The sequence below is a fragment of the Triturus cristatus genome, chromosome 11, assembly GCF_964204655.1.
Source record: "Triturus cristatus chromosome 11, aTriCri1.1, whole genome shotgun sequence".
In the NCBI taxonomy this organism is placed as follows: Eukaryota; Metazoa; Chordata; class Amphibia; order Caudata; family Salamandridae; genus Triturus; species Triturus cristatus.
In genome coordinates, this window is record NC_140594.1 from 812037350 (window position 1) to 812109438 (window position 72089).

The 72089-nt window shown below is 43.1% G+C and overlaps 1 protein-coding gene across 1 annotated transcript; it reads right to left on the minus strand.

Moving 5' to 3' along the window:
• Nucleotides 1-16419: 16419 nt before the first annotated feature.
• LOC146785468 (vomeronasal type-2 receptor 1-like) lies at nucleotides 16420-48452 on the minus strand. The gene is made up of 3 exons (XM_085633054.1): nucleotides 47712-48452; nucleotides 20706-20930; nucleotides 16420-16488 (listed from the first exon to the last, which is right to left on the minus strand). The coding sequence occupies exons 1-3, from the start codon at nucleotides 48450-48452 to the stop codon at nucleotides 16420-16422; spliced, it is 1035 nt and encodes a 344-aa protein (XP_085489180.1).
• Between the last annotated feature and the right edge of the window lie 23637 nt (nucleotides 48453-72089).

Genomic DNA, 72089 nt, shown 5'->3' on the forward strand with positions numbered 1-72089 from the left:
CAAGTCTTCAAATATGATACTGACCTGTGAACAGCAATGCTATTTCCAATATATCAATAATGCTTATCTACCCAGCAAGTTCAGGAGAGCTGGAGGGGCTCAATTCTGTATTCTATATTCAAACTATCACCTTATTGCCCTCCTGGACATTGAAGCTAAGGCATAAGCCTACATCCTCCTGAAAGAGCTATAGCACTGGGCTGAGGCAAATTAGATAATCCTGTGCTGCCAAACCCGTTTCAGGGCAACCTCCTCAACCTTGGAGAATAAAGTGGCACTTTCCTACTTAATACCCAGGCCACCAGCCAGAAGCATCTCGCCCTCTATGTGCGCTCTGTCAATTATTCGGTTGCGTTCTACTCTGTATATCAGATAAACTTGTGGAGGGAACTTAAAGGGTGAGGCATCCCAAATAATTTGCTGCAGTCAACCATATCATTGTATACCTTGGATAATGGCTTAAAGCAAGGATGCGTGCTTGCACCCTTACTATTCAATCTTTACACTGATGTCATGGGCTCAGCACTGAAACAGGCCAACTTAATCCTGCCAAAAAGTTGAGCTAACAAAGTCACAATATTACAATTTGTAGACGGCATTGTCCTTGTGGACCACTCCTGAATAGGGATTCAAAAGCACTTAATGTCCATTACAAATACAACTTAGCCAATAAACTGGTGGCGAGCGGCACAAAGGCTAAAGTAGTCACGTTCAGCAGGCCACATAAGAAAATGATTCTTGCTTTGAGCCTAGGTCCACTAAAGATTCAAAGCACCAAATAAGACAACTATTTGGGAGTCTAGCTAGTGTTAAAAGAGGAGCAAAAACACACTTGAGGCCCCAAAAGCAAATGCAGAGGCTATAATCATCAGAACATGTCAATCAAACAACTCTCTCTAAAGCCCCTCCAAAGTCCCAATACAATGTGTAGTAGGAGCAACACTTCTGCCAATGATTAAATGGGCCATGAAGCTTATCCAGGTCCATTCATCAAAGTTATAGAAAAACTTCAGCTTAAAGCTTATAATAGAGATTTCCGATGACCATCATACATGCACGTATACCTGGCTAGCCTGGAATTTGGGCTAAAGGTCCAATCATAGGCCTGCATGGAGGCTTTCCTAAAGTACTATTACAGGATTATAAAAACGCTACCTAAGGTTTTGGAAGCTGTCTTTCAAAATATCTTTAACTCGACAAAGAATCCTTGGTCAAATTATCCCCAAAGATATATGCATCTCTTCAAATAGACCGGAGTTAATTTAAACAAGCTACATCTTTCTCATGAAGCACTTAAAGCTATTTAAAAAAAGCAGACAAGGACACTCTTGAAAACATGCGACACAGCGAAATTCAAGGATTCCTGGCTGTCAGGAGCGTGGGAAAAATCATACGCTAACACACAGCCACATTGCCTCAGGCAGCAGCCATACCACCACCGCTCATTCCGGTATAGCTGTCTTAAGCAAATAACGGTTGCAAGGCTGATGGGACTGCAGATTAAAGAACTAAAACCCAAGTGGCCCTCTCTCTCAAAAATCATCAATTATAGTCTGCGCCTATAAGATTGAGTCTTTTAACCATCAACTCTGTTGCTGCCCGGCGCTTCTAAATGTTCAACGTGCCGTACCAAAAACGTTTTTTCAAGCGTCTGGAACTCAAACCTGTTATGAGACAAGGATTCTTATGTTTACAATCACAGAGCTGGCCAGACTTGGCATGTATATAAGCCTCATACAAGCACACTTTAAAGAGGTGAATGAGATCAGACAGACTGTGCACGGAAAGGATAACTTTGGAACTGGACAGTGGCGGCTCCTCCGCTCTGGCAGAGGAGCTTTGCCCCACTACTTTTCAGCAGTGTAAGGCAAAATGAAAAGATAATAACTCAATGTTATTATCATTTTATTTTTTACTGTTGTGGGCTTTGCAAGGCGGGGCAGGGCAGAGCAGGGGAGGGGAGAAGTAGTTTTCACTCCCTAAATGTGCATGAATGTTTGGCCGGCAGTCTCTGGCCAGCCGAACCTTCATGCGCATTTCGCATGTTATCTACCCAGGCTACATTAGAGCCAGGGTGAAGAACAGGCCCAGGCTCCCAGTCACCATCTGAGCGCTAAACCACAGCGCTCAGACCAATCACAACACTGCATCGTCTCCGCTCCTGCCACCTTCATCGGAATGGAACTGGTTAGACTCATAAAACCAGTCCCACAAGTTTACAGAGTCAGCTACTGGCTCCTTCTAAACGTTTACTGTCTTTTACCATTTCTATGAGGTCATAATTTAGCATTATCATCACCTGTACCTAAGCCAATAGCACGCTGAGCTGTAAATAAATAAATAAATAATTTGGGAATGAGGTGAACATGGGAATTTTCCAAGATTTTTAAAAGCAATGCAGTCTTTAATCCACAGTCTTTATCCTGCAGGACATTGGCATGCAGAGAAGTACCATGCAGATAAGTAGCATGCAAGCCCTTTTTTGGTCGTTTACCACACAGTACTTCACCACAAACAAAGGAAAGAATCTTTTTTAGCATTTCATAAATATTATGCCAATTAATACTCAGTAAAGGACTGAGGGGGCGAGGGGATGGAGTGGCAGCCTGGATGACAAATATTAGACTAAGTGGTGGTATGCATAGGCAAACACTGAAACATTGTAGGGACCGACCCCCCAGCGAATGGTGAGCCCAACTTCCCCATTCTTGGCTAATCTCTAGGAGCACCTCCACCTGAAGGGATAACCTTTAGCAGAAGGGGGAGGTGGACCACAGTCTTCATGGTGTGATTCAAAACCATAATGCCCTGGGCACAGCACTAAATTACCCACAAGGCGTGTCCTCCTGTACAGTTACAGTGGAGGCTGACCACATGACGTGGGGGGCATCTCAGGGTGTATGCATGGGGGGTGTTTTGTGGACCTTGGTCCCCTGCTGAAGGGCCTACTAGGAAGTGCCAAATGTAATGCAGTACCAGGCTCCTACCTTAAAGGAGTGCTGGGTCATGTGGGTATCATGAGATATACTGGGCAGGGAATAAACAGTGCAGCTGAACATACACAATACATCAAGCACTATGTAGAATGAACTCCCGATATTGGAATACATTCATTGTGACTAACAAAAGATGGAGGAGGGGGATGTAACCCCTGCACAAGAGCTGTGACAAAGAAGAATTGGAGACACCCATGTTTCATAAGCTGAAAGAGCAGCACCAGGGGTTCACAATTATGAAACCCAAACCCTCAGTGGCCATGGGAACACTAGATTTTATGGCATAATCCACCAACTCAATGTACCCACTGGTGCAAGTAGGCTCAACCCTGGAGGAACATTTGGAAAAGTTTGACCAAATCTTGCAAGCTATTCTAACACAAAGACCACGGTAGAAATTAAAATAGATGTAACAGCTATAGATGCTGAGAGTCAACCACAGGAAGTTAGTTAATTGATTGGAAAACACTGAATCTGATCTCATGTCCCTGTGTCCATCAATGAAGAAGCTTCAAACTTGTGGTAAAGTTGAAGGATGACGTATAACCTTAGAGAACAGAGTCAAGTGTGAAAAATTGGGTTGTTGGTTAAGGGGGTTGAAACCCTCCTCAAGCAACAGCCACAATCCTTGTCAGAGTGAACCACAGAAAGTCACTAAGTTAACCGGTCCCTAATTGTTTGCACCTGCATACCACACTACAAAACACACTCCATTTCAGACCATGATCATTTGCCATTCCAGCACAGGACAATACGTTTCAGAAGACGTTCTGTCAGAGTATTCACAGTTGTTTTTTTTGCTCCCTCTGTTACTTGTGCATTTTTCATTTTATTTTTCTTTAACTTGTGTATTTAATTTCATTTCATTTTAAGGGCAGTGAGCAGAAATCCCTGTTTTACAAAAAGAGAATTGTCAGCCATGGTGGATGATATTATAAGAGTAAAGCCACAATTGTTTGGAGTTAAAGTGCAAAACAAAACCATATTTCAGAAAGGCAAATGTGGGTCTGAATAGTTGTCAGAGTGAATGCTGTAGCAAACAACCAGTGCATACAGGAGGAAATTAGGAAGAAGTGGAATGACCTTCGGGGTTAAGTGTGTTCCCCAGCCTTCAAGTGTCACCTGGAGGCCAAGAGGACTGGTGGTCATTCTCCCAGCACCCCATTACATCACTCTACCTGTGAGGAGAAGGTCTTGCAGATCATACATCATGAAGGCTTGACAGGAATCCCTGGTGGAGTGGAGACTGACACATTAGATATTTCAATGTGTAACTAAACCTAAATGTCCTGTTTGCTTTGAAGTTAGCTATTGCTAATGTGTTTAGCACATTTATTTTTACATAGAAAGCTAAATATATCAGTAACCTCTTGTTTGGCTTCTTTGTTTGAATGTATTGTGTTGTATTTAAGATAACTGGTTTCAATCCCCATTAAATTGCACATGATGTGATGATGCTTGTAAGTGTTTGTACACCAAATAACAAATAACATATATTTGTTTCATATAGTAAATGTATGGTCTCGGTTTACTGCAAATTTTCACTAGGTATGTTCAAGTTACAATTTTGTAACTGTTATGAATGTTTCATAGAAATAACTACCACTACCATGATGCCTTGTTTCTGTTTTAGGAAAAAAATATCGCAATATAATTTTACTCATTATCCCTTTTCTTTCACATGTTCACATATGGTAAAGTGTCATTTATTGATCAATCTCTATTTAATGCTATCTTCTGAAAATTGTCTGTGTTGAATTTTGTACATTGTCCTTTTCTTGTCATGTAATTGAATTGATATCCTCAGTTTTACAAATCAAAGTTTGTTGACTTAAAATGTTAACATATGTAAGCTATGTATGCTAAATATAAGTGGTAGATGTGAAAATAGATTCTGAACTGCTAATATGATGACTAATGCTAAACAGCCTTATAATTTGTGTAAATGTCTGTTTTTTGCCTGCTTGGCCTTGGAATGGTTAATTTCACATTTCTCCTCTCCACTTTGTTGTGTCGAATGGTGGTACATTTAATGTATACTTACTCATTTACTTTTTCATTTCAGGACATCTTCCTAACAACTGTTTATTTGAAGTAGTTTTGTCTGAAATGTAAACTGTCTGTGTAATTAATTACAATACCACTGAAAGGTATACTCATGATATTCAGTTCCCTTACCCTTTTAGGTTACTGCATTTTTTACTTAAAGCTCCTTGGATGTGTAATCCATACTTTTACAATATACTCATTTATTTGACATTCATAATAGGTCTAACAGCCAGAGCACGTGGCCAAACATCTGTCACTGAGGAAACCTCCACTCCAGCCCAGGATCAAGCCTCCAGAGAGGACTCCACTCCTGAAAGGCTGGATGAAGCGGAGCGGACTGGCCCATCTGGTCTGCCTGGGCAGATGGCTCCAGTGAGTCTCATTTGGCCCACACCTACACCTCCCACCCCAGCTGTTACTACACTTCAGCTTATGGATACCTCCACTTCCTGCGTCCAAACCAAGCTCACTCTGATCTTGTGCCCCCTTGTCTTGGTTGCTGTTGAGACAACACCACCACCTCCATTCAGCCAAGAACCATTTGGGTGGGGCACACTAGGACAAGGGCACTGGGTTGTGGGTGTAGAGGTCATGTGAGGGAATCTGTGAGACAGTTTTTGAGGCCACTGGGTTCACTGTCACCCAGGCCACCATCCCCTAAGTCTTGGGATCCCTCCATCCGTCCCAAGACATTAGGGGCCATGCCCTTACAGAGCTCTGGGAAATGAAGCACTGTACAGATGGAGAATCTGAACTCCAATTCCAGCTCCATGACTGAGGTGCTGCATGATATTTGCACCCATATGTGCATGGCTTTTCCAGCACCTTCTTCCCCTGTCTGTGATTGAACAACATCTAGGCTAACTACATCTGCCTCAACCACAGAAAGGGAGGCCCTTTCACAAGAGGATTCACCTTCACCCACCTCAGCCAATGCAACTGTGGATCCACCAACTCCCGCAGGAGCACATGTTCGTCCTGACTACCAATAGAGGATGGCAAGACCACCACCAAGAGACACAGAACCTAATTTCCTCCAGTGTGTGACTACCATTCACTCTGTGGACTATTTTCTGGGCACATTTACCTTTCTGAACCCAGTTTTATTTTGGAAATTGGACTTCAAACAATTCTGGCTCTTCAAGAAAGGTTTCAATCACCATGACTGACTTTTTCATTTTTGGTTTGCTTTTTGGTTTTCATCTGTTAAGTTTATTTGGTTTTGTTTAATAAAAACAAAACTAACAAAGTCAAATACTGGTGTTGTAGTTCTTTTCTCTATTTATTCCTTTTTTTACCTTCCATCATACATTTTAAGATGTAAACAATCACACGGTTCTTTATTTAAGAATTAATTGCATGTACATAATGTTTCTCACAATTTTCTACCATGACAACAAAATACAAATATCAAAAACTCTGCAACTAGTAATTTATTAAATTTGAAACATATAAGTCTGTCAAATGTTCCTTAAACATAACAAACCATACATAACACAACTACTCAGTGCCTTTTTTGCTTTTCCAGTTCCACACATTGCGACTATGAAAAAAGGGGATACAATCAAAACAATCAGATTAAATAGGCAAAATATTATATAATTATGTAATCAGCTGGAGCCAGATCTTCTGCCTCACAATAGGAATTGCACAACAATAACACCAATAGTCATAAATCCTAGAAGTATTCAATTTTGTGGCTACTGGATCATTCCAATACACTGTTTCAGTATCTGGGGTATGTCACAACCAACTTTGAAGAGTGCGGATAAGTTGTTCCTTCAATGATGAGACTTATCAACAGCTGCATACTCTTAACACAAAATGAGCATTTTGCCAAAGTGAAGGGAGAGTAGTATGCTTTGGGTCAATTACCACATGTATTAAGATCAATTCAAGCAGCACATTTTGACGTGGTGGCAACATTCAACGAAAAACAAGTCTAATGCCATTTTAAAAACTTCCTTTCAATCACAATGCAAGTTGTCAAAATATAATATAGATGTACACCCAAAGTCTGAGTGTGTCTTCCACAGGATCAACCCATTTTTACTTTGTACTTTGCAACAGCAGCATATAACTGCAGATGTCATAACTTTGAAATGTTTGAATGAAGAAGACATGGAGAAGGGTCCTAAAACAGTTAAAAACAAAAAGGTTCATGAATTCCATTACAAAATATACACTTTATAAATGAACATATTTGAAGATGAACAATGCAAATAAACACAGTAGTCAATGTGCCACTTTGGTCAACAAACATCTTTGCCCTGGCTGTCAGTTTACAATGCCTTTCTAAAAAAAATTCCAGCACAGACTATTATCCTCATTATATTAAAAGTCAGTTTAGCATTTCATTTAATAAAATGTATTTATTTACTTACACTCATGTGAAGAAGTTGTCAATGACATCTAGACGTATGTCAGTTCCTTCCTTGTCACCGCTCTCATCTTCATTTGGCATTTTAACATCCTTCATCTTCTTCATCTGCAATGTACAGAATGTTACATTGCAGAGCTATGCTGTGTAACATGCAGCATGCCAAGGTGATTTTGCACACCTAATCGGGTGAGTAGACGAGGGCTCCACCAGCCTTGTCTAGACATTGAATTCTGACCTTTAGGAGCCCAAAAGCCTGCTCCACTGGTCTCCGTGTTCTTCCATGGGCCTAATTGAAGCGGACTTCACCTGGCGTTGTTGGATTCCTTGGCGGTGCTAACAACCATGGTCAGTTAGGATAAGATGAGATGAAAAAGAAAATGAATCAAAAAATGTAACACAAATATATATAATTACACTTTACATTACCCAAACAATATAAAGGCAGATAGTACTTACCAACAATCCAGGCCCTCTCAGGTCCACGTTGTGACATTTTCAGGGTTATGCTGCTGTTCTATAGTACATAGGAACCATGGTTTGATGTAGGAAAACGTGCAAGCATGCTTGTGAAGTACAAATCTGGTAAGCAGACAACTTGCACATTGAACTTGTACTTTGATTGAATGGAAGTTATTTTGATTGCGGTACACTTGTTCTCTGGTTTGCAGTGGCACAATTGCAATATGTGTGCCATCAATTGCTCCAACCACATGTGGGAGGCGGCCCAAGGCATAGAAATTTCCCTTCATATTGGCAAAATCCTGGTTTGTGGGAAACTGAATGAAACTGTTGATGTGTTTCATCATTGAAGAAATAAGTTCTTGTTGCACACCACTGAAAATTGGTTGTGGCATTCCATTAGAAACTGCCACAGTGTATTTGAAAGATCCCGTGGTCACAAAATGGAGTACTGCCATTATCTTGACTATTGGTGTTATTGATGTGAGATTCCTATTGTGAGGCAGAAGATCTGGTTGCAGCTGATGACATAAATCAAGAATTGTTTACCTATTCAATCTGAATTTTTGTGTAATATCCCATTCTTTCATGGTGGCAAGGTCTGGAAATTGTCGGAACACTTGAGGCTGTCATCACCTTCCTCTCCCTGGATTCATATCTCTGCATTAAAAAATAAAAACAAATTGTAAGTGTTTGCAAACATATTTTAAAATGAAACCACACATTTTCATCTAGTTTTCAGTACATATACATTTTTATTACATAATTAGGCAGAACATTATTATGTTTAGTATACATTTTTTTAAAAAAAATTAACATTTATTACATGTGTAAAATATTAATTCTTAAATGTGTAAAGAATACATGGTTAATAAATTATTTTCACATTTTTTAAAAAAAAAATTTGTAATCCAGACCGTCTTTATTAGGGCTTCATGAAGCCAAAAACAATTGGGTACACAATATTCCAATATTATTTTTTTTCTCCAATTTTGTCTGCAAAAATACCATCAACGTCAACGGCGCTATAAACACCACTGGTCAAATCTTGCATTGAACCACATTAAGGCACTACATTACACTTTTTTGAAAAAACATTAGCATTTTCGACATGCAAACAAAGTAGCTTCCATTTTGAGTGTTGGTGACACATTTAACAGTTACTAACACACTATTCCACAAACTAAAATGGCAGTCACCAGGACATTTGGAATTAGTTGACTGCGGTGGAAGTTAACCACCTAATGAGCGTGAAGTTTCAAAACAGACCCAGCCATCTGCTGTGTGAAAGCAACGTAGGACAGTGTCATGATAGTGGCGGGCGTAGGCTATTCTCATATGAATGGGAAAAGAGTGTCTGCAGAACTACGTTTCCCAGAGTCCTCTGGGTTGTTGCAGGAAGAAGCCCTAGAGGTCAGCAGCAGAACAAGGGCAGGCTATAAGCCCCTCAGGTACCCTGACCTGGTGCTTGTCATTCTAATCCTTGGAGACTTTCCCTGAGACTCGCCTTTCCTGTCAGCTGGATTCCTGTGGCTCGTTTCCTGGCAGTTTTGCCTGCGGTGATACGTGTTGGGTGCGGCTTTCCTTGCCGCTCTCTTTTTCTTTGGTTTTCAGCCTCTTGGAGTTCCGCACTGTAACAGGATTCCTTCTCATTTTTTCCCCAGCGGACTCCGGCTGTCATTTCCCCCGGCAGTCCCATTTCCTGGTGTACGGAGGCAACTAAGGAGGCTGTTCCTTTCCTTTCCTTTGTCCTCCTACTTGGGCGGCACAGCTTAGGCACATGAAAACGGAGCTTGGGTGCACAGCTGAAGTTAAGTGGTAAAGCGCTCCACGCTCCTTTATTTATTTCAACTTTTCCAGTTTTGGCATTATTCCTTTGGGACTAGCTGGTTTATTGCGACAGCTCTATCTCTGGAGACACTGTCTATTGGATTTTGATGCATTTAAGTTGTGACATTGTCAGTAGATCTGGGCATTCTATGGGTATACTTCATGATACTCTGACCTACCCCTACTTCTAATCCTTACCTTGTATGCTGGGAATGTGCGTATGTTTGAGTTATTGGCGTAACGGTACTAGTAAACAGGGAACCGTTTATGTGTCTAGTGCTTATTATTGTCTCCTCTCTTGCCCACAGGGTCTCTCCGCTCCAGTAGAGGTTCTTCTGGGTCCTAAGGGTCTGTTTATACACAGAGAGGTTCAGACCAGCACCTCTTCAAGCCCAGCAGTGTTTTTCCCTGAAGCGCTTCCTATCAGGGTAGTGGATCTGTCTGTTTTACTCCCTGTGTGGCAGCGTATAAGGGAGGATGGGTTTTAGCAGCATACCATCATCCCTGTTGGTCATCTTGGCAGGTTAGTGGCTATTTCTGTCTACCTGTCCTGACAAACAGCCACTGAATGTGTCCATTGCCATTGACGATCACGTACAATGTGCACATGTACGCGGCAATTCAAAAAAAGCTCTCTAGCCTTCTAACACTGCAGCCAACGAGACCTCATCAACTTCTGAAGCTGCTTCCAACCTTCGGGAGCCGCAATGCCAGGAGCAGCAGGTGACAGGGCCCCTGCCTTCTCACCAGAGGCGCTGAAGTTGCTGGTAACTGAGGTTCTGTCTCTGTACAGTCAGCTCAATGCTCACCAGAGGAACAGGTACATGTTTAAAATGTTTTTGTAAATCTGTCTAACTGTTTTTTTTACACACAGGCTAGAATGTCCCTTTGAGTTCTTGAGTGAAGTGCAGTGATTGAAGGGAAGTGTTGTTTATTTTTTCACAATATATAGAACAATGATGGGGTGAATTTTTAAGCACTTTATTATGATTAGAAAAAAGTAACATTAGCATGTGTTGTGCATTTTGAGCCCTACATTTTATTTGGTGTGCATTTTGAGATTAACCTATGTATATGTATGATTTTCATGTGAAACGTAGAAATTTCACATCGTATAAAAATAGAAAACACATTATATCTTATTTACAAGTGTACTTATATCTAATTTTTTACATACCAAATTAAAATGATATTTGCAATGATTGATTGATTGATAGTAATCTTTATTCGATTATACATTATAATCATAAAAGATAAAGACTTAAAAAGAGACATATAAAAACATTTAAAGCCTTATTAAACACAAAAAAATACAATTCATTCTAATAGAGCGGTTCATAAACATATAAGAACCTTATAAAAACAACAGCCCGACCTAACACATACATTACAAGGCACACAATATATATTATTCCAATGTAATGCACCTTTTGAAAAACCAATAACTGCTGACATCACCGCCTGATCAGGTAATAACTGTAAGTATAAAAAGGCGGGTCGAAACTGAGTAAAACCCCTCACTTTTAGAAGTGGTAGTAGGTACCCTCTGTGCAGAAATGCATACAATTTACAAAATAAAACCAGATGTAATAGGGTCTGGGGAGAACTGTCATCACAAGGGCAAATTAAAAGGGGATGGGGGATCAAACTGACTCGGAGGGAAACAGATCATTGTACGAATAGTGCCCACACGAAATTTAGTAAGCAGAGATCTGTCCCTGGGATGCTTAACTGCTGTAAGATATATTTCAGCACAGATAACAGATTTCAACAATAAAAAGGATCTGATGGAATTTTTGTCCAACGCCCAAATTTCACTTTCTTCTTTAACCTTAGTTAAAAATGGTTCCTTAAAAGGTCCACAATCACCCTTTTTAAGGAGGTGTGGCCTATAAAAAATGTCCATAAAGTCAAGGGAACAGACAACACATTTTATGTAGTTCATCCACAGTATCTTTTGTCCATACGTGCATTCCATACAGTCCTCAATCACACTCCTGTTGAACCACAAACTCTCATTGACCGAAACAGAAATCCAGAGTAGCACAGGAGCCAATTTAACCTGATCCTCCACATAGTTCAGACCCAATTCCTCGTGGGTGACAATTGTGGAACTGTTTGGACCCAACACCAGAAGTTTTCTACAGAATCGGTCCTCTTCCAGCTGGATCCCCCTACACTTGCAGAACTCCCAAATGGCTGCACCATAAGTGAGGACTGGGAGAGACTTCATTCTGTAGATTTGTAGCAGGGGCAGAATGGGCTTATTACCCACCGACAGTGAAAATCTAAACAAGGCACAACAGGCTTGTGTGAATTTGGAACAGCGACTGGAAATGCAAGAAAGCCAATTATTCTGTTGGTCGAATGATATCCCCAGGTAGGGAAAGGTGGAAACCCTTGAAATGTTTTGCCCTTTAATGTGAATGGGTCTTGTTTTGGCGGTCTTCCTCCTGCCAACAATATAATGAGTCTTTGAGATGTTAGGGGTCCATTACTATGGCAGGCGGACTTCAGTCCGCCCGCCACCCGAGCAGTGCTGGGACTGGCCGCCAGTGGTGCGGCAGTCCCGCACCGCCAATTAGGATGCTACCGCCACCGTGATGGTCGCATCCCGCATATACAACAACGTGGCGGGCGGTGCTGTGAGCAGCACCCGCCACAATGTTGTAAATGCATGTTGTGCATTGACATACACAATGTGACAGGCACCGCATGGTGCCTGCCACCTTGTGTATGCCAATGGTACCCCCCAAGTGCAGCCCCCCACCCCCCGGGGGCCCACAACAGGCCCCCAAAGCGATTCCCGAATGCCATTTCATGGTGGAGTCTCCGCCATGGAAAGGCATGAAACCGCCAACATCCTAATATGGATGGCGGTGCCTGCATGGCACCGCCACTATATTGTGGGCCTTTTCCGCCCGCAGGGCAATCGAAGCGGCGGACTGTCTTTCCGTCTGCCGCGGTACCCCCGCCATGCTAATGTGACAGGGTAACAGGCCGTCCAGTGGGGTATTTTGGCGGGCAGATCGCCATGCTAATGACCCTCTTAGTATCTAGGTCCAGATCATCCATGAACTTCACAAACTGGTCCACCAGGAGTTTTAACCCATTAGCCGTTCTGGCCATTAAAAAGGCGTTGTCGGTATATAACAGGGTAGGCACGCTGTCAGACTTTACCCTGGGCAGATCAGACCCATTTTCACTCAAGCAGGAGTTCAGGCTTTTAATATATAATAAGAACAAAATTGGTGCCATCAGGCATCCCTGCCTAACCCCCCTTCCCGTGGGAGGCTAAAAGATTCAGTTGTCTCCCCCTCTGTGCCATATCTGACACGGGCATTTACGTCCGCATGTGGAGTTCTAAGAAAATTAATCAACTGAGCTGACTATCCCATTACCCCAAGAATATCCCACAGCCGAGAACTGTTCACCCGATCAAAGGTGCTACTGAGATCCATAGATGCAAGGAATATCGATCTCTGCTTCGCCTCAACATATTTCCCTATAATAAGGTTAAGGTTCAGGCATTGTTCCAATGTGCCAATCCCTTCCCTAAATCCATATTGGACATCGCAGATAATATTGTCGCCTAGGCCCAGGCTTCCACTCGCTGAAGGAAGATACACCCTACTACCTTAACCACCGAGCTTAACAGGGAGATTGGTCTATAGCAGGTAGGGTCCTGACGATTCCCCTCCTTAAACACATGGACTATGGTAGCAGATTTCCAGGTCAACGGTAGGCGTAACTGGGTCTTGGCATTAAGAACTGAAGACCAAAGGTGTGGTTCAGCTATGTATAAATCCATAGGTATTCCATCTGGCCCAGGTGCTTTATTGGACAGGCTACCCATAATTGCTTCATATACCTCCTCATACTCAAACCTGATCTCAAGGGGGTACAGGTTCTCAGCATCACCCTGGTTAGAGAGGAGGTCTTTATTCAGTGCGTACACCTTATGATAGTGGGCGACCCAGAGGGCTGGAGGGATGGAGGAGCCTATATCATCTTGCGCAGCCTCATTAAGCTGCCTACCGTTAACCACTGCCCAAAAACCCCTGGAATCTCTAGAGGAGAAGTGGACACCAGCTGATATTGGCTATGTGTATTATCCCACAAATCATTCATCCTAGATCAGGTGTTTTCCAACCAGCCACGTGGAGGTACCAGTTGCTATCAGTTGCTCCCAGACACCTTCAGAGCAGCTCACAGCCATGGTTCTTTTTTCAAATGAGCACAAGGTCATATTTTCATTTCAAAGTTAAGGGAAGGCTGTGCTCATGTGACATCATGATCATCAGGTTGCAGATAGCAGGGCCTGACAATGAGCAGTGCTCAGTCAGATTTGAGGACCAGGCTGGGGGTGAACAACGGAAGCACTGAGGTATTCGACCCTTAGAATAAATTTCTTGTCAACTCAGAACTGGAGTTCTTAACTAAAAAATGCTTCTGGATGCTTTTAAATGGCAGAAAATGAAATGGAGAGTTACCTTCATTATTGAGTTTTTTTTGTCAAATATTTTTATTAATATTTTCATAAGAGAAATGCATTGCATGGTAAAACATTGAGATTGACTTCATTTTGTGTGTTGTTATACATTGGGAATTACAGTCACTTACTATAAACAATATCACCCTGGTTCACATGTCCTTTCCTCGGGAGATACATCTCTTTCCTGTTGCGTATTGGTGTATTAACTACCGGTTACGGTGCTGAACTCAGAACTGGGGAGTGAAACTGGGGTGGTGATCGTGAGGTCTAGGATGTGTGAGTCAGACGGGGTATCGGGGCTACTGTGCTGCCTACCTGTGGGTGTGCCTAATTTCAGTGAATTGGGGGCCTGTCCTGCCGTTAACGTCTGTCTAGCTGTCCCAGATTGTGTGTGGTTATGTTGCCGTGTGTCGTTGCACAGTTGGAGCACTGGGAGAAATAGTGCGCATGCTTTCGGTCTAGACCTGTGATTGCGGATCTGCCGGGACTTGCAGTGTCTAAGTCATCACACATCAGTTGACTTCCTCCTCCCTAAGTGCTTCCTCCTCCGCTGCTGGCCATTTGTGCACTGCTCCTACCCATGCTGCTATTGGAGGTCCTGTGGAGGCTCACCACTGCATTGCTATTTCCCTTTTAGCTAATAGTATTGTCAGCGATGCAAAGCGGATTAATACTTTGTGTTGTTTCTGCCTTCGGAAGATTAAGAGTGCACAGGCCTCCCATGTGTCCATGTTAATTAGACCCGTGAGGTCTCTGAGTGTCTCGTGGATAGTGTGCCAGTATGGCTGTATTTTAGGGCAATTCTAAAACATGAGATAAAAGTCTGCATCCGACGATTGACATCTAGGGCACAGGAAATGGGTGGCTGGGTAAAATTGCTGGCGTTTGATATACTCTATGTAAGATATAAAGTTGTATGTTTTGGAAGCGTGCTTTTCGGGACACCTTCTTGGGGTATTTGAGTGCTGTCTCCCATTCTTTGTCATGTAGTTGGTGCCCCTGTTCTTCCTCCCATGTTACTCGCAGTGCATCGAGGGGTTTGTTTAAAAGCTCTCGAATGGCTTTATATAGCCAAGTGACCAGGTGTCGACCCGGCCCCATGTGCACGACTGTGTGGATGACCGGATGGGTTGCCGGTTCTCCTTCCGACAAATCATGGTACGGAGGATAGCTCTCTATGAGTTGCCTGTGGAGTAAAAATTGGCCAGGGGGAAGTTCGAAGTCTTCCATTATCTGGCGATCAGGCCCTAACTGTCTGTCCTCGAATAGGGAGTCTATCTCGGTTAGAGAGTGTTCTGTCCATATGCGAAGCATGCCAGTTGTATAGTAGGCCTCTCGTCTGGGCCAGCCCAACAGTGGTAGCAGTGGAGAAACCTTCATTATTGAGTTACACTTCATTTTTATTTTATCCCATTTCAAAATGTTGGTTTTAAAAACAGCTGGCCCCTTACTCCCAGTGGGCAGTATACATTGTGCCATAAGTAAATAGGAATAATACAACGCTTTTTTACATAGGAGAACATTTAATTGCAGAAAAATGTTCCATGATATGAAGTGACAATTGTGTTACATCAATACAGACAAACAACAAATCACAAAACATTTTGTTTTCTTTCATTTCTTTTGTATCCTTGCAGGTCAGCACCCATCAGAAGACCATTTGGAAGGCCATCGCCAAGAAGGTGCGGACCCTGGTGGTTGTAAAGGCGGCACAACATTCATTGTCAGAAGAGGTGGGAGGACCTATGACGCTGGACCAAGAATTCAACAGAAGTCCAGCTTGGCAAGTCCTCCTAATATGGGAATCCTGTGTGCTGCACCCTGGGCCCCCTAATGGCCCGCATACTTGCGGTGGCTTATCTGGAGCTTGATAGGCCGTTGAGAGTCCAACAGCAGGAAGTGGGTAAGTTCTAGTTTGAGTTTAACATGTTAACTAACTAATTCTTGTTAGAGCAACTAATTTTGACATCAACATTAAGGTTGACACGTGTCCAATGGCCAAGAAGTTCTTGGTGTAATTTTTAGCACAAGGTGTATGATTATGTATTTTGTATGTGAATTTGTTGAAAGGGGTACCATCTGATTTCTGTTCGCTACCAAAGGACTGGTTCCAGCAGGCACATTCCTTCCTAAACAACAAATATACATCACGTTGTTGGATGTTATAAGGGACAGTTGTACCAAACAGGCCACTACTCTTTATTGTGTCAGGTGTGATGCTCCTTCACATGATGTAAGGTTAGCTCTACTGCAGGTTTTACTTGCACATGAAATATCTTAAAAAAACAAAGAACTGAGGCGTTTGGCAAAACTGGAACAGCTTGTATAATTAAACAGAGCAGCTAGGACAGCTTTCTCAGGAGTAGAGTCTGAGGACTGTCTCTATTTCCAATCAGTCTGCATCCTCCTGTTATACAGTTCATTGTAGGTAATAAAGAATTTCTGTCGAACCATCTGTGGTGACGAATGTAAGTTGCTGCCTCTGCAGTTGTAAATTAATTGTTTAATGGAAAATACACGTGGGCTTCTACCTTGCTTGGACACAATGTGGCCAGTGGGTAACGCGTACAGATGTCTGGCATGGGGAGTGCGTGATTACTGTGTGTGCTGTGTCTTAATTGGCTATGTGTTCCTAACTCATGTGGCATCTGACTTTATGGTGTTTTAAGAGCGCACATACCCCTCCAGTCATGTGTGCTTTATTGGGGCCAATCTCCCTTGACCATTGTAGTGTCACTGCACCGATTTGTGGGATTGATCTAAGGTTTCTGTTTGTGCATTTGTCTGCCAGCTACCGGCCACCATACCTGTGAGTTACCAATCGGTGACTTCGGGCCTAGGTCTCAGAGCTTACCTATCTATGTATTAGTGAGTCAGGCTTGATGTGGAGTTCACAACAGGCGAATTCTTTAATAAAGATGCAATGTCATTCTCATTAATTAATGTATGGTTTTCATATTAGTATTGACTTCTTCCATATTAACGTAGTTGACATAACATAAAAGCTGTATCCTGTTTTCATCTTCTTCGTCTCCTTCAGGGCTAGAGGTAAGTGCCCCTAAATGCTTCCTTAATGTGCCGACTACTGTGGAGTCACAGGGTTCATCCTCAAGTATGTTGGTACTGAGAACTACCTCCTTAGCTCCCCTACCATACTCCAAGGACAATCTATGCTCAGTTAGAGCTATCTTCTTTGATACAACAACTATTGCTCGCTCAAGCATAGTATCTATATTTGTCTGTCTGTGCGGTAGTGTGGTACGTCCCGTTACATTTTGCTTTCCCATGATATTTTCTGGTATTTAGATGTTGGTGTGCTCACCTGCAGGAAACTAAGTGCAAGGACGTTTGGGCAAATCAAGGACCTCGTCAAACAGTTAGCCCATCCCAGCGTCATGCAGCCAGAGAGAACAAATAATGTTTGCTGAAAGGCCCCTCCTTACTGAGCAACAGTGTCCTGGCAGATAGGAACCAGCCCCTGTGTTGTATTCTGCTTTAGGTGTTCGTATATAGGTTTTCCTGAAACATGTCCTTATATAGGCACAATTCGCATTGCCCTTATATAGGCATACGATCCCAGTCCTTATTTAGGCATTAGCCATGCTATCCAAATACAGGCCTGGTCACCAACATCCGTCCATCCCAACATCACAATGAGTTCTTAGAAACCAGACCTAAGCTCTTGGGAGTTCCCCTAGCACAGGATTATTGATTTCTCCAAGAGCTCCTTTAATATGCATGAGCCGCTATTCCTTAAGGGTTCATTCCTGACGTATTCCTCTGCCCGACTTTACGTCAATGCTAACATTCCAAGGCACCTACCATGTATAAATATACCTTCCCTTGCCCAAGCAAGTAGGAGGAGACCTTCGACTTTAGAGGAGCCCGTGTCCCGGCCTGATGCACTGACAAGAGACGCTGTCATCCTTGCTCGCAGAGGATCCAGCTTCCAGTGTTCTGACTCCTTTTGTGGGGTGTTAGAGCTCGAGACCCGGAAAGAGATTCCCACCTCTCTCATTCTCAAGGTATGGAGCTGACTAGAACCTAGAGGGACTCTTGGCATACCAGACTTGGCATACCAGACTATAGCATACCATACTATACCCTACCATACTATAGAATACATCACCTACTTCTTACCTTGTACTACACTTAGGTTAGGTACACTGGGGTAGAACTAGTTAGAGAAGTATCTTATGAGTACTCACATTTTTAGCATATGTTATTTATGTATATGAATATATGTGTCATAGCTAAAAGATAATGCTAGCGCAGTATTATTTCTTTCTACTGCTTACGCTGTACATAATATATCTCGCATACTGTCTTACGATTGTAACAGCTCATATCTCTTACACGAGAAACAAGACTGTTCAATAAATCCTTTTATTGAAACGCCCGTCTGTTCTTTCTGTGTAACTCTGAAGAAACTAAGCATGCACGATTAGCTGAGTGAAACTGTTGTCTGTTGTTTCCACGATTCTGAGAGTGTTCAGATTCTAAAGGGAAACAAAGTTGTCATGGTTATGCGGTTGCCAGAAACTACTCCCTTCTTGTTTACAAGGAGTTTCTAGTGGCCTCTGAGTTAACTGGCACAAAGTAATTAAGTTTAATATACTCAATAGAGGCATACTGACCTCAGTCCTATGCCAAATCTATTGGATATATTATTCCAATGCGCAGAGCCTATTAGGGAAATAGGAACTACACTACACCTGGGGGCAAACAGTAGGCAAACAAACTGTAGCTGTAGAAAGCAGTAGTAGGAAATGTTTCCTACCCTAAAGAGATTAGGGTTAATTGGGGTGGCCCAGCCCATCCTTGTCCAGAAGCAGTCCGGGCGAGGCCTGGGTGCGACCAGTTCACGTCCCGCACTGCGGGAGGTTATTGGATGCATTGAAGCACACACTGCGGGGGAAAAAGGGTCAGCCCTACTTCAATGGGACTGCAGAAATGTCTGGAATACCAAGTCCCTGGGCAGGCAAATGTCCAGTGCACTCCCTGTATGTCTTGTGCAGCATGAGATGGTTGGGCACTTTGAACCACGCGGCGTGTCGGAAAACAAGGTCTGCCCCTCCTCCTTGGGCTGGCAGAGATGTCTGGGACTGCGAGTTCCTGGGCAGGCAAAAGTCCAGCAGCACTCCCTGTATGTCCTACAGCGCTGTATTGTAAATCTGGATAGTGAATTTTGACCCACAAAATATTTGGTCTATTCCCCATTTTGTCTTTGACAGGTGAGGGACACGGACTGCCTATGGGAGCACCGAGCCAAAGTTAAGTCAGCGTCTAAAGTCTAAAACTGAGCTGAGCCATCAAAAGATGTAAATCGTGAGACATATGTCACAATAAAATATAATAAAGGCTCTTCAAAGTAAAAAATGCCTTCTTCATTGTTTCTGAGTCTCTCAGTTATGATTATATCACTGAATTGAGCAACATTTATTTAACAATATTTTGGAATGTTTTGTCAGGATTTCTGGCACCAATCCTTCTCTCCACTCACTCACCATTTATGCATAGCATAAATGCACTTACAAGTCCATCCATGTAATTAATCGCTCACCTATTCAGCAACTGCAGCCCACCCTCTGACCTAACTCCCACATTGGTCTCCTTGCCTCTATGTCACCATTTTACCTTTTCTCCTCACACAACAGACTAGTTCCTCACACACTGTCCTTGCACCAGTCATCCATTTATCCAACTTACCACACATCTAGCTATACTGACATTATCTCACTCAACCACTCATGCATGCACACATCTATTCATTTATTATTCAGCATTCCATTTATTCATATGTTGATGCTTTCTCAGATTCATTCACTTCTCTCATCCACACAATCACGCACACAAACAATTAACGAAGAACTTTAACATATTAGCCAGGTCTATCAGCTTTGCTAATTTATATTTTGGTTTATAATAGAATACTGCTGAAGCAACTGAGAAGAAGCAATGGTTGAAAGTATATCTTCAACTTCACATGCTAGCATGTTATTCAGAAATGGATAAGGAAGACGTTTATAGAAAATAATCACCTAATTTTAAATTTTTTTCAACTAGCCATAAGATCCATGAAATAATAACATAAGAAATCGGTTTTATGTCAAAGACTTTGCATTATACCCCATAAGAGGACGAACAATTTGTTAGTAGGAGGTAAATCATCTCAAAATGCAACACTAATCCTAAAATAAGGTGTGGCATCATCAATATTTATATTGGGTATAAAATTCAATTTTTACAGAGTTTTCGTTGTTGTGACATGCAACATAGTCACTCCTGTTAGACATTCAGTAGGCAGGCGAGAACGTTGTGGGCAGCACAGTGTCCTTCGTGTAACCTTTTATTTAAATAGTACAGTGAAAAAACACACTATTTTGTACAATAACATTAGAAATTACCCCACACCACTGGCCCATAACTACCCGGCAATGCTTTCTCCATGGTTAATGTTGGTTAGATGTAGCCTTGGTACCAAAAGTCTTACCTGCAGGCCTTTGTTCCACATGATTGCGCTCTCATTAATGACAAACTGCTCATCATAGGGAGCGCTGTTGTTGAAAGTTCCTACTTTCACATGGAGGATGGACCCATCCTGCAAACGGTGCCAGTTCAATATATCATAAATAGCAGGAGGGTCACCATTTTCATCAAAGTACACTTCATCTCCTGCTGGGTTTGTGAAATGCACATTCTTCAGATAGTGGAGAAGCTGAGGAACACAAATATTGGTCAAGGTTAGCCCATTCGTTATGTTGGTATTTTGTATGCAGAGATATGGTGCAGTAATTTTACTTTTTACACAATAGAGGGTTGAAGGGTTCATTACCCAGATCTTTCTTCTACCAACATAATCAATCACTACAGCAAAAAGATCTGGTAGCTTTTCCTTGTGTTGCCTTTTCCTTATGCAGAGTTCTCTCTGGAAAATGCAGAGCCCTCACCCACATCAAAATGTGACATGCTTCATCATTGTTGCAAGGAAACAGTGGCTCATGTGGATTAATAATTAATAATCTGATATACGACACAAAATATTAATCAAAAAGAAAAAAGGGGGTTAAATGAGGCGTCAGAAAGAAAAGTTTAGCCATACACATTAGAATTTTGGTGGAAAACGTTTGTTCTTTATACTCATAGTAAAATAGTTTTTTGAAAAATGAACACAGTATCACAATACATAATACACAAAACAACAATCTTAATACATGGTTCTAAACAAGTGTCCCAGTGAAAAAATAATATCAACCTAAACAAAAAGGAGTGACATAAAGTGCAACTGGTGCAGATCGGAGCTTCCGAATCTCCTCTACTTCCACGGACGGAGTGATCTCACAGTCACACACGCACACACACATCACACGCTTGTGGGGCCCATTACACCAACATTCATCCTACCACTCTATCCGTGCCCTGTATAAGGAGAAACACTTTCGATACCTAACCAATCTGCATGTACCCTGAGGTCAATGGCATCTACTAGTTGCTATAGATCTGGCGAAAACATTTCAAATAATATGCAAATAAATTCAATAAACATGACAATAAAATAACCACCCGACACAGAGATTTAAACAGAATATTTGTTTATCTAAAATTGCATGAAAAGCCAATTTAATGCAAATTCATTTCTCTCATATTTACCTATTCTGGCTAAAAGTCAGATCCTAAGTCAGAACCGGTCCTCAGTAATTCAATCACAGTTTCTAGCCGTCATGTAGAGTCACCGTCCTCTCCGTCAGCGTCGGGACCTCGGATCATCAGTTCGGGAAGAAGTGGCACTAGACCTCTCTAGTCTACTAATATTTATACTAAAATTACATTCTGAAATGTTACAATCATTGTTCAAAACGGATGAAATGGCGGAAATAAAGTCATCTTTGGTACATTTGTGATACTGTGCGAGATTTTCTCACACTTAGATCGTTCCAAATAATGAATAGGAAAACAAGGGGTCCATAACTAATTTGTTACTTCTACGGATGTCTCTTTTGGATATCCCAGTCGTGGGATCATTTCAAGTTCATAAGTTCAGTATTCGGTTTTGCAACAAATATCATGTTCAGGGGCTCTTGGCATCCGTCCTGGGTTTGTCATCATGATCATGGCTTTTCGGTTTGTTGAGAGGGCAAGGTCACAGGCAGCGCGAAGCCTCCTTGCAAAATTTTTCATCAACTCGAATGCAGGCTGCGGGTGGTAGCCATCTTTTGGTAGGCCACATTAGTCAACTTTAAGTGAAATAAAACATAAAACAGAATTACTGCACGGAAATGATTATACAGTGTTATTCCCCTGCTAATACCCTTATGTGTATGTATTTATCTAGCCATTTGCGACATCAAAAGCCATTAATGCATATTAATTATAAGCGCAAAACACAATAACATCACATAAGCAACATCTATTTCGTCAATTTGCTCACTAACTTAGTTCACTTATTATTTTAGCCATGCAATAGCATTCCCACGTGTAATTCTTCTGTTAATAAGATTGATTAAACCAGACTCGACAAACTTTTAGTAGTTACTAATTAATCAGTAGTACTTTTAATTATAACATGCGAAAATGAAACAGGTATTTGGTTTTAAAGTAAAAAACCCTGCTCCATCAATCCCCCCTTTGGTGATATCTTATCACCACAAAAATCAAAAACCCCAAAAATCAATTTAATTCCCCTTTTTGAAGAATTCAAAATATCTTCTTGTTCATTCTTTTCAAACTCTTTCCATCTCATCTTCTTTCTTAGTTTCTATATACATGCTTTCTCTTAGCTCTTCTAATTCTATTTCTTGTGGATCTCTTTCTGGTTTCTTTTGTCTTCTTTTAACATTTTGTTTTGTAATTTTCTTTTTATTTCTTCTATATCTACAACACATACACCCTAATCTAAGAATCAATAAGGCAACAATTGCACAGGTTAATGGAAATAATATCTTACCAAATATGGTACTACCTATTTTAGCTATAAAATTCTTAATAGCAATCATCTTATTAGCCATTCTAGTCCAGATACTTTCAGCTTCCAGTGGTACTAATTCTTCATGTAAATCAGTAATATTTTTTATATAAACTTTTAGATCTTTGCTTTCGTCAGGAATGTAAGTGCAACAATGTTGAAATTTGAGCATTCCACAGACTCCACCCTCCTTTGCCAAAAGAATGTCAAGGGCAAGTCGATTTTGCATCGCCATGGCACGCAAAGCAACCATTTCTGTATTAACCAAAAGAAAGCCTCTAGCGGTGCTTGTTGACAAGCGATCCACCACTGTTGACAGCTTCCGAATGCCAAATGCATTCAAAGAAATTCCCACTGCTGGAATTAAAGCTCCAAAAATATCTCCTACAATTTCTGTCCATGTTTCTCTTCTATAGCGTGTTAATGGATTAGTATGTTCAGCATCATCTACTCTATCCATGTGAAAAATCTTTGGAAAGACCAGGCCAACATAACATGTGCCAAACCAATGGTCAGGCAAACGGTAATAAGCCTTGTTCCCACAAATATAATACACTCCCGGGAAAACTGGATCTTCTCCTCCTCTAAATCCCCATCCGGTTGCAATAAAGTATGTATCATGGCACTCACTAGACCCTATGAAATAATAATCATACTGGGATCTCTTCCTAGTAATGCACAGTTTGCCTTTCTGTGGGGCATCTATAGCCATAGTTGGACTGGCTCCATTTTTCAACTCCTTTTCTTTCTCAATATCCCACATTGTTTCACTCATTTTATGCCCTTCTGCTTTCCTGTGCATGTTCAACCTTCTTCTCTCAACCATGTCTAGAAAATTCTTCTCTTCTCCCTTCAAACTGCAAGTTAAATTGTTTCTAAAAACATATTCTAAGGTTAATTCTTTAGTTTCTAAAAAATCTCACCTAAAATGTTAGCTTCTTTTGCAGGATTCAGTGCTTTATTCATAGGCAATTGCCCAAGAATATTATCTATATTAGACATATTATAATCTAATCTCCCTAACTGATAAAATATACTAATCAACACACTACATGAAATTCCATACGTAGTCGGAAGATGATGATAAGTCACTCCTTCCGAAACAGAGGCAGGTAATTGCATGCAAACGTAGCAATCCCTTACTTCCATTGTCTTTACGTATTCATATAACAATTTAGAAAAAAAATTGCTAGAAAAATCATTAATTGACCTATCCTTATGTATATGTACATTGCTAGTTCTAGTTGGTACTATCTTCTGTGAACTCTTCCCTATATTAGTTCTGTTCTCAGTATGACCTTCTAAAGTGTCTATAGTGACTCTAAAAGAAATCAGTAGAGCAAGCACGCTCCAAAGCAGCATTAATAAACCTGTACAGCAGCAGCACATTTTGCACCATCTTCTCAGAAAGGTACATCTACTTTTATTATTCTCAGTGTTAGCCATTTTGTTAATTTGACCGTGTCTTTTGACTTAGCCTCTTCTACTCCTCTACTGAACCTTTTTGGGCAGCAAGTACCCACCAGATTATTACAATCTATTAGTTCTTAATTTTACTTCTTCACTTTCTTCTTCAAGTGACTTCTTTGGATTTTACTCAATTTGGGTTATCATCACTTTTCACTGTTTCTTCATCATCATCAAACTGTATCAGGTCCTGAACATCCGTCTCTTCTCCAATGTCGGACAAGATAACTCTCAGGATTCCCACAGCCTCTTCTTCAGCAACCTCTTTCAGTAAAGCCTCCTCTGGACTTCCTTGACTGTCTGCCTCTTCTCCTTGTTCAGGCAGTGCCACATACGTCCATTCCTGTGACTTGCACCTCTGGTTTGGTTTCCTTATTCTTTTAGTTCTCTCAGGTATCTTTGTTTCTTCTTCTTTAGTGGGATTTTGACTTGACACTTAGTTCACTTGTTCAGCTTTCGAAGAGTTAACTCGTGTCAGTCTATACTTTAGTCTCTTTATCTTATTTGGCCAAAGATCTCCTTTAGCATTTCTCTTTTGTCTTCCTTCTTTATTGTTTCTTTCTCCCAGCCAAGTTCTCTTTCTCAGAACTCGTCCTCCATGAATCTCATTGTCACTTTCATCAGACTCTGTTTCACTTGCCTCTTGTTCATCAACAGCTTTCTTTTCTCCAACAACTTCCTTTTCTCCAACAGTCTCTTTTTCCACCAATTGAGATTTCCCTACTTCTGTCCCTCCTCGGGTCTCCGACACGCAATCTTCTTGCTGTCTGCTTGTCCCTTCACCTGGCTTGTTGTTGATGTTCCCTACACCTCCTCGGGGTTTTCCGCAATCTGTCCCTCTCTGTCTTTGTCTGTCCCTTCTTCTTCAATATTTATCTCAGGTGGAACTTGTCCAATTTCCTCATTCGATTCAGGTGTCACTTCTGTTGGAATGTTCTTTTCTTTTCTTTCTTTCTTTTTGTGTTGGTTACTGTTAGCTGGAACCTCAGGAACTTCTTCAGAATCTGAACTCGCCTCTACGGTTTGCACTGTTCTTTTCAGAATCTCTTCTGGTGGGATGAAAATTTCTCTGGACTCACTTTCCCCACTTTCAGGATTCTTTTTTCTTCTTACTGTCTCGCTGTCTGCATCATCACTGGAATCTGATTCTTCAAAGTATTCTTTTCCAGTGCCGTCTCTTGGATTTGGAACTCTCAGTGTGTGACTTGCATGTATCCAATTTTTCACTCCAGCACACTTCACACCAGTTGTTGTGGTCAGAATGACTTGTCTTGGCCTTCCCCACCTTGGAACCAGGCAATTCCTTCTTCTGTGGACTTTTATCCTTACCCAGTCCTCTGGGCTCAGATCATGGGCTGGTTTCTTTTCAAGTGTGGTGGCGTCTTCTCCAACCTGGTGAAACACAGAATGAACTGCGTCAGCCAGGCCCTTACAGTAATCCTAAATCATGTCATCAGTTATAGTCATTAGCTTGTTGACTGGTACAAATGCATTTCTCATAGCACGTCCCATGATAATTTCATGTGGACTCAAACCTGTTGTTCTGTCTGGAGTAGACCTAATGGTCATCAGGAGTAGAGGAAAGACATCAGGCCATTTCATTCCTGTGGCTAGGCACATTTTGCCAATTCTGTTTTTGATGGTACCATTAATTTGTTCAACCACACCAGAAGCCTCTGGTCGGTAAGCACAATGTAGCTTCTGCTGTACACTCAATGCTTCACAGATTAGACCCATGATTTCATTATAAAAATGTCCTCCTCTGTCTGATTCAATGGTTACTGGGAACCCGTACCTTGGGATGAACTCTCTTAACAGTAATTTGGCCACTGTTATCCCATCGTTTCTTCTTGTTGGATATGCCTCCACCCACCTGGAGAACAAACAGACCACCACCAGAACATACCTCAATCTGTTGACTGGGGGCAATGAAGTCTATCTGCATTCTTGTGAAGGGTCCTCCTTCCCTGCCTATTGTTCCTAGGCTCACCACTGTTTTCTTCCCAGGATTGAATTGCTGACATATCAGACATCTCTGACAGAGACTTTCTGCTATCAGCCTGAATTTTGGACTGTACCAGGTCTGCTTAAAGGCCCTTACCATAGCATCCCTCCCCAGGTGTCCTTGGCCATGATACATCTTTGCCATTGTTGATAGCATGCTATTTGGCATGACTGGTCTTCCATCCCTATAGACCCACACATGATCTTTTTCCCTTGGTGCACAACCAGCTTTCACCCAATCTTTCATTTCCTCATCTCCTGCCTCATCCTGCAGCTGTTTCACCTCCTCCCATGTTCCCACCTCATTAGTAAACATTAAGGAACAAGAAGACATTTCTCTTTCTTTACTTCGATTAATGGAATGATGGTTTCTTGCACAGTATTGTGCTATGTCATTAGCGAATTTGCTACCAACAGTGACAAAATCATCACCTTGACCATGAGCAGCACATTTTACAACTGCTAGTTCTTTAGGCAGCTGTATCGCCTCTAGCAGCTTTCCAATCACTTCAGCATTCTTTATGGGAGTTCCACTTGAGGTCAGGAAACCTCTTTGTAGCCATAGCTGGCCAAAATCATGGACAACTCCGAAGCCATACTGGCTGTCAGTCATCACAGTCACTCTCACACTCCTCCCAATCTTGCAGGCTTTTGTTAGTGCCACCAATTCTGCCACCTGAGCGGATTTAACTCCGTTCAAAGGTGATGCTTCCACAACTCCTGAAACTGTACACACAGCATATGCAGCACTCAGCGTTACTTCATCCGTTCTCAAGCAGGATCCATCCACAAACAACACATGATCACTCTCAGGCAGTGGCAGATCTCTTATGTCTGGCCTTGGTTTTGTACAGTAATCAAGCACATCCAGGCAGTCATGATCAACTTCATTCCTCACTCCCACACATTCAGCATCGGGCAACAGTGTTGCTGGATTTACATTCACACATCTCTCCAGGGTCACATTTGTTGCACCAAGAATGACTTTCTCATATTTAGTCAGCCGACTATGAGACATAAACTGTGTCCGGCTCCTTGTTAAAAGGATTGCCACATCATGAGATACGAATACCCGTACAGGATATCCCATTATGATTCCCTCACTTTGTTCCAGACTTCTACTGCTTTTAGACAACCTGGTAAACCCACAGCTACTGGGTCAAGTGTTGATGAGAAGTAGGCAATTGGCCTTCTCAGACGTCCATGTTTCTGGATTGACACTGAAAGTGCACATCCATTTCTCTCACTACAGTACAGCTCAAATTCTTTTTCGTAATCTGGCATTCCTAGGGCAGGAGCTTCACATAGTCTGTTCTTTAACTCTTTAAATGCAGCCATCTCTTCTGGGTTTAGTTCCAATGGGTCTTTTTACCTCACTGTTGGTCAATTTAATCAATGGCTTGGCAATCAAAGAAAAGTTACTTATCCACTGACGACAGTAACCCACCATTCCCAGCAACATTCTCACTTCTCTTTGTGTCATTGGGGCTCTCATCCCTCTAATGATTTTAATCCTGTCAATGGTCACTTTTCTCAGACCTTTCTCAATGTTATGTCCCAGGTACTGGACTTCTTTCTTGCAGAATTGCAATTTGGCTGGAGATACCTTTAATCCTCCATCTGCCAAGTGATTCAGTAAAGCAATGGTGTCTACTTCACAAGCTTCGCGTGTTTTGATGCCACAAGCAGGTCATCAATATACTGGACCAAGACTGAATTTTCAGGCATTGTTAGACTTTCCAGAGATTTCTTCAGCAATTGATTAAATATTAAAAGGCTCTCTGTATACCCCTGTGGAATTGGGCACCATGCCAAAATCCGCTCTCCAAATCTAAAAGAAAATATTGGCTGGCTGTCATGATGCAATGGAATTGAAAAGAAAGCATGACACAAATCAATTACAGTATACCATTCTGCATCATGGGGAATCTGATACAAAATCACTGATGGATTTGGTACAATGGGACAACATGACACAACAATTTTGTTAATTTTTCTCAAATCCTGTACTATTCTGAACTTTCCATTAGGTTTCTCCAGTCCCATTATTGGTGAGTTACATGGGCTGCTCAATATTTTTCTTAACACCCCCTGCTGAATCATTTTCTCAATTATGGGTGTTATTCCTTCAATTATTTCTGCTGTCAGTCGGTATTGCGGAATGTTTGGGTAAGCCACTCCCTCTTTTACAGTAATCTTTACTGGATCTACATTTCTCATCAGAACTACATCTTCTCCAGTAAAATCCCAAACTGCTGCTTTCACTGTCTGTTTCAATTCTGGGGGTAATGCATCTGGATTAAATATAGCATATGTTCCCAAAGCCTCACATTCCCTGTTATCCATGGTCATTCTGTATAGAACATCTTCATCTGGTGTTTCAAAGGTTATTCCATCTGGAGTACAGAAAATAGTGCAATTCATCTTGCACAGCAGGTCCCTGCCTAGCAAGTTCACAGGACTAGTGTCACACACTACAAATCGGTGCATTTCTGAAAATTTCCATATTTTAACCCTTACTGGTTCAGTAAGAAGAGTTTTAATCTGTGTGTTGGACACACCAACTACTTGGATTGCTTCATCCGAGAGAGGAAGATTCTTTATATCAGCTGACCTGACAGTCGATCTCGTGGCTCCTGTGTCAACTAGAAAAGTAACACTTTCACCATTAATTTTCCCATCTACAAAAGGCCCTGCCTGGTCTATTTCTAGAGTTGCGCCAAGTACGCACTCCTCCTCCTCTCTTCGGCACCGTCAGAAGTCTCCCTCAGAGTTACTTCCCTCATTTTTCAGCCAGTATTGAGATACAGCGCTTGCGCGTTTTGGCTTGATTACCTGCTCTTCATCGTAGAACCCCGACTCTTGGCTGTACTTCTGGGATCCTCTTCTCTGCGGCAAGGGTGGTTTTGGCACCTGATTCTGCTGCTTAGCAGCCTTCTGCTGTTGCTGATGCTGACCACACCCCTCACTCTGCACCTGTGAATTCAATGATGGATTGTCATCATTAGTAGACGGTGGATTCTTACACTCGGATTTCCAGTGCCCTAATTTTCCACAGTTGTGGCATGGGAATTTCTTTTTGGCTTCCTCTATATTTCCTATCCCTTTTCCTGGACCAAACCTGGGTTTATTTCCTGGGTTATTTGCTTGTTCAACCAACTGAGCTTCCTGTCTTTCTGCCACTTTCACCTGTGGCCACATTGCTTTTTCTTTTAGTTTCCTCTGCTTTGCCTCAATCTCATCACTGAAGTATTTTGCATGTCTCAGGATCTCGTCAAACTTCTTGCTCTGCCAGTCTACGGTATGCTGCCTAATCATTTCACTGATTTCAGGCCGCAAGCCATACACAAATCTATATACAAAATGGCTCAGGTCCTTGTCACCCAGATGTTCATCTCCACTGAACTGTTTGAAAGCTAATATTAGTCTTTCATAATATGCATGGACTGATTCTTTCAATTCTTGATGTGTTCGATCTATTTTAACCCAATCTGTTTCCTTGGGGGGGGTACCTTATTTTTCAAGAAGGCCATAACCTGTTCGTACTTTTTCATGACCTCTGGATCTGGAGCTCCTGTCTTTGGATCTCTTGGGTATTCCTTAGTGGGCCAGTCGATGACTATTTTACATTCTGCCCACAGGTCTGCCGGTACAATTATATCAAACAGACTATTCAGGTCAATCCACTGTACTTTTGACAACTTCACAAATCTGTCGACTTGTCTATACCACTCGACAGGCTTCTCCCTTAGTCGAGGGAAATCATTTGTAAATGACAAAATATCCTGTCTGGTCCATGGGACATGTACATACCCACCTCCTGGAATCTCCCTCATAGGATAGGCTGTCACTGCTTTCTCCTTTTCTTTCAAAGGGAATGTCAAGTAAGTTCTTTCTGTCCCATCCTCTCGCTTTCTGTACCATCTGTCTTTCCATCTCTCCACATCTCCCCATTTTCTCAGCAAAGCAACCATCTCCTTAATCTGTCCTGTCCGGCCTGCATTGTTCAGATTCTCAATGTCTTTATCTGTGAAATCCACTCGGTAAGGCTTTTGTAAAGCTTTTACCTTGTCCATGTCGATCCCCATTTCACTGGCTATTCCTTTCAACCTGTCATGTATATTCTTTGCTCTCCATGTGATGCTCTTGCACAGGAAGAGAATCTCCCCTTCCTGATAGTTTTTCAGCGTTTCTGTAGCGATTGTTCCTACAATCATCTCCTCCATTTCCATACGTAGCCTGGCTACGTCATCAATTCCCTGGGATTCTTTTTCTTTCCTCTGCAAAGCCTTCAGCCAATCATTCAAATCCTCACAGATTTTTCTGCACCCCCTGGTTCTGACACTCTTTGTGGCTCTAGGATTGATCCCCTGTTCCCTTCCACACATCCAGAGTTCAAACTTGAGTTAGTCTGCACACTCAATTCTCCTCCACATATGGTATGTCTCCACTGATTTTCTCCCGTTCTCCACTGTGTCTCTTCTGCTCTCATTACTGCCTGCTCCGGAGGAACAATCAATCTGTTACCCACATATGGAACTGTCAAACCATTTTCGCCCGTCCTCTGCTTGTCAAAAATCGGCATAACCGGACCTATTGTCACAGGCACCGTGACTGCTTCAAGATTCTTAGTCAGTTCCCTGATTTTCTCTGTCAATTCAAAAGTAGTTCTTGCTAGTTCTCTGGTCTTTTCCTCCTCAATTTCATTCTCCCTTTCATTCTCTCTTTCTCTCTCTCTTTCTCTTTCTCTCTCTCTTTCTATTTCTCTCTCTCTTTCTCTCTCTCTTTCCGCCAGAGAACAACTGCTTTTCAACCCAGGGGTGGTACCCTCTGTCTTAATAATCCGCAGGGTGTCTCTCATTGGGGTCACTGCTGTTCCTACCTCTGGTTCTCGTCTATACGGGGGTGGTCTTTTATAGAGCATGTCCTCTAGGACATCGTCATCAGACTCATTCGCCCCATATCTCCTTGTTTCTACATTATGTTCTTTCTCTGTACACTTTCTCCCTTCTGTCTCCTCTGCTGTTCTCATAGGATATAATCCCTCAGTCATACTAGCATCTCGCCATCGTCGCATCCGGTCGTGATGGGTTTCGCGATCATACTTTCGCCCAAACATATAACGGTAACTCCCTCCACCCCTCTGCTTTTCTCGCTCATGCATTTCATCTTCCCATTCAGTTAATTCCTCAAATTGCGTCGGCCTAGGCCGAGGCTCTAGACAAATCATCCGCTCCCGTAAGTTTCTCAGTATGGCCAGATTAAATGAGCCATGTTCCGGGAAAGCTAAAACCCCATCCTCTTTCGTGTACTTCACCCAGTTATCTAACCAAATACAGGTATGATACCCATACTTTGCAACCATGAAGGATGCGGGGGTTCTTATTGGAGGAAGTAACTGTCCTTCCCTAGTCACAATCTCTTTATCCTTGTCAAACCAGTTCTTAACCTTACTAAACAAGGATTTCTTTTTCTTTTCCTCAGTGTGGTAATACATTTTCGTATTTTTCCGCAACCCTTTTTGTCTTTCTACAACTGTACGATCTCCTGTCCAATTGCAGCGCGACTCACACCAACGCACCAATCCTGGAGCGTCTACGTCACTAACTCAGTCCACGAATCCCAGCGCGACTCACACTAACGCACCAATCCTGGAGCGTCTACGTCACCCTGTATGTCTCCCAATCCTGGCGCGGCGTACACTAGCACACCAATCAACGTACTTTCCCTGTTCCAACCCACTGTCCAATCACAGCGCGGTCTCCCTGACGTCAGCAGTCGCTGCAGCAGCTTCTGCTCCTGTCTCCTGTCTCTCTCGTCTACCCCTCCTTTACAAGACTATTCGGTAGACTTTGCTTCAATTTCTACGAGTCTGTTAGTTACAACATACAAACATCTCCATTGTCTGCTTCGCTAGCCACAGAACAGCAAAAGACCTTTCCCAAGAGAATTCTGCCTTTCCCGAGAGCAGCGCTTTCCTCTGCCCTACTACAGAATCGTTACTTCCGTTGATAAAGTAGCACATCCCTCTACTTTACCCTTCTAACAAGCACCAATTAACTGTTTTCTCCGGAATGCTCCTAAGAGTTTCACAATTAACCAGAATGCCTTCTCATTCACGCACTTTCACACCAGAAAATGTAGTACATTCGCACAGAATTCTGTCTTTCCCGAGAACAGCGAACAGTCTGTCCTACTACAGAATTATATCACACGTTAACAAAGCAGCGCTTACCTCTGCTCTGTCCTTCTACCAAGCTCAGTAAATACCTATTACCTTTCTAGTGATAAGCTTTAACGGAATGCCATACGGATCCCTGAGACCTAAGACCAGAATTGCACAGATAACCTTCGCTATCATATACACTTCTCTCACACAGAAAATACGTTTCTAATGGTAACACACGGCGATGCTACCTTATCGAACCCAGACAATGCGACGCGCAACTTCAATTGTCACACGTTTTCCCCTGTCTGCATACAGGGCCAACAATCCCGCCTTTTGTTTCCGAGAGCAGCACTCCCTCTGCCCTACTACGGAATTGTCACCGACTTCCTACGTCCCAGAAGCCGTACACACTACACAAAACTCAATACGACTTCAACATACAGTGTTAGTATAAACATCAATATCAATCAATAATCAACAAGCCTATATACACGCAAAGTCGCCAGATCAAGACAATAGTTAACCATCATTCTGCTACCAAGAAACTGGTGCAGATCGGAGCTTCCGAATCTCCTCTACTTCCACGGACGGAGTGATCTCACAGTCACACACGCACACACACATCACACGCTTGTGGGGCCCATTACACCAACATTCATCCTACCACTCTATCCGTGCCCTGTATAAGGAGAAACACTTTCGATACCTAACCAATCTGCATGTACCCTGAGGTCAATGGCATCTACTAGTTGCTATAGATCTGGCGAAAACATTTCAAATAATATGCAAATAAATTCAATAAACATGACAATAAAATAACCACCCGACACAGAGATTCAAACAGAATATTTGTTTATCTAAAATTGCATGAAAAGCCAATTAAATGCAAATTCATTTCTCTCATATTTACCTATTCTGGCTAAAAGTCAGATCCTAAGTCAGAACCGGTCCTCAGTAATTCAATCAAAGTTTCTAGCCGTCATGTAGAGTCACCGTCCTCTCCGTCAGCGTCGGGACCTCGGATCATCAGTTCGGGAAGAAGTGGCGCTAGACCTCTCTAGTCTACTAATATTTATACTAAAATTACATTCTGAAATGTTACAATCATTGTTCAAAACGGATGAAATGGCGGAAATAAAGTCATCTTTGGTACATTTGTGATACTGTGCGAGATTTTCTCACACTTAGATCGTTCCAAATAATGAATAGGAAAACAAGGGGTCCATAACTAATTTGTTACTTCTACGGATGTCTCTTTTGGATAATTTGTATCCCAGTCGTGGGATCATTTCAAGTTCATAAGTTCAGTATTCGGTTTTGCAACAAATATCATGTTCAGGGGCTCTTGGCATCCGTCCTGGTTTTGTCATCATGATCATGGCTTTTCGGTTTGTTGAGAGGGCAAGGTCACAGGCAGCGCGAAGCCTCCTTGCAAATTTTCCATCAACTCGAATGCAGGCTGCGGGTGGTAGCCATCTTTTGGTAGGCCACATTAGTCAACTTTAAGTGAAATAAAACATAAAACAGAATTACTGCACGGAAATGATTATACAGTGTTATTCCCCTGCTAATACCCTTATGTGTATGTATTTATCTAGCCATTTGCGACATCAAAAGCCATTAATGCATATTAATTATAAGCGCAAAACACAATAACATCACATAAGCAACATCTATTTCGTCAATTTGCTCACTAACTTAGTTCACTTATTATTTTAGCCATGCAATAGCGTTCCCACGTGAAATTCTTCTGTTAATAAGATTGATTAAACCAGACTCGACAAACTTTTAGTAGTTACTAATTAATCAGTAGTACTTTTAATTATAACATGCAAAAATGAAACAGGTATTTGGTTTTAAAGTAAAAAACCCTGCTCCATCACAACATAGAAAAGGTATCAATTATCGATTACAAAGGCGATCTTAGAAAATGAAGAAATATGATTGGTATATTCGTGTGCAATGAAGTAATGTCACAACAAGAGTGTATACAGGTTATCCAGGATTTACTAGAGGCTAGACCTAAACCTAACCGCGTTCCAACTTCTTTTATCATTGCACTCTTACAGATTGCACTAACACACAATTATTTTGTGTCGGAAGGTAAATATTACCAACAGTGTTCCGGGACCAGTATGGGGGCAATTTTTGCCCCAAATCTGGCGAATATTTTTATGGATCACGTAGAACACAAGTTTGTCCTTAATGACGACAATATATACCATTCCAAGATCACCTGTTGGAAAAGGTATATAGATGATATTTTTTTGATTTGGTCTGACACTATTTCTGAATTCAATGCTTTTGTTTTCTACTTAAATTCTGTCCAGCCACATTTGAAGTTTATATCTACCATACATGAATCGAGCATTGCTTTTTTAGATCTAAACATATTACATGATGATGGGAAATTGTATACTTCATTACATAGAAAACCTACGGAGCGTAATACACTACTTGCCTACAACAGTCATCACTCGCGTGCACTAAGAGATGGTCTACCCCATGGACAGTTTTTGCGACTGCGTCGCAACTGTACTAAAAAAGAGGACTATATGAAAGAGGCGTATATTCTGAGAGAGAAACTGTTATTGAGGGGTTATCCAAAGAAGTTGGTAAAAAATTCCCTAAAAAGGGCTTGGTATTGCCCGAGGGAAACATTACTCATTCCAAAGGAGAAATCTAAAGTAAACAAACGTATCTGTATTACCACCTTCGGTATACACACGAATCCAATTGGCAGGTTAATCACAAGAAATTGGCACATTATCAAAAGTATAGATTCTAGCATTGATGCCCCGATGTTTGCCTTTAAAAGGGGAAAGAACATAAAGGATCATATTATTAGATCATCAATGGAAAACCCAGTACAAGTAACGAGATCATTGGAATCAGTTTGGGGTTTACCAGATTTAAAAGGACACTACAAATGCGGCAATTGACTGGCTTGCGATTTTACGGTCAACACAAAAAAATTTGAACATGGCAAAGTCGATCAGCAATTAAATTTTTTTGCAAACTGCAATACCAAAAATGTAGTTTATTGTATACTGTGTCCCTGCGGGTTACCCTATATTGGACAAACCCAACAGATTGTGAAAGCACGGATAGGACAACATCGAAGCAGGATCAGAAATTCGGTCCTCAATGCCCCTTTAGTCAACCACTTCTTAGAGAAGGGCCACACAGCAAATGACATCCGCTGGCAAGTGATAGATAAAGTGGCTGCCTCTAATAGAGGCGGAGATTTATCACAGATACTACAAAGACTAGAATGTCGTTGGATTGAACGTACCAACTCTATCACGCAAGGATTGAATTCAGCTGAAGAATGGCGTGGATTCATTACTACTCTCATTTAGATCTTTGTCATTCTATATATGGTACTAAATCGACATTTTTGCTTTCTCAATACTTGTTTAGTATTGGCTGGTTGTACTTGGGCTGTAGACAAAAGTTGGCATATCTGTATTGACACATCAACCAATATTACAAACAGTGTTTTCTGTTGTGATTAATTGAAACATTGCTTCAGAATAATCTTTGACATATATGTTGACCTTTCATTAATGCGTGATCGATATGAAGATCTGTTGTATGGATAACAAGTGTTGATTTGTTAAAAATCTTTTAATTGTAGGCATTAAGACAGTTTTGAGTATGGAACTAGACTGACGCACCAATTATGAACCGCCTTCAAAAAATGTTCAGAATGTATAATAATATTTTTTCACACTTTAATGTATAATTGATCATGTGCTTTTTCTTTTATATAATACGGTAGTGTCCCCGCATACTTGGATAGAAAGACTATAGAGTCGCTTGAACTTTATTGACAAGGATCTGCAGACATTTAATTACACGCATTGGAATAAGTTGCCCCAGTTGCTTAGTAATGTGAGATTCTCCCTTCCGCTTTCTTCACTGTAAACGCTATGGTAGTGTCCCCACATACTTGGACAGAAAGATTATGGGGTTGCTTTAACTTTATTGACAATGACTTGCAGACATTCAATTGCACGCATGGGAATGAGTCTCCCTAGTTACTTAGCAACACAGGATTCTCCCTTCCGTCTCTTCATTGTAAACGCGGCATTCTGATTTGCTGCCCTAGATCCAATCATTTTTAAATATTGACGTTCCTCCACCAATCACTGTGATCGTACCAAAGCAGATTGAACGCTGTTCTCCTGTTGTAGCGTAATGCGGTAGACCTAAACACCCGGAAGATTTTGAGAGAGGTATGGACGATTTCCTTTATCCTTTTTTAAAAAATCTTTCCAATGGATAATAGGACAACCTTTTACATAAGGTGTTCTCCCTTCCCTTTCTTTATATTCCGTTACAGGCTATTGAACTCCTCGATAAAAGCGACAGCTATTACGCCGTTCGCGTATATGTGTTCCGTCCTTCAGCTTCCCGCCAACAAATTGATTTTTACGCTAAACTTCCCTACCATTTTACAAATATAGGATAAGCAACGCTTGGGCATTTGTTTCCTCGTGAGTTTCTCCTCACAGGGGTAAGTGATAAGTGTGTGCACTGTTATTAACGTGTACCCTTATAATCCATTCTTTATTACTAATATTTTTTCTATCCTTATATCTATAGTACCCGGCCGGGCCCCTGTGAGTAGTTTTGTTTCACATTGAGCACGGTGACACGACTTATATCTATATTAGGCAATATCCTTGACGACCAGGTAGAGAGATCACACACTAATGCTCCATTACCATTTTTTGAAAAAAAGAGCACATTTTACTCTGACGATATTTTTCATTTTTTATTTTTATTTTTTTAGGTGTCCCTATATTAAACTGTCCTGACGAGACCCACTATCTAGAACAGGGTCGAAACGCCGTTGACGATAAAGGCGAATCATTCTTTGACACTTACGATGACTAAGTTTTGACAATCATATTTCTTCATTTTCTAAGATCGCCTTTGTAATCGATAATTGAAACCTTTTCTATGTTGCACTTTTTGTCACTCCTTTTTGTTTAGGTTGATATTATTTTTTCACTGGGACACTTGTTTAGAACCATGTATTAAGATTGTTGTTTTGTGTATTATGTATTGTGATACTGTGTTCATTTTTCAAAAAACTATTTTACTATGAGTATAAAGAACAAACGTTTTCCACCAAAATTCTAATGTGTATGGCTAAACTTTTCTTTCTGACGCCACATTTAACCCCCTTTTTTCTTTTTGATTAATATTTAGTGTCGTATGTCAGATTATTAATTATTAATCCACATGAGCCACTGTTTCCTTGCAACAATAAGTACCCAGGCTCCATGTGAGTAGGGTTTCCTTGTCTCCCAGTTAAAATGCTTCATCATTGGGCTTCCCACACCCTGGACTCAAATAAGTCCCAGGTAGGCTCTGCCACAATGAGTGGGAGCGAGGGTTCATTGTATTTGTAGAGTTCTCACTCTACATTAACCAGAGATAAAAATAAACATGAACAGTAAAAACGACCTCAAACTTTCCTAACCTCTATTTTTTTATTGGATGTCCTGATAGGAATAAAAACACAAAAAGGATGATACCAGGAAACATTAATAACCCTATCATCCTATGTTAATGGTCAACATGTTTGGGCCATCATCTAATATGCCCCTTAGTTCAGCAGCCTTCATCAGGACCTAAAGACTTTGGTTTACTCAAAAATGCCCTCATTATAGGAAATTGCTCTTAAATAGTCCTACTGTCCTATATGGTATAGGTGAGGACCTAAAACTACATAGATCCAAAACTTCATGTGAAATGAAAAAATGTTTAAAACTGTAAGATATTCTATCTTACATTATGGTACTCTGGAGAACATTGTTCCAGGAGTAGTAAGAACATTGCCTAACCTGGGGAAACCAAGGTAGCATTGCCCTAGCTTCACACTTACTCTAAGGAATTGATGCTGGCAGAAGTACTGTAGTGTTCCCTCCACCGATCATGGTGATGCTCCCTTGGGTCCCTCAGGCTAGGCAATGTTCACTAAAAACTTTATATCTAGTAATTACTAGGTCTCTAAAATATTTTTTCACTCTCCAAAAAAACATACAATTCCAGACTTCTCATTTGGCTGCAAACCCATTCTCTGTGTTGCACTAGGATACCAGTATCATGGTTCACATCTGAATTGAGGGACATTCATTTGTCTTTTAGGCTCAGGAATATGGCATAAATTGTGCCTTCGAGAAAGATCTAGGGTTTCCCAAGGTGGAAATTACTTGGATTTGTGACAGAGGAATGATATGACATCAACTACTGCCTTTTGTAGGAAGCATTTCAAATTTCAAGCATGCTGATGTCAGGATTGAGAACTGCTAAGGAAATGATTTCCACACAATCACTGGGGTAGCGCTCTCAATTCAAATGTAAGAAATATTGGAGGAGTTGATTATTCTCTTCCTACACATTGCCTTTGTCTAGTCCAACATATGTCAAAGGCAAAAATGGCAGTGGTCCAAGCAATTATCCGAAGATTGAGAAATCTGGGAAGCATGTCAACAAGGTAATTCTTGCATTACTCTGAGACTATGGCATGGGCTCCATGCACTACAGTAACATCTGCTTTGAAATGCATGGTGTCTTCAGAAGAGATGGAGTGCATTTGCCAGCGGAAGGAAACAGGATCTGCCTAAAGGAATTGATGTGAATTGTGGGATTTCCTAGATATGCCGGGGTTAGATATCTAACGTGCGAGGACTTAGTACAGTGAACTACGCTGAGAAAGAAATACCATTGACTAACCCTGTTACTAACCCACTAGGCAGTCCTATGTTGGCAGTATTGCCTGGCTACTTATCAGTCCTGTTCATATTTTAGGGACATAGTGGTAATCCAAACAATCTTCCATTCTGGAATACCACAATGAAGAATAGTACTAGGACCAAAGTAACAGGGATTAGATTGAAAAGTCTTAGCCTAGTAATTAAAATGTGCACTGTAACTAAATAGCATAACAACTTGAAAAGTAGTTATGCATGCCATAAGCAGCAAGAATAAAATGAATGTCTCTACCTTGTTTATAAAGTTCCTAGCATCTCAACACCCTCAAGCTCCTTCTAAGTGCTACATTATATTTTTAGTTAAAGCATTTAACAGCAAGCTTGCCTCTCGATGGGGGTGATCGCACATCATACTTGTTGGCAGCTAATGCAACTGTCCTTTATCAGAGATCGGCCAGGGTAGGAAATGCACTCTAGCTGATAGGGCATCCCCTGCTAGGCTTCCAGGCTCAATTCTCTGACTGAGAGTGGTTGGTTCGGAAATCTGGCATGACCTCTATTGGTAATCTTAGCTCAATGACCTTTCCTAATCAATGGACCAATCCTGGGCATTATACAGTGTCTGACCACTGATGTGATCGTGCATTTACAAAATAGGGCTCAAAGACGTGAAATGTTTAAAAGACTAATGTAATAGGGCTCAAAATGTGTCAGTTCTCTCCACATGTTGATTTTAAGCAACCATTACTAATGCCTTGAAACCTATACAGCAAGGGATGTATTAGAATTGTAAAGCTTGTTGTTGAAGATAATCAGCAAGAAGTGATCAGCCATGAAAATGACCTTCACATGTTCGGCTGAGAATATGTGGGCGAGAAACAGAAAAAAAGCTAACAACCTAACTAAAAGGGAGTCTGTCACGATTTTCACAACAGAATAAATCCAGTTCAATTTTTAAGTGTGTACAACACAAAATTAAGACAAATACTCCTGTCAGAGCCACCCCATTCTCACCATTATACATTTTATATTAATTTAAAACTTTTTTCATGAGATTTCTTGATTCTGCAGTATTCCCACAGTACTGGTAAAATGCCCATTTTGCCTTCTTTTTCTGGGGTAACTTTTTTCCCGTTACCTTTGGAGTACTCCAGTACCAATCTTACTACAAAGAAAAAAATATTCCGTAACCTCCCTTCTGACTAAGCACCAACCCCAACTTTCCACAGTGAGGAAGTTGGTGACAGTGCCTAACCTGTTGCGAAGCCCTGCATCCAATCTCCCATGCCCTACGGCCCAGACGTCAGGCAGCACTCCACTTCTAGAGTGCAACCCCCCCTGCTATGCAAAGAAAGGGTAGCACAGCTCACCCTGTCCTAACAGGCAACCAACCCCCACTTTGCAAGGTCGTCTGTAATGTGCAGTGGGGGTAGGCTGCAGGGCATGGTGGGCGGACAACCACCACCCCTGTGCACCACATCTGGTCAGGCTCTGCACCCAACCCCAAGCACAGTGGGGGGTTGGCCACAGGACCTAGCATCCAGCCAAGCCCGGAGTCTAACCCTTCTCTTCAGCAGACAACCCCCAGTCTTCACAGCCTTCGGCAGTACCATAAAGGCTGATGCGAGAAAAAGCTTCCTTGGCCAATCAGACAGCCGTCATTTTAAAACGTTTTCGGTTCCTCAGGACTCCCACGGGACCATCTCTCCAGATATATCTATTTTATTAACCCCTTCATGACCACGTCGAACACTTCTTTAAAAGCAAATTTCTCGTAAACAGATTTACACCAAATAATGAAAAGCATGTCCTAAGTTTTTACCAAATTTGGCATAATACCTTTCAGCTATTTCTTTTCTATAGCTGCAACCGAAGTTTCCTATAGCAATTACCAAGGGAAATCAATGCCCCCCTTTTTCTTATCCCCCACTTGCCAGATCACCCCGAAACTATCCAGGGAGGTGCTGAGGTGGGTGAACTTATTTACGAAAGTGTTGTGCAGTTTCGTCAGATGGCAACAAAGTTATTAGCGACCCATAAATACCTCTTCCTATGGAAACTCTGACTTAACTATAACAAATGGAATTTTGGTTTCCCAATATTGCTCTACATTGTTGTCTACTATAAGTTTCCCTAGGTTCCATTTTATATCAGCAGCAAGTACAACCTGATTGTGCCTTGCAATGTGGGCTCCAAACATGCAAGTGTGAGAGTGTATGTATGTATGTATGTATGAATATTTATGTACATAGACACACATATTGGGAACTGTACTCCCGTAAGCCCATAAGCCATTTCTCTCATCACAGGATAACTCAGGTTGGAACTTTGTGCTGTTGATTACTTCAATGTAGTCACAAGCTTATATGAGTTTATTAGGTATTAAGCTTATAGTCCTACTCAAAATACGAACAATTGATACACAAGTTTGATGTTACCTGACTAATAATAATAACATTTGGGTAATGGCCCATTCTCTAGACAAGCAACCCTGGAGGACTCATGTCTCTCACAAGTGACCCCTTGTTGCTCCCTAAGCCTGAAGCTCGATTATGAGGATATGCCACCGCCTTTGCAGGTAAGAGCTGCGGGGCCAGGTGGGGGTGGGGGGGATTTTGACAGACGAGGGAAAAATAAATAAATAAATATATTATAAATCGTCTTCATCCGTCGAAATCCTCCCACCCAGCCCAACCACTCTTACCTGCATGGGCCGCGGCTGATCAGGAGGTTAAGTAGGTTGTACTGGGGGGTTGTATTCTACTTATTTCTAAACCTACAGACTTGCTTTATTTTGTTATGTTTGTTTCTCTTCTTTCTGCTGCTTTAACTATCTTCTGTGACTGTCAATGACACTTGACACTGCTCACAATGGGTGAAGCACACAACCAGGCTATCGTGCTTTAAGGGTAGAGGAGTACCAATAGGTAACCAAATTGTCATGAACCTATGAAAGAATTTTAAATGTGAAAAACATGACAATAGAAAAAAAGCTGGCCCACCCTGCATAACAGTATACTTTGAACTCAAGATCATGCCTAGCCAAGTTTAAGAGTGCTTTCCTTGCAGACAAATAGGCTAAATCATCCTGTCAAGCAGAAAGATAACTGTCTATTGCAGTAGGCTCAGGGTAACATAGTTCTTTTTGCAGGAAACTAGGATCTGTGAGAAGGAAGGAACCCATATGAGTACTCACTGAATTGAGGAAGCTGTCTAATCACCGCTAAAAAAATGAAAATAGAGTTATTGCTTCGTTATAACAAAAAGCAGGCTTATTAGTATTGTCAAATCAAAAAGATAAGGAAGGTAGGTGGCTGATTAAAAAAATATAAAAAGACAAACCTGAATTATTTGTAATGAACATCTAAAAAATCTAACAGTGGCATCCCCTTCTTCAGGGTTAATCTTTTTTTAATAACCACATTTTATTGATTTTCAGGGAGAAAACATCATAATACACAGTAGACAAATCTGCATGTCTGAAAAGGAATCACAGAGTAAAATGACACACACCCTTATCACATATCCAATCCATGATGTTCCCACCACCGGCCCTAAATCTTGTTATGATTCCATGGACACCCTTGCACCTCATAAATTGGTTGTTGCTGGTGAGCGCACCAGTCTGTGCCCCTCCTCCATTCCCCAAATCAAGGGATGCCGGAGATTTCCACTTGTGTGCAATGTCCTGTTTGGCCAGCAGCATGTTAACTCCAACAAAGGCTAATTCCATTCCCCCCCAACCTCATCTCGTAGACCCACTAGGGCAATCTGGGGGTGAGGGTAATTGGGCAGTCTAGGACCAAAGAAAGTTCCCTTCCAGTCCTTTTCCAAAATTGGGCCAGTGCTGGGCAAGCCCAGATCATGAGAAAAAATAAGCTTCCGGCAAGGAGCATCGCACACATTGAGCCAGAGGATCCCCGCTTGTTCAGTGTATTCATTGGGGGTCAAATAAGGGAGGTGTAGGTAATTTAGTTGGATGATGCGTAGTCAGGCTGGGATGGCCAGTTCTCTGGGAGTAAAGCATGCTTCACACCAATGATCATCATCAACACCCCCCACTCACCTTTCCCACTTCTGGCGTTGATCTGTAAAGCTGTCTGGGGTGTTAAGGATGAGAGAGTGAGATGTTTTTGAGATAGTGCCCATACCCAGTTTCCCCATCAAGATCTTGGCTTAAAGAGGATTAGATTCTGGGATGGGTGTCCCATTGAGTAGGTGTTCTGTCAAGCCATGGTGCAGCTGCAGATAGCGACAAAATGGGTATTGGAGAGCCAATATTGTTCCAGCATCTCCTGGAATGACATCATGGCATTCCCGGGCCAGACATCCTCCAGGTAGGTGATCCTTATTTTGTCCCACTGAGCAAAGAACTGTAGGCTCGCTGTATGGTGTAGCCATGTTCCCTGCCACAATGGGGTCAGTCCAGTGATTATTTGATCCCATTTGATGAAGCGAAGTGCTGTCCTCCAACAACTAGGGCAATGACTAGGGGATGGGGCTACCGTAGAGCAGGCCCTGAAGACCGCAGAGGCCAAAGAGGATTAGTTCTGCCCTATAGGCAGTGTTGTCCCATTCCCCGTTAAACCAGTCGTGTATTGCTAGGATTTGGGCATCGAGGTAGTAGCCATGTAGGTCTGCCATCCTCTTCATAGGGAGAGTCTGTGCTGTTGACAAAGGTCACATGATGGTGGCTCCCTGCCCAAAGAATGGTGGCGATTTTTTACGTCAATGTTTGAAACCATCATCTGGAAATCGGATGAGAAGAATTAGCAAGGACAAATAAGAAATGTGGAAGACACATCATTTTGAAAAATGCCATGAATCCCAAGGGATTCAAGGGCAGCCGGCCCACCATTGCAGGTCCCTATTCAACCCAGTCATGAGGGGCTGTAAGTTAAGATTCCATGCCATCGCCGAACGATGAGGAATTTGAGTACCTAGATATTTAAAGGAAAATCAGTGGAGTGGGATCCCTGGACATCAAGAGTTTCCACCTGTATCGCCCTTCACCGGCACCAGCAAGGATTTGCTTTTATTGATTTAAAGCCGGGAGACTTCCTCATAAAGATGGAAAATCTTCAGACACCCAGGCCTGGCGATATTGGGTTTCCGTGGAACAGTAAGAGGTCACCTGCATGTAGGGTTATATCCTCTTCCGGTCCTACTCCCCAGGACCACCCCCATACCCAAGCATTGCATCAGATTAGAGGAGCCAGGGGCTCAATCAGCAATGCAAATAGGAGTGGGGAGAGTATGCATCCCTGGTGGGTGCCTTTGCAGATTTGAAAGGGTAGTGAAAGGATACCATTAACTCAGACCTGGGTGGTGGGTCTAGCTTAGAGGAGGCCTAAAGCCTGCTTTCTGTAAGATTGCCTCTAAGAAAACCCTCAATAGCCTTCTCAAAGTCAATTAGGAGCAAAGCCGTAGGGCCGTGGATACGGTGCGTCTGGGATAGGATAGTTGGGTTCTGCGATACAGTGACCGGTATTCCTGTGAGGCATAAACCCATACTGATCAGGGTGGATCTGGTTCGAAAGCGCTTGACCTAAATGGAATTCCAAGACCTTTGCATAGATTTTGCTATTGGTGCTAGTAAGAGAGATGGGCCTGTATGAGAAGAATTGGTCAGATAGTTGGCACGTTTTGGGTATCACAATGACAGTGGCAGTTTCTAAATCTGGGTGTAATGACCCACGGTCTGCTGCTTCTGTGTAGAGCGCCAGGAGTTGGGACAATAGTAGAGGCCAAAAGCATTTAAGGAACTTGACCAGGAAACTGTCCGGGCTTGATGTTTTACCCAATACCAGGTCCAATAAGGCTGTGTCAATCTCCTTGGTTGTGAGTGGTTGGTTAATGTTACGAGCCAAGGATGGGGCATTGAAGGCAACAGAATATCTGCAAGTATTGGCATCTTATGTTCCCACGTGGAGGTGGGTGTCACCACATACAGCGTGATGTAGCAGTAAGCACAAACCTGTGCCACTTCTGTGGCACGTTCGCAGCAACAACACATTGCGTCTCGAATGGATGGAACAATTCTAGACACCATATCTTTGGTTGCGAGGCAGTAGAGGAGTTTGTCAGCTTTATCTCCATGCTCATATACACATTGAGTCCATGCCCTCCAACACTGTCTGGTCTCCTCTAAGGAAATTTGTTTCAGTTGGGACCAACTTGCCAACGCCAGTTGATGGGCCACGTTGGTCGATAGCCGGCAGCGTGACTGCTGTTCCAAGGAAAGGATCTGGGCCTCCAGGTCAGCCACTTGCCTCTGCATTTCTTTGCCCCAAATGGAGCTTTTAATCACACCCCAAAGGGCAGGTTTGCTAGAAGCCCACAGGGTCCAAGTAAAGGCCACTGCATTACAATTTAATGCAAAAAAAGGACTGAATATCCTCCTCTACGCAGTCAGTGCATTCTTGATCCAAAAGGTACAAGGCATAAAAATGCCACATAGGTCTCAAGTACACTTGGAGAGGTCCCATCTCAAGTAGGAGGGGAGCGTGGTCCGAAATGCCACAGAGGAGAATTTGTACGCACATCAGGTTAAGAATATCAGAGGGCAAGACCCAAAACTGGTCGATGCGGAACAGCGTTTTATGTGCTGCAGATACGTGGGTATTTGCATGTACGGTAGGGTGCCAGGTCCCCATGAGTCTGCCAAGAGAGATAGATTGGAGGAGCGGGCTCAATAGCCCGGCCAGGGAGGGTCTGAGTTATCTAGTGCAGAATCTGGAATAGCATTAAAGTCACCCCCTCTGAGTACAGTACCCGAGGGAAGGGCTAGCAGGAGATCGCAGAGCATCTGCAGTGTTGATTGAAGTCGTTGTTGGGGAACGTAGGCCAAAATCAGTACAAGTCTGTGGTGTATCACCAGGATTGCTCCAAATCTGACAAGGGTTTCGACTCCATGGAGGTCCAGGGTATCAGATATGAAAGCCTGAGGGTCAGAAACCCTGTCCCTGCCTGCATCCCGTGGTGGGCTCAATGAAGCATGTCACCCCTGTGGGGTGAATTAAGCCTTCTGGGAGCAGGGCCTCCTCCTCTAGGTGACATCCCCCATCTGTGTCCCAGTGTATTTCGGGTCACATGGGTAACGCAAGGCTTGCCCTACCATCACCCCTTTCCAGGCCTGCTCCGGTGTATCAAAGAAGTAGATCGAGGGTTTTAAAATCACTTTTAGTCGGTCAGAGAAGAGAAGCATGTAGCAGAGGTTAAGAGCCCAAAGTTTCTGTTTGGCGACTTCAAAGAAGCATCTGTTCTGCTGGACTGTGTGTTAATAATCTGGATCATGATCTTGGAAGTTTGGAAACTTGGTGTGCCCTCTCCACTACGAAGCAATGAGAGAGTGTCAGCAGAGACCCAGGATCAGAGTCATTCTTCCAACAGGTCTCTTGCGCCGGAAGTCTCTATCCCCTCGGGTAAGCCAATGAATCTCAAGTGGAATGTGGGGTGGAGTGTTCTAGGTTGCGTCCATTGGGAAAATTGTTTGCTCTGACTGACAGGTGCTGAAGTCCTATGTGAATAAAGCTCCCCCTTAATTATTTATGTGTAGTGTGGCGTGCTGTCCTTTCAAATTTAGGCAATAGACTATATCAGCAGAAAATCACATATTTTGACCTAATAATTCAGATTGGACTCCTGGCAGATGATCAGGATGTACCTCCACTACCTCTGCTTTGAAGTTTGTGAACTACGAATGGTATTTCAACAGATTTTGAGCCGTGTGAGAAATGATTCCCATTCGAAGTGCAAGGCAGGTATACAAAACTTTGCATCTATTACTGATCTTAAATTGCAGTGGGACTCGCTATTAGGAAGGGGCGCCCTTGGCACGCCCCTTCCTAATAGTGAGTTGCAAACCCTATCTTGCGAGTCGGTAATAGGTTACAGACTCGCACAATAGGGTTTGTACATGGGCAGACCTATTTTGCAGTCGCAAACGAGCCGATTTCCCATTAGCGACTGCAAAAAACAGTCGTACATCTGGCCCCAAGAGTTGAAGGGTCCACCAAGTAGTTTGCTACCCATTTTAGGGTCACCACTTAAAAAGCCTACTCTGTGAAATTGAAAGAAAGTAAAACACAATGAAACTGGTGACTTCTGTCCTCTATTCTAGCTATATACCTTTTAGCTTACAGTGGAGTGCTTGCAATGTATTACCTGCCAAGGTTCGTAATTATGCACACTGGCACAAACTCCTCTGAGAAATGGCCCTTTTCCAGGCTTGCAGGTCTGCAGGTTTTGTAAAGCATGTGCTGTTGCGTAAACAGCATTGTAGATGTTGTAAGTCAGTCTGAAGTTGTTAACATCAAGAACATTTTCGTTCAGATCCTCTAGCCTTTCTGATCCAGTACACTGTGCTTTGGCCATAGACTCATTAGTCACACTGCTCTGCCACGTGCAGCCAAATGCTTGTTCCCAGAACTCTTTTGTAAATGGCTCCTCTGGTTGTTTTAGTGGATTGAGGCTATACAGGTAGTTTGCCAATCCTGGGAGAACTCCTTTCCTGCTGGCAAACCCAATAGTCCCAGCCAATACCAGTGAAAAATCAACGATAGATAAGATGGATGAGCTGGCCCAGCTATGGGTGGCAATCCAAACCTTTCCGGTGACATTCTGCCTGGCCATCTCTTCCAGAAGTGAACTCATGTAAGGCTCAGTTGCAATAGCCACAATCGCATTGGCTGAGGACTTCTTCATCATCTGCCCTGCTTGAATCATTCTTTGCCTGGAAAAGGCAACAGGTAAGTCTTCCAAGAATGCTACACAGGCTCCAGCCTGCAGAATGTCATCCTTTATCATTTGCATGGTAGACTGAACAGCTCCTTTTTCCATGGAAACCAGCCCCACCCAGGTCCAGCCAAAGTGCACAAGTAACCGGACAATCGCTTTACTTGTCATTTTGGAATTGGGCAGAGTCCGCAGAAAGGAAGGATACTGAATCTTATCACTTAAGAGATGCAGATTGGATCCATGGCTGATCTGTGGACATTTGGCAATAAATATGGAGCATGATAACAGAAACATAGTATTCAAAATATAACCTCTTCACATGCATCTAGCTATAAAAACAAGGCATAAGAAATAGGAAGCTGTGAGGATAGCTACTGAACAATAAAGCTATTCTGGCCTTACTACTTTGTACCACTGACCACATCTTGTATGGAAGACGCCATTGTAAATCTGCACATGAGATGTCTTGTAGAAATCAATATAACATCTTTAACACCTGCCTATTACTTTTATATAATTTCCTTAATTATAAGACAAGTACTGCTTCCTTAGATATTATCAATGTGGGAAAATAAGGGCTTGGTGGGCAGCCAACCAAGAGGAGAAATGCCCCAGACATTTTTGGTGGGTGGGTGGTATGGTCCAGAGCACTATTAGTTGGATCTTTGGACTATTCAGTAGGTTGAGGTGGGGCAGGTGATATATTTAGGGGTTTTTGAGAAACAAGGCACCATTTTAGGTTATGGTGGCATGGTGGCTGGTAGCAGTCAGGCAAGGCATGCACAATTTTGAGGTTGAAGTGGATGCAGTCAGGGTTAGGATGCTGGATGAGAGGGTAGCCATCAAGATCTGCCTTCTTTACAGGATGGAAGGTGAGAACCTCATTGTTTGCAGTGTAAGGGACCGGCCAGCGTGCACAGCATCATAGGGTGTGGCGTTGGCAATCTTCGCCTGCTTATTGCCAGGTGTAAAGCAGGGTTGAGTGGACCCGAGTGTCTGTGACACATCCTACCTCTGAGAGTGGGCGGGCTCCCTGACTTTAGAATGACTATTCCACTTAAGAGAGTGTATGCCTTGTGAGTTGAGACACATTTTGATGCCCCCTATTACTAGTGTGAATACCAGAAAGGCAGTTGACGAGTAGGTTATTGTCCAAACAGACGTTGGTAAAGCTAGACACTGACTCTGCCCAAAGCAGTGTCTGAGGCACCATCCGCCTCAGAGAGCCATCCTGACTATATAACAAGAAGTTCAATTCCTGCATTCCTCTCTGTCCCATTCTTCCTAGGATTGAGTCTAGGGTCAGGCCAATAGTGTGCCCCCATACCAACAGCAGAGTGGTACTCATGTGAGGAGGGATTAGGCCAGCCGCCCTCTCCAGTTGGGTGTCTCTGACAACCCACCATTGGCTTGCTTTGTGGCCACTATGAACCCGGTGAGTTTGAAGTGCAGGTGTGATCACCCTAAGGAATTAAACATCAATTGGTTTAGAAAGCAATGCTACAAAGGGATCTGAATGTCCCTTATCAAAAAGGCTCTGAAGCCAAACTGTGTTGGTACCTTGACATTCTGTAAGGAATGTACTTAGATGCATTGCACAAATGTGGGTTTGATATGCTTTGGGTACTATGATTGAACACATTTTTCACATTTACATCAATGGTTTGTAGAGTCTAGAAACAGAAGGCCTGTGGTGACATGGAGTGACATGGATATGTTTCACTATTCTTCTGTTTCTGCAGTTTGCATTTCACTGTGAGTGCAAGGAGAGGCGGGATGGAGCAGGGTCAAGCATAGGGCCTGTCACTTGCAGGTTTAATAACCACGGAGACAAGCAGCACTATAGTGATGGCCCCACTTTGCCTGAAGGGGCAAAGCACTCAGGCAGGTGAATGGGCAGGGAGGAGTCTAGAATGTGTTGATGAGCATGTACCAGAAGGGGGTAGGGCAAACAAATGAGCCGCAGACTGCATGGTCAGCATCAGCAGGTTCAGTGCCGGCACCACCATTGTCCACAGCTAAGGCAGGGGTTAGACTGGGAAAAAGGTGCTTGCCGGTTGGACCTGAGAGTGGCCAGTCCACTGTCATAGTGGTAGCTATGTTGGAATGGAGCAATGAGGAGGGGGATATAATGCTGGAGGAATGGGCACTAGAGGCAGTTATGAAGTGAGGCAGAAGAGGTGTTTAGCTTCAAGGGGGCTGCATGGAAGTCTGTAAGAGTGTATGCCATGAAAAAATAAGGGAGAGGCACCAGCCCAACAGCAAAGGGGCACACAATGGAAGAGCAGTGGGGAGCGAAGGGCAGATGAGGTGGACACCATGTTCAAAGAGTGTGAGGGGAAGCATCTCAGCGGGGGGTAACATGGGCTGGTTAGGGGGTTTCAGTGACGAGAGGAAAAGCATTACTGCCCTGCAAAATGGGTTTTCATGCCAGAGGAGAATAAGGATAGGTCTGAGATGGGTGCAATCCACAGCACACCATGACTTATCATGTGCGAATGGATTCCAGGGCTGGACATCAAACCGGACACAGGAGAGTCTTGTGTTGCTCCTTCACCCTGAGTGGAAGAGACAGCCTGGTTCCGGGTGGCTGGCCCAATGGTGGTGCTGGATGATGGTGTGGTGTGGGAGAGGTCTTGTGGTGCCTTCTTGGTGATGGAGAGGGGAAGGTTTGGTGTGGCCTCCTCTGGAAGACAGGTGTAGCAGCCACGAGGTACCTATCTGGTGGGCTCAAAACATATATGATGAAGAACTAGGCCTGAGTGGTATACAGGAGGTGATGGATGAAGATAGTGAGGAGCTAGTGCTGGATTATGAGGACAATGAGCTGGAAAAAGGAAAATTGTAGGAAAATTGTGAGGTCTGATCATGGGCAGAGTAGCACTGGTGGTTGTGGCATGGGGGGAGCAAAATGGGGGGTAAGTAAACAGGCATTGTTTTGTGTTATTCAGGAAAGAACCAGAGACACGGTGAGTGAGAAGACACAAGTGGGGACTGTGGAAGACAGGTAGCAGGCTGGGTGGAAAGTTTTGGTGCTGGCTCCCTTCTAGTACCTAGGTAAGCATGTGAAAGAAGATGGGCAACCTATCATCATTTCCAAGAGAGTGGAAGCAGGGCATGATGGAGCAGGGCTAGGGTGAGAAGTAAGGTTTTGAAAGAGGAAGTATGTGGCAGATGGGTATGGGGACGGAAGATTTAGAGGTAAAGAGGGGGTGAACGATGTAGAGCAGGTGGCAAAGATTGAGAAGGAGAAGGAAGGGGGGAAAAGGTTTGGAAGGGGAAGGTTCAGTAAGTAAGGGAATGAGGACATCAAAGGAAAAGGAGGAGGAGGTGCAGACGAGCAAAAGGGAAAGTATGGAGCTTAAGATTAAATAGTTGCCTTAGATGCGGATCACGTCGACCTTGGGGGTGCATCTTATGGCATCTACAAAGGAAAAAAAATTGGATTGGCAAATACATGGAAGTGTTTAAACAGTTGCATTGGGAAGTGCAGGCTATGGAGGGGTCAAAAAGGAAGAGTACAGTTTGGCTAAAAGGCCCAGAGTTCCTGTCACAGTCGAAAATTATACAACAGTGTTTTTAATATACACAAGCTTGAATTGTACAAAATCCCAGTGTCGCTCTGTTCAAGTACATGGATGTCATATGAAAGCCCCATATTATTTTGGGGAGTTAGGAGGGCGTCTGGTATGATAAGAAGTTCAGGGCCCAATTGATGCCAAACGCAGAAGGAAAGTGTGGGAGCTAGATAATGGTTTATGGATGCATACAATGGGGACAGCTAGACCAGCTCTAACAGTTTTTACCGCTAATGGGCTGCCACCAATAGTCCTCCTTTCAAGGGCATCCCACCCTAGGAAGGGTGGGAGCTGTGGGTAGAGGACAGGAGGGACAGACAGGAGCATGTTGGGCATTCAGCAGAGGTTTATGAAATAGGGAGTACTGCAAGTTCCACCAACAATCCTCAAAGTCTGCATCTAGGAACCCACATATCCAAACAGGGAGAATGCTGGCAGAACACGAGGCATGCAGGTGGTAGTTTGGAAACAGCCTGTTACAAGGGGCGTAGAGCTGCACAGGGGCCTTCAGGAAAAAACTCACACACTGTTTAAGTTGCATAGACTGGCATACTGACTTCAATGGTACAGTAAGACAGAGGATGCCGGACTTTTGTGTTAGAGGTTTAAGCAGGGGTTTCAGATGAGGTACACTGGGCCAAGTGTAGGCAAACTTGAAATCAGTTAAAGAACACCCTCAAGAGGTGAAGGAGAAATTAGAGAAAGACGTTTTCAGAAGGCATAGTGGCAAGCCCATTTGATGAGTGGCCTCTGGACTCTTTGATTGTGTCACCTATTGATACAATGCCAAAGAAAGAAAAGGGCCAATTTAGATTGATTCAGCACTTATCATGGCCAGAAGGGCAGTACATGAATGATTATATATCTGAAGAACAGTCATGAGTATCATACCTGTAGGTCGATGTGTCTATTGAACTGCTAAATGAGGTGGGTGAAGAGTCATGCCTGATTTAGAGTTCGACAGACAAGTTAGTCCATCAAAAATGTGACAGATATTCCATCCGTCATATTACAAGTGCCATAGGATATAATGGACTTGTAATATAAAGGATGGTATATCCATCAAGTTTGTGTAACCCAGTCCACCAAACTCTAAATCTGGCCTCTATCGGACTGTCAGCGAAGCAGGCTAGTTTTAAGGAGCTCATAGAGGACATAGGGTTGCTGTTAGCGATCGAAATGATGGTGGAAGAATATATGGTTTTGAGATTTCTGGGGATTGAAATTAATACAGTATAAATGGAGGCAAGGTTGGTTGAGGACAAGAAATTGGTGATGGTTAAGTTGATAAGCACCATGTTGGTGAAAGAAAAAGAGTGGGTGTGGAGGTTAAAGTGCTTTTGGGGCAGTTGAACACTACACGCAAAGTAGTCGGGATGGGTAGGACATTTTTCAGGAGACTGGGACTGGTTTTCTCAGTATTGTCACTGCCTCACCACAGGCTGATGTTATCAGCAGGTATGAAGGAAGACTTGAGGATGTTGTGCTTATTTTTGGAGCATTTCAATGGCATCTCAATTTGAGAGCTTTATGAGGAGCAGAATGGGATGTGCAGATCTTTTCTGATGCAGGCGGGCGATCAGATTTTGATCTATACGGGCATGGGCATTGGAGTGCAGAGCAGTGGCCTGATCAGTGAAGGAATGGTGGAAAAGGCATAGTTTTCCTGGAGTTTTTTACTTAGATAGTGGTATTGACTTTGTGAGGTGACAGATTTGGCAACAAGAAAGTGCAATTTAATGTGGACAATATGGCTGTGGTACAGATAGTCTAGTCAATAGACAGTCAGCAAGGGACACACCGGTCTTGAAACTGTTAAGTCAATTATTATTGGACTGTTTACATTGAAACACATTGTTCAGAGCATGTCATGTCCTGGGAATTGACAATGACATTGGGGACGCTCTGTCTTGTTAACACTGAAAGAGATTCTGTGGGCTTCCTTTGGAAGCAGACTTGGAGAAAACTTTAATGCCAGAGAAGCTATGGTTTACATGCACCAGAGGATCTTGCAGTTGGTAGTGGATGCCTTGACACAGTCTATGAGAAGGGTGCATGCTAAGGCGTAGATGGAATATCTTGAGTCAGAGTGCGACAGAGAGACAGTGAGGCAGTGAGGTGCATGTCTGAAGACGTGGTACATTTTATCATGGATGTGATAGACAGAGGTTGGTCTAAGGTTACCAAAGTGGGTAAGTTGGTGGGTATCGACTTTGTGGATAAGTTGCTTTTTTTATATGCCTCTATTGCTGGTGAGATGGGACAACAGTTGCTAGAAAGGTGGTCAAGCGAGAAAGTTAATGGGAGGTGTAGATCGAAGCTGTTAGTTTGGTTAGCCTTGCCCAGAGTGATGCAAGTGTTACATCCATAAAGACACATCAAAGAAGAGGTGGTTTTGTTCTCATTGCTGATGAGCTGGGTGTTCTTGAGGCTGTTTCTGGCTATTTGAGTTGCTGCAGGGCAGATATGGGGGAAGTGTGAAGTGGGAGGATGAAGAGCCAAAGACTGAGAACATTGAGATTCCTCTTAGGCCGCCAAAAACATATCAGAGAGGGCTACAGGAAGGAGAGTGCCAATATGTAGAGCTGGTCCAGGGATAGATAATGCAGCTTGTGATGTGACATGACTTGAAGGAGATAAAAAGCAATTGCAGTGCGACATTTCTGTTGTGAATGGAGCTAATTCCTAGGAGAGAATGGTGGGAGGCAGAAAGACCAGCAGCCACGACAAATTACAGGTGAATAGGGAATTGTGCAATTTCTGAAGTAAGAGCCACGGGATTTCGCATGGAGTTGGTGTTCATTTGTCTGAAGTAGGGGTGGATTTGTATCTGATGCAGCTTTGTGTGGCATTGGTTTGCTTATGGTAGGTGGGTTAGGAACAAGGAGGGGCGGAGGCTCTGGAGGGACAGAAAAACCTCAAAGTAAGTCTTTCTGTGAGTGGCGGCTTGCCAAGATGTTTTCATGGTTTGAATCAGATTTATTGCTGTTGAGGTGGGTGAAGCAGTTTGAAGGGGAGGGTGGAAGTAAGTGGACACTTGCAAAAGCCAGAAGGTTAAAATGTACAGTTTATGAATTAAAGTTAGTACAGAATGTAGAGTATAGTTATAGTGGCAGACAGTTGGGCTTGGGAAATTGTAGAGGGACAATTAAAGGTGGGGGTAGGCCAAGCGGTAGGTGAAGACTGATGTACAGTGAGGAAAAAAGAGTTGTATGGCGATTTGACAAGGGTAATCAAATATTTACTATGTGCACCTTCTTCATCAAAGCAGCCCTTTCCACACTGCAACTTGTCAGTGGTCTCTTCTGCACCCTCTCTCCCAACTTTATCTCGGTCTGACTGGGCATATGTAGTGCACAGTGATCCATCTCCAAAGGCAATTTATATATCCTGGGAAAGCTTTTGACTGTATGCTTCTATACTTACAATAGAATATTGTTCCTTTCATATCGTTACTCCTTTGTAATTATTTATTTTATATAGTACAAACTCTACCCAAAGGTTTTGGAGCACCAATAGGAAGGCTTGCCCAGAATCACAGGATGTTTAGCCAACGCAAGACTCAAACCTGGTTACCCAGCTCCAAAGTTGGAAGCACTAGCCAATACGCCACATCCTCTCCCTTATGGTATGTTAGGCTCCATATCTTGCTCAGTAGCCCAATTTACCTTTTTACCTCTTCTGAGACTGTTTGGCCTTTTTCTAGATCTGAATCTCCTTATTTCCCTAAACCTCTCTGCTGTCTTTCACAGAAAAATATCCATGCATTTTCCAATACATTCCTCGAAAATCCAACAATAGTTGATATATAGGCTTAAAAAGCCATATATGATGTTAAAACTCTTAAAATATATCTTTCTGGGTGAGGCTGGAAAGGTTTATTGTTTACACAATACACAGTGTAACATCATAATATAGATTGTGAAAGAAGGCATTAATTTTTTGTTATCTTATAAACATTTACCAATCTCTTGCTTAGAAATCCAGATAAAAGTTACTGCCGACAGCAAGGGCCTATCTTTTAAAATTTCCGGAACCCGTGCACCACCACATGCATTTGAGAATTTTAAAATCACCGACACATTTCAGAAATGCCCAAGTTTTCGTCATTATTGGTGGAGTTTGGGGAGTTTTGCCCACTCCATGCTCCGCTTGGACCGCAGAGTTTGGCAAAAACTCTGCCAACCGCCGCATGGCAGAATTTCTCTCAGACGTGGCTCACCAACATTAAATTGGAGAACGCAAGTGAGAACAAATGAGTGCTAGACCACCTCCCGGCGAGATTTTTCAACATGGGCGGTCGGAGAAGGCCACAACCAGTGTGGGACAAGCTTTTGGCACTAAAATTCAGCCCAAACAGTGTGACGGACAGGAATTCCAACACTCGCAGAACTCCATGGAATCTTTTGGAGTCTCTTTTTTGTGGAGTAAAACTCAGCGCATTCCGCCCACCCCTAGTTTTTATACTATGAAATAGAGATTTCAATTCAGCCTCAAAATAACGTCCGTTCCATAAATAAAATATGATTTACATTGAGTGGTTAAACAAGGGCCCATCGGTTCAACATTTTCATTGCCAATGTGGACCGAGAGTTCATAAATTTAAGTTACCCCCACACATAAAATAGACCACCTCAACTTCACCCTACTGTTTTATGCCGATCTTACTGCATTATTTGCACACACTCCTGCTGGCATTCAGCAGAAGTTAAACAAACTGTCAAACTATAGTATTAGGCCTAAATTCCTGACTGCCATCAATAAAAGCAAAAAATAGAAATTTTGGCTCTCATCATGATTACAGTCGGAGGTGAAAATAAGGTAACAATTTATATTGTTTCATGGGGGTTTTAAATGAGGCTGTCAGCTGGTAATCAAATTTTGTTATAACACCTTATGTGAACAATTCTGCAAGGGTGCTAACAGCTTTAATAAGAGATCTGTAGGACCATATACTCTACATGCCTTAAAAACTAGTAGTCTATTTGCTATCGTAAGTGACACTGCTTTGGGGGACCGAATGCTGAGTAAATTTAAATTCTTTCATATATTTTTGGAAACAGCTGTTAGGCTTTCAATAATCAATTCCAGTTTAGGCTATAAGACATACACTTTTTTTTAATATGGCTGTGTTGCAGGCAACTGTGCTTTAAGCCTTTAATATGTGGTTAACCACATCTGACAATCTCTTAGGGTCATTTCCTATAAAAGTTATGTCTGGATACAGACAACTTCAGATGCCTGGAAAATTTAAAGTCAACATACGTATAACACACACACCCTTTGTTTGAATGTTCTTGAACTGATCCTGGACAATCAACCACATTGCAATATATACTGAATAAATGTAAAAACAAGTCCAATAACTTATAGTAGGTGAAATTGGATGCTTTCCTTGTTCGGCAGAGCAAAAAGTTACAGACAAAAAACTTGATTTAGGACAAGAAGTTCTCTACAAATGGATGGGTAGGTCATGATGCACATCCAAAGTGTGCAAACATTCCACTGTCCCAGAAGAGGGAGAAAGATAAGTTCATTTGTTGGAGGTGCAGCTGTGCTTGATGTACATATTGCCATACTAGTGTTTGGCAGTGTCACCTATTGGATAATTCCACTTGGTATGCACATTTTGGACGTGTTGTTTATTTGCTCAGTTTGCTTGCTAACTCATTTTCTTCCTTTACAAGGATTTGGAGACCGAGGTCTCATGCTTGGTTGGAGCGGAAGTAATTGTGAGGCGTGAGGACCGTGCTCGGCCGCTTAGTGTGAGAAGTGCAATCCTCTTTCTATTTTTAGCAGGATCCTAGTGGGACTGCAGATTTGGGCTCTGTTCAGCAGTGTTGGCTTACTTTTGGGCGACAGTGGCATTTTTTGGGCTTCCTACCAGTTGGGCTTTGTTTCCAAGAAGAAAATTTAAGCCTGGCCTGTCCTATAGTTTTTCTCTTCACCTATGTCCTCTGAAGGGTTGTACAAATAATTACAGGGTGTGGCCCTAGGAGCCTTAGGTCTCCTTCCACACTTAATCTTGGCCAGTCTTTTTCCTGTTGCCTGAGTTTTGTGGTCATACCCCCTATTCCCACTGGGACGCTTGGAGAGTGGTCAAATAGGTTTATACCAGAGATGGCTGAATATCAACTCTGCAACTACAATGACTATGTCAAATATGAGAAGGACCCTGCCGTGTTTGTGGTAGAAGAATCCTTGTTGAAGCCCTTGATAATTCTGTACAGGACTCAGTTAACCAGGCTCTAGTCATGGCACTACGCCCGGTCACCAGACCACTTAAAAGATGCATCCAAATATAGTACTTGGCAGCATCTATGCTCCCCCGCCCCTAGGTCGGAGCTTCATAGACCATTTAGTAGAAATTTGTTGCTCTTTACTCGATGGGCTTGCAGTGGTTGGTGGAGATTGGAACGATGAAATGTGTCCGGACATAGACAGATGGCGACCCTCTGGCACTACAGCCAGACCCCACGAGTACAAATTAAAGACCCTGACTGATATGGTTGTGTGGGTGGATGCTTGGAGGACACACTATCCTACTGATGCTGGCAACACCTTTTATTCCCACACCCACTCATCTTACTCCAGAATTGCCCACATATTTATCCACTGGTCCTTTGTGCACAGAGTACTGATGGCAATGATTCTCCTCAGATGTCTATCAGACCATTCCCCTGCTGCAGTTCAACTTCTGATAGGCCTGCATCGATCCTCATTTAGATGGCGACTTTCAGTGTGGCACCTGCAGGACCAGTCGTATCGCAAGCATATCCGCAACGCGCTCCTGGGGTATGTCTCCCCTAACAAGACAACAGCGTCTTCCACTTGTGTACTGTGGGAAGCCATGAAGCCCATGATCCAGGGGGGTGTACATCAGTCACTGCACGGCCAAACGCATACGACGAAGACAGTCACTAATTCATTTAGAAGTGCGCATTATGGCACTGGAGTGCCAGGCTTGGAATGGAGATGGGGCAACGTTGAGTTGACAGTTACGCTTGCTGCAGCAACAATACCAAAGTAGGCTGCTGGATGAGGCACGTGGGGCATGGCTTGCGACAGAATTTACCAATGGGGTGACAAGTTGGGGAGACTCCTCTACCAGTTATGCCAACAGACACAGACGCATACCCCACTTTTGGGACTTCAGGACCAGGACAATGTACTGGTGACAGACCCTGGGGTGATCGCTAGGAGCTTTGCTGTCTACTACCAAGCCCTAATTAAACCACATGAGGTCCTAGATGTTTCCACAATCAAGTACTTTTTCGATGACATTCCACCGAAGGACCTCTCTGAGGAAGCCCGAGAGTCACTAGAAGCCCCTCTTTCATTGGAGGAATTGACCGCCGCATTGGCAGACCTACGCACAGGGAAAGCGCCGGGCCCCAACAGCTTCACCAGTGATTTCTATAAAGCATATATGGCCCATCTAGGCCCATTTTACTTAGATGCTGTGCAAGAAGCAGTCCAAACTCCGAACATGCTCCCAGACTGGAGACATGCTGAAATTGTTGTGTTTCAGAAACCAGGCCTGCCCCCGGAACTCCATGCCTCTTACCAGCCAATCTCCCTGCCTAATGTGGAGGCAAAGCTCCTCACCAAAGCGCATGCCACTAGACTTCTAGCTCATCTCCATGACCATGACCTGATCCACCCGGCCAGGGCGGGATTTATGCCTCGACGGCACAACATACTTCGTGTCTACAACTCGCTAGCTGCCGTGGATCACCTGCGTCGTTCAGCGGCTCTACTTCTTTCCAACATTGACAGGGCGTTGGACTCTGTCAGCTGGACCTACTTGTTTATTCTCCTGAAACGATTACATTTCGGCCCTCGATTCTTATTATACATACGAATGTAACACCACGGATTGATAACATCTGTACGTATACCGGGCAGCGTATCTCCACCCTTTCCTATTGGCCAGGGTACCAGGCAAGGCTGCCCACTATCTCCATTACTATGTGCACTGGCCATTGAGCCGCTTGCGACTTGGGTTTGTTTGGACGCCCAGATTCGGGGCTATGAGTGGCCGGTCAAAATTTCAGATCGAATATCTCTATACGCAGACAATGTCCTTTTCTTTCTGACCGATCCCCACGGGTCAGGCCCTCGAATTCTTCAAATTGTGTGGGTATTCGGCGAGATGTCTGGGCTTTTTATGAACGTAAATAGTCTACACTATGGCCGTTGAGGGGATCTCTCGGAGACTTTGAATGGGCTTCTGACATCTCCCTGACTGAAGACGGTATGAAATACCTCAGAGTTTATAAAGCTGATAGACAGGAGGTTTCCCGAGCACGCAACACAGACACTGCTCTCACCAAGGTTGAATCCAAGCTTACATCACGATAGGGCCTGCCACTCTCCCTGTATGGCCGTTTGGCAATCCACAAAATGATATCCCTTCCACGTCTTTTATATCAGCTTCAAAATCACCCGTATCCCACTCCACAGATGCGGTTTAGACAGATCAGCTCCATGCTGGGTGGGTTTCTGTGGTGGGGGCGGGGTGGCTGGATTGGCTCTTCGCACCTGCTTTCTTTCCACATACTGTGGGGACATAGCTGCTGACCTCCAGTCTTATTATGTGGTCTCACACCTCCAAGTATCAAATGACTGGTGGCACAGCTCTAGGGACGAACCTGCGTATGCTATTGAGAGATGGCTGCTGGGGAAACCCTCACTATATAAATACCTATATGATCACCTGAACCTTCAAGTTCTCCCCCCAGCCACTAAAATAGTATTGAGGATGTGGCGTCAGTCACTTCGCCGTATAGGCTGGGGTCACGACAAAGGGACACAGACAGCCTTCTGGATATGGGCCCTTCTTATTTATTTTCTTTGCAGCGTGTTTACTGTACAACCACAAATACTATACTTTTTAATTATGCCATTTCTGTATTTTTGCATGTGTGTGTATAGTATGGATCATGCAGCACGATGATGGCAAAAACAATAAAATATGGTATTAAAAAAAAGATGCACCCTAAGCCAGCCAAAAGCAGATTCTGCCCCTTTCTTAGAAATAAAACTAGCAGATGTCAAGGGGACTTCAGACCCAAAACAAAAAAATGCATGGTGGCCTCATGCTAAAGCACTTCAGAAGATCTCTTCAAACATCCTACTAGACCATTGTTTTGGTGACTCCGAGATACCTGGTCTATTGGGGTTGAAAATCCTACTTCTCAAATGTATGATGACTTCTTATCCCAATCCTCACCTTCTAGCTCATCTCAAGACAATATCCATTTATAAAAATCAAAGTGCAAATGCTAATAAAACCACATTGATCCACAACCCCAGGCAGACCAACAGGTGAGAGTTCTGATTTTGATTGTGAAGAGATAATACATCCAGGATCAGCTGAGTGGCATCCAATTCATGAAGTGGCAGACTACGTTCAGACATGCCTTCGTAAAGGCTTCGAGAATGAGGTTTGAGTATGGATTTGAGAAGAATGCCTGCAGCCCTCTCTTATGGGCAAAGTATTGGACACGAGTGAGGTGGATCCCAACATGGCAGGGTTCATCTGTAAATTCTCAAAGATCCCAAAATGGGGATAGACTGAGAATGGCATGACATGGCTGCCAGGATACGTTATTATATATATCGGGCCCCCAGCCGCAGTCGGTAGTAGGAGTAACTGCAGGGCGGGGACGTGGGGAGGGGGAGGGGCAGGGTGGGGGGTAGTAAACTATGGATTACGGAGGTTTACAGGTAAATTAACATATAAATTAATAAAACGAATTTCCTTGCGTGCACTGCATCCCCAAATGCGATGCAGTGCATGCAACGAAATTCGTTTTATTAATTTATATGTTAATTTACCTGTAAACCTCCGTAATCCATAGTTTACTACCCCCCACCCTGCCCCTCCCCCTGTCACCGCCCTGCAGTTACTCCTACTACCGACCGCAGCTGCGGGCCCCTGACTGAAATTTAGAGCTGGCCTACAAAGCCAAGGAGATGGCAGTGCTCATCGACTCTAACGTTATGATTTCATATGCACAGCGCGCAGTGTGCCAACTGCGCAATGCTAATTGGCTAGTCTCATCTGAGAGATGCAAGTCCATTTTAATGAGTATTGACTACTGCATTCGAGCTGATTTTACTGGAAGTTAAGAACAATCTAATATGTTTTGTACGCAATGGGCAAGGCAAGAAGTCTAATTGGTTTGATGAGGTTTGTGAAAAATCACTTAAGAATCTTCACATGGCCTTAAAGTCTAAACCTCGCACCCAACTTTTGGTCAAGTCATTACGATAGGTTTATAAAAAAGCAAGGATATCAAGGCTAAAAACCCTAAAAAAAGATTGGTGGGAAAGCTTTTGGTCTGTGATTAACGCACCTTTTCTAAGAGATGAGCAGGTCATGTTGAACCAATGTTGAACAGGAAGAATGGTTTACACATTTTGAAGGTCTATTTGGAATCAATGAGGAGGCAATTGCCCAGTCCCCCCCCCCCACAAGTCTAGTTGGCGTAGGAGGTAGTGCCCGGTATACACTAGAGGAAACAAAACATGCTCTTAATCAGTGTAAACGTGCTAAGGCACCGGGACCTGATGGTGTCCCAATTGATCTTGTTTTAGATAATCAGGATCTTTGGGCCCACTTTTAACAAATGTTTTTAATAAAATTACCCAAATAGGTGCTCCTCCTTCATGGAAGACAACTGTAATTGTCCCTATTTATAACAAGCATTTGCAATGCAATAGGTCTCGCAGTTACACAAGTTTAAGCTATCGGCATTGTAAATGACAATGCCTTTTATGTACGTTTTTAAAACGAAAACAAAAATAAAAGGCATTGTTATTTGCAATGTCAATAGCTCAAACTCGCGTAAATGGAACACCTATTGCATTGAAATGCTTGTTCTAGTTACATTCGGCATATATTTTCGCTATTCCAGTATGTATAAAAAGTGGTAGTATTGCTGTTCTTTATTTTCCAGCCTCCATACATGTTGTTGCAGATCAGTTCCTGAAAAGTGTTTGACAGGCCGCATGAAACTGTTGATTTGGCCATAAGGGGGGCAAACGCCATTGTCTATCCACCCCAGGCTTACCTCAAGGAGCCAAGCAGAGTAGACTGTAGAAGAATGCTGCGGTTCAGAGAGCTGTGAACATGACATTGCATTTATAAATGATAGTTTAGTGAGGGTTCAGCATTCATTTGCCGTGTAGAGGAGATTAGCTCCCTCTCTCAAGCTGTCTACACGATTACATATTTAGTGTAATCGAAAAATCACACATTATCTATAATACACAAATTATTTCCGTTTCTAGGAATAGCTGGCCGTCCGTTTGATTAAAAATACAGTTAGGGCCCCGTGACGTTTCGCCAGATAATAGCCGAGCCCCGTCTCGCTGACTTTATTAATGCTGGCGTAGCCTGAAAAGAAGCCTTTCCATGGCGCAGGGATGTACAGAACATTATTTGCAACAATGAAAAACAAGACAGGGGCAGGGACGAGCTGGGCTTGCAGCGCGTTTCTCATACGATTTTTAAAGGCAGATTTTTTGGCTGGTAAATTCGGGTCCAGAAATACTATGTCAGTGGAATCGGGCAGAGCGGTATCCTACCTGGGGATTCTTTTCAGTCTGACTCAATTCTCGTCATTACTTGGCCTGCTTTGTTGGTAAAAGTCATCAGAGTGTTGTTAACTGCATGACGTTTGCTAGTAAAAGAAAACACAAAGTTAACTTGCGTTTTCACAGGACGGACAGGAAAGTTGTTTTGCATACACAGGTCTCTCGACCACATATGATTATTTTGGCAAGCAATCGCGTTGGATTTTTTTGAGAGAGTTTAGTTCTGTCTTTTGGCTCTGTAAGTAATTTGACGTTAAAAGGTTATGAGCTTTAGTGTGAGAGCAGATTTAAGAAATGTTTGCTTATGAAACTAGTGCGTCACTTTCCTTAAATTAAGCGAAATCGCGATCGCGATCAAAGCAGCCGTGCGGCCGCGAAAGTGAAAGTAAGCGCGGCGCGCGCGCCCGCGCACATGCACTGTAGCTCTAGGCTGGCCTGGTAGCACTTTTTGGAGCCCACATACAAAATGTCTCTTCGAGCCTTTGGCTCGCGAGACCTAAAAAGGGGGATAGGACTATCCAGAAAAATTATAGGCCATTATCTTTGATAGACTCTACCACAAAATTAATGGGCTGGTTGCTTTTAAATAGACTTGAGGAATGGGCTCTGAAAAAGAATATTATAATCCCATGTCAGTATGGTTTTAGAAGGTACTGTGGATCAGTGTCTGAACCTGAACCTAATAATTGCGAAATATACGGCAGCTAAGAACGGCCATCTATAACTTGCCTTCATGGATCTGTCGGCAGCCTTTGACTGCGTGGCACAGCCTAGGCTGTGGCAGATCATGGAGGCAATGGGGATTGACATACAGATTATCAACATAATTTGTGATTTGTATACTGGAGCCACAGCTTGTGTTTGCTTTGGAAAGGGAGGAGAGTGCACTAGGCACTTTAAAATTACTAGAGGTGTGAGGCAGGGGTGCATCCTTGCACCCTTTCTATTTGCACTTTACACTAATGATGTTGAATCTGCTCTATTGGGATCTACTCCAGATGTTCCTCATATCAACTCTTTACAAGTACCGATACTCCAGTGTGCGGACGATGCAGTGATTTCAGCTCTTACTAGCATTGCGCTGCGCCGACTCGTGATGGAGTATATGAAATTTATGAACAAGCTAGATATGAAAATTAACTATTCAACGTCCTTTGTCCTAGTGGCAGGTCCAAAGCAGCGGAAACAGCCACAAATTTATATTGAAGGGGGCAAGCTGGTAGTTTTGGATTCTTTTGATTACTTAGGGATTATGTTTGATCGACAGAACCATTGGCAAAGTATTGCTATAAATAGGGGTTTGCAGATGAAAAAGAATATTGGGGCTCTTTTTAAATTTATAAAAAAAGTTGGTTCCAAACCTGTTGAAGCGCTAAAGAAAGTTTTGAAGCTAAAACGGTATCTGCTGCCACTTATGGAACAGCTGTCTGGGGCACCTCAGATTGCTCGAAACTGCAACGTATAGAAGATACTTTTTTGAAAAATCTAGTTTCTTTTTCAAAGTCATGCTTTAACTTTAATTGTCAAATGGAGCTGAGAGTTCCTTATATTAGTGACAACATTTATATTGCGCCCATTTCCATGTGGTATTCGGTCTGGGGGAAAGAGACTCTCTCATTGACCAGGGATATTATAAATAACGTTCTGAAGTCAGATGGTGTGAGTGATATCAGCTGGGTATATTATGTTGAATCCACCCTTAAAGCAGCTGGGTTACATCATCTTTTTGTAGATCCAACAACTTGTTGGTCTATTTCTTAGAAAGATTTGAAAAATCATTTATTATCTAGATTACAGGCAAGGAGGCAGGATTCTAACCTCAGGTTGTCCACAGTTAGAGCATTTCTGGTGGTCCCAAGCATAATGCGAATGGATGTGAACTCAACTTATTTATCGTTCATCACTAACTTACAACATAGATATATTTTAGTGAGATTTCGACTAAACTATATACCCTTGGTGTTGGGTCTCCCTCCTAATATCTATGCAACTTCGGAACTGCCATTTTGCACATTTGATGACCGATCTACTCAGAATGACTTACATTTCTTGTTTTTCTGTAAATTTTACTGTGAAGAAAGGAAAAGGTTTATCATCTCCCTCATTCGCAAATTGAATTTTAGACAGTATCGTGTGGCTCTTCACTACCTGCAGTTATTGCCTGACCCTTTTATATGTTCTTCATTGGCGTCTTTTTTTATCTGCCCTAAAAAAGAGAAGATCAACTTGCCAATCTGATATCTAATCGGGGAACTAAGTTACTGAATTGTGTAAATAACTGTGTGTGTATCGGAACTATTTTTCTTTTTACTTGTATAATAGGAATAATGTTTTTAACATGTTTTTTCTCTTTTGGTAACTTCCCTGTCATTTTTGTAATTTAAGCTTATTGCAATAATGAAAACTGTTTAATCTGTAGAACACTTTTAATGCCATAATTGTATTGGCGAAATAAAGTTATTTCTGACTGAGCATTGACATTGCTTCAGCTGAAGGAGGGCTGTTAGAGAATGGACTGTTGCTTGGAGATAAATGTCATCATCATAAGGTTATTTTGGGGTGTAACCCCATAAAACATACATAAGCAGCAGAATAACACAGATAATTGCATTAAAATCTACAAACATGAATTAAGAATAAGAATGAAGCAGAATATTGCACAGCGCACAGATTCCAATGTGCCAACACGCATAAACACGTATAAGTCCTCAAAGTGTAAAGTGCAGCACTTATTAGCAGCAGATCAATAAAAACAGACAGGAGGATTATAGAATAGAATAAAATTCGATGTTTTTTTTAAAAAGCACGGCCTTCATAGATTCAGACCCTTACTCACGGCTCAAATCTAATTAATGTATATGACTGATTAGAACGTGTTATGAAAATCAACTAATTAAATCAGTTCATTTATACAAATATTCCAAGTTGCTGTTTGAGATATGTAATTAGAAGAGGCTCCAAAGTCTCTTCCTTATCAACCAAGCTACACAAAGGTATTTGCTCATAGTGAAAACGTTATGGGGGCGGGGGGGGGGGTCATTATTCGCCCGCAGTGCCCTGGAAGTAAATTGGTAATGACTAGTTCCTAGGTTAAGGCAAAGTGGTTTAACCCATGTGCTTCTTGCTTTTTGGTACAGAGGACAAAAGATTTTTCAATCCTCTACTGTATTCCCACAAAATGCACAGAGGCCATGAGGGTCAGATGATGTTATCCATTGCTTGTGAATAGCCCTAACTGGAGAGTACCCACACTAAACTTGATATCTAAACTCCTTGTGAAGAAAGGAGTGATGTTATCCAGATAGGGCTCGAACACACACATACATTTAAAAGAAAGAAAACTGGCTGTAAGGGACCAGGGCTACTGTTTCTATAGTATTTTCTTGTATTACCATTTATAGAAAGAGGATTGCTCCAAACTGAGTAAATACCTAGTGCCTGAAAACTGGACTTGATGTGACAGAATAATTTAACATACAATGAGTTGGTCATACCGAAGACCTCAGTTAACACATTTTTGTAGGATTCTAACTCAGGAGGTATCCACAGATGAATCCACAATTGGAGTGGCCTCAGGGCTGTTATGTTGTTAATTCCTTTAAACCCAATGTAAAAAACATAAGGGAACCATAGGCTTCATTTGTGGTAAACTAAACAAAGCTGTGAGAAAGGTGTCTTCTTTACTAGCAGCCTCCTTCATCTTCATGTGGTCCCAGATCTTGGGCCCGTACAAAGCTGCACTCTGGTAGTTTGCTTGGTAGATCTCTAGAGCCAGTGATATTTTTCCAGGAATAGTTTTCTGCATCTTTTTAACACTGCAGAGGCATTATGCAACAGAGATATACTTTTTTTATTCTATTGCGTGGATCAAGTGAGTGATTTATCTAAGGTGATGCCAAGACTGGCAAAATGATCCTCCTTCTGCAAAAAGACCCCCCTTCAGACTAAAGCGAGCTCTGAATGATTTGTGAGGGTTGAAAGTCGTACTCTCTTTTCGATGTATTGACCTCAAGACCTCTCATCGCAAAAATCTGTAAATTTGTTTCATAGACTTTGTAGGTATGTGAGATAAATAATGTATTGTTCGATCATTGGCTGATAAAAGCGCCAGTATAAAGTTTCCGTTAAGTCTGGGGGAGTCATGGATGCAATCAATTAGGTAGCTTAATACATGATTAATATAAAGTGAGAATAGGGTGAGAGACAAAACTCATCCTTTGCGGACTCCTCTGTCCACTTCGATATGGTTTGTTAACTCCCCCCTTGGTCCCCACCTCACTTGGACATAGTTTGATTTGTGTAGTCTAATTATGACATTTACCAGATCAGGACTCATTCCCAACTGTCTGAGGACAGACCACAATTTGTCCTTTGGGACTAAATCAAATGCCATTTTGAGATCGACAAATGCCACATACAGGTGGTCTTTGGTTAGCTGAAGGAATTTCCAACATAGTAAGGTGAACCAAAATATCTGATCTACTGTACTAATTCTATGTCTGAAAACAGCTTGTAGGTAGGATACAATCTGAGCTTCAGCTATCCAATACCCAAACTTATCCGGAACCTGACGACAGAATACCTTCTGGAGGTTGTCTATCAAGCGTATAGGGTGGTAACTCCCGATGTTGTTTCTGTCCTCATTTTTGTAGACCGGAATGACTTCTGCTCCCAGCCACGTGTCTGGGATCTCAAACCCTCCTATTATCTTATTAGAGAGGGCATTAATATAAGGAACCCAGACTGTGTGCTCCCCATTTGGAGGCGATTGATTGCACTGCGAGTATTTTGAGGTTTAAATGAGAGAGCAGGATCTTTAGTACCTTTGCTGTACAGCAATGGGATTGGACTAGCCTCAGGTGGAGATGGTGACTCGGTAGGGGATACATGGGTGATATATAAGACAGTGAAATGTTTTTCCCAGATATGGACTGGGACGTGTTGTTCTAGGGTGCTTATAGCAGTATTACTCCCATGAACAACTATATGCCAAAAAGCTTTAGAGTTCCTGGTTATGGATGCTTCAAGTAAATCCATCCAGCTAGTCTGTATCCAATTCTGTTCTATTTTGCTTTAGCTATAATATCTTTGTATCTTCCTCTTGTGTCTCTGATCATCTGGACAACACTCTGTTTAAGTACTGGGTTAGTTTGGTTTTGACCTTCTTTCATTGGGCAGTGTACCAAGGGGTATGGTAGATTGTTTACTTGGTCACTTTTAGTCACTTTTTTGATGATCCAGTGGCGCACATTACACAATATCATATTTATGGAGTCACAATGTGTGGCTTTGAATGGCCTTATAGCTATGGAGTAAGGCAAGGCAGTGCCAATCACTGCGTTGCCTTACTCTATGCTCAGGAGGTGTTCCATGGCCATTGCAGTGGGTTTACCCACACTACCCCCATGGATTGTGACACTTGCCCAGATTTACAAGAGCATGTAAACCTGGGGAAGCGCCAAAACCTTACATCTCCCGAGATGAAGGTGTAATGAGGAGAAATACCATTATTTCTCCTAGCTTTTCCTCTTCCTATGAAAGCTGCATTCTGCTTGATTGTTTCTGTGGAGGAAGGTGCCCCTTCCAGCACAAAAACAATCCTGCTGATAACACAGGCACCCTTGCACCATGGTGCACGGGTGCCTGCATTGGATAGGCTGCCGAAACAGTGCCAGTGCAGGGGGAAAGGACAGGAATGCACTGTATTGCATACATATGGTGCATTCCTGCCCTTTCACTTTGGGGTAGGGCAGCGCAGCAAGCTGACTTGCTGGGCTGCCCTACGCCAAACCCCCATAAATGAGGGCCTAGGTCTCCTGCACATGAATAATGTCAAATTGGTTAATGAATTCGATCCAGTCAGGATCAGACAGCTTTGTGCACAAGCTTGCTATGTTCTAGGAGAGTAAATCATGTGAAGAAGGTATCCCCTTTTCAAAGAAGTTTGAGGGGGCAGGGCAGGGGGGTAGCGGTAAACAAGTGTGGGACAATTAAACGGGATGGAGTACGGCGTGTTCTCTTTCACAGTCATAGGTGGTTCAAGTTTGAGTCAGACTGCTCCTGGGTTTGGGGCTACAGTAATATCCATGGGTGAAATACATTCATGCAAATTCCGGGTTACAGTAGCAGTTTCATACAGGGCTGGATCATCATCCTTAGGGGATTTCAGGTTTAATTTGAAATTAATGTTAAAACCTGTCAGTGGTCAAGTCCTAATCTTCATTGCCACTAATCCTTCGACTAAGTCATGGCCATTGATTGTAAGCTTGATGGAGTCGAGCTCAGTCTCATGGCCTACCATGGGTTTGGCAGTAATTAGATCTTCGTGGAATATGGCGCTACATTTGCAGTTAAAATGAATGCAGTGAATGGTTTTATTAATGAGTGCCTCTATGCCCTCTGTTTGGCCCAGTTTGAACACAGGTACATTCATCATAAAATTCACAGCCCTCTCGAAATCAGACCTAGAACATATGGCAGAGTGAGTTTGATTAGGCATCACAGCCGCAGGCAGGGACTCTCTGAGAAATAATTGATGTTTATATTTATGGTAGCTGACAAGGCCTCCCCTTAGTCTAACTGGGTAATTGAAGTTTGCAACTCTATGGTTCAAGAAGTTCAACATGGGGTTGACAATGATCCCCTTGGGGGGGCTGGCTTAATCGATGGTTGGCATGAGTTCAGTCGGTCCCTTGGTTCATGAGTCCTTTCTTGGATTGGAATAGGAGTGTGGCTACCATCTGCCTGGTCAGATCAAGGAGGATTTGCATGGGGAAGTCAGTGGCCGAGGCCGTCTGACAGGGAGTTTGAGTGGCCTGGGGGGCCTAACTTTACAGGGGCAAAAGCTCCTGAAGTTCTTTGTTTGACATGTGGTGTTATAACTGAGTTAATATTCTCTTGAAGGCCCTTTAACTTGCTACTTAGGTGCCGATTACGATCCTGTAAAAACCGGGTACGAACCGTCGGACGGAGCATATTCTCCGTCCGACGCGTACCCGGTCGTCCAAAATTACAAACATGGAATTACGATTCGCACGGGAACACCATTTCCGTACGAATCGTAAAAAACCCAGACCGAACAAAATAAACATACAAATGTGAACCGGGAAAGCGCCGACCTGACGTCGGGACGCACGCAGCCTGCCATTCACGAACCAGGAATTACGATTCGCACCGACGTCATCCCGCACGGTGAATATTTTCCGGCTGCCAAAAACTGCCGGGAAATCAGGACGACGCGAACAAGGACTACCAGTACGCGACGGACAGACAGGACGACGCGAACAAGGAGGACCAGTACGCGACGGACAGACAGGACGACGCGAACAAGGAGGACCAGTACGCGACAGGACGACGCGAACAAGGAGGACCAGTACGCGACGGACAGACAGGACGACGCGAACAAGGAGGACCAGTACGCGACAGGACGACGCGAACAAGGAGGACCAGTACGCGACGGACAGACATGGACCCGAACCTACGAGTCATCCCAGCCCTCATAGCAGTCGACCTCCTCTACAGGTTCCGCCGCAGACGCCGCAGAAGGTCAGAACAACTAAGGGAGGGGGAAATGTGGGGTGGGGTGGGGGTGGCAGGACCAGGGCAGGCCACAAACCCCCCACCAAAGTCACACAGCACACATGCCCTGGACATACCTGACTCCCATGCCCTGGTCACTACGAGGGGGTGGGGGCGTGTCCAGATAAGCCAGCGACCGCCACAACGGAAGTCCGTCACGACGCGAACAGGCAACACAACCAGACAGGTACGTCCCGTACTCACGCCTGAAGAGCGTGGGTATGAGTCGAACCACGCCCACACCCACGTCACTCCAACAATGGCGGGACGGCTCGTACCCACGTGGCAAAGGCCTGGGTACGGCCCGCACAAGCATCACATAGCGTGGGGACGGAAATGTACGGACCCTACCCCCACCCGTATGCATGGAGCGTACCCCCACCCCAACAGTGTAAGTACGACCCGTACCCACCCGCGTACGTATGGAGCGTACCCCCACCCCAACAGCGTAAGTACGACCCGTACCCACACCCGCGTACGTATGGAGCGTACCCCCACCCCAACAGCGTAAGTATGACCCGTACCCACACCCGCGTACGTATGGAGCGTACCCCCACCCCAACAGTGTAAGTATGACCCGTACCCACCCGCGTACGTATGGAGCGTACCCCCACCCCAACAGCATAAGTACGACCCCTACCCACACCCACGTACGTATGTAGCGTACCCCCACCCCAACAGCGTAAGTACGACCCGTACCCACACCCGCGTACGTATGGAGCGTACCCCCACCCCAACAGTGTAAGTACGACCCGTACCCACACCCGCGTACGTATGGAGCGTACCCCCACCCCAACAGTGTAAGTACGACCCGTACCCACACCCGCGTACGTATGGAGCGTACCCCCACCCCAACAGTGTAAGTACGACACGTACCCCCACCTCGAATGCATGGAGCATAGCCCCACCCCAACAGTGTAAGTAAGACACGTACCCTCACCTCGAATGCATGGAGCGTAGCCCCACCACAACAGTGTAAGTATGACACGTACCCCCACCTCGAATGCATGGAGCGTACCCACATCCGTGTATGTCATGAGCG

Bases quoted from the DNA above. Each gene is read 5' to 3' on its own strand.
- LOC146785468 (XM_085633054.1), bottom strand. From the start codon at position 48,452: ATGACAAGTAAAGCGATTGTCCGGTTACTTGTGCACTTTGGCTGGACC. The intron at 20,931-47,711 runs GTAATACATTGC...TGTGTTCCTCAG, and splicing joins ATAATTACGAACCTTGGCAG to CTTCTCCACTATCTGAAGAA. The intron at 16,489-20,705 runs GTAAGACTTTTG...TGTTTTTTTAAG, and splicing joins TGTGGAACAAAGGCCTGCAG to ATATTTCATGTGCAAGTAAA.